At 49.9% G+C, this 69,774-nt stretch overlaps 4 protein-coding genes across 4 annotated transcripts; 1 reads left to right on the forward strand and 3 right to left on the reverse strand.

Moving 5' to 3' along the window:
* Positions 1-3,142: 3,142 nt before the first annotated feature.
* On the reverse strand, positions 3,143-21,990 carry SLC16A4 (solute carrier family 16 member 4). Its single transcript, XM_054290837.1, has 9 exons — positions 21,922-21,990; positions 21,272-21,438; positions 20,029-20,161; positions 18,620-18,763; positions 16,511-16,672; positions 14,659-15,189; positions 11,717-11,928; positions 9,336-9,429; positions 3,143-3,293 (listed from the first exon to the last, which is right to left on the reverse strand). The coding sequence occupies exons 1-9, from the start codon at positions 21,929-21,931 to the stop codon at positions 3,151-3,153; spliced, it is 1,596 nt and encodes a 531-aa protein (XP_054146812.1). The 5' UTR covers positions 21,932-21,990; the 3' UTR covers positions 3,143-3,150.
* A 3,443-nt stretch (positions 21,991-25,433) lies between these two features.
* On the reverse strand, positions 25,434-30,170 carry LAMTOR5 (late endosomal/lysosomal adaptor, MAPK and MTOR activator 5). Its single transcript, XM_054290847.1, has 4 exons — positions 30,077-30,170; positions 28,707-28,768; positions 27,217-27,334; positions 25,434-25,736 (listed from the first exon to the last, which is right to left on the reverse strand). Exons 1-4 carry the CDS (start codon positions 30,109-30,111, stop codon positions 25,676-25,678), a joined length of 276 nt encoding a protein of 91 aa, XP_054146822.1. The 5' UTR covers positions 30,112-30,170; the 3' UTR covers positions 25,434-25,675.
* A 4,676-nt stretch (positions 30,171-34,846) lies between these two features.
* On the forward strand, positions 34,847-41,933 carry LOC128946852 (embryonic pepsinogen-like). Its single transcript, XM_054290846.1, has 9 exons — positions 34,847-34,902; positions 35,229-35,391; positions 36,029-36,146; positions 36,507-36,625; positions 38,186-38,385; positions 39,812-39,925; positions 40,732-40,876; positions 41,449-41,547; positions 41,796-41,933. Exons 1-9 carry the CDS (start codon positions 34,847-34,849, stop codon positions 41,931-41,933), a joined length of 1,152 nt encoding a protein of 383 aa, XP_054146821.1.
* A 4,899-nt stretch (positions 41,934-46,832) lies between these two features.
* On the reverse strand, positions 46,833-48,383 carry KCNA10 (potassium voltage-gated channel subfamily A member 10). The gene has a single exon (XM_054290838.1). It carries the CDS (start codon positions 48,381-48,383, stop codon positions 46,833-46,835), a length of 1,551 nt encoding a protein of 516 aa, XP_054146813.1.
* Positions 48,384-69,774: the final 21,391 nt, after the last annotated feature.

Raw genomic sequence — 69,774 nt, forward strand, 5'->3', positions numbered from 1 at the left:
AATCCATGTTCTAGCAGCTGTATCCTGCCTTTCAGTGAGGCAGAATACAGAACAAGGAAGGGAAACCTGCAGCTGGTAGCCGGGACACGCAGGGGTGTACAATTTATAAATTATAAATAAAAAAATATAAATGATATATTTGTTAATTATAAATATATCTATAAATATAGAAATATATTTATAAATAATAGAAAATATGAATATGTATAAATAAATAACTATATATAAAATGTATAAAATCTATAAAGTGATATAAAATATAAGTAATATGTATAAATAAATAATTCTATATTAATATATAAACGTTTATATGGAATAAAAATAAATAATTCTATATTAATATATAAACGTTTATATGGAATAATATGAAATAGAAATAATATGTGTAGATAAAATATTTCTATAAAAATATTTAAAGGTATATTAAATAATATACAATTTAAATAATATATATAAATGAATTAAAATAATGTATAAATAATATAAAATAATTCCAGTGGGTATGGATGGGGTGGGAGGTGTGGACACCACATCCTGCTGAGTTGTTTCTTGGTGGTAAAAGAGGTGAAAATACCACAGGGCTTGTGTTGAAAGGAGGAAGGTGTTGAGCAGAGGCTTCATTTACAGGAGAGAGCAGAGCATAAAAGTGTTGGAATTGTGTAGAGAGGGAGCAGCTGGGGTGGCTTTTTCCATTCCCACAGAGCTTTGGTCCCACTCTGTAAAAAGCCAGAAAAAAACCCTAAAATCCTAAAATGCCTTCCAGAAAGAAATGCTAAAATCCTAAAGCTTTAGGATTGGAAAACCTCCCACATGGTTCCTGTTAGAGCAGCAAACCAAAGCTGCTGGTATTTTTGAGTTGGTGAGAGTAAGGAACTTTATTGTTTCATGAGGTAAAAACTCAAAATTTTTTAAATGCAAGTTTAATCCCTGCTGTAGAAGGGTTTGGCTGAGGCCTCAGTGCAGGATTGGCTGAGTTTGGTTCATCCCACTGCAACTCCCAGTGCCTTAAACACCTCAGAAATAATAATTTTATCCAGAAATCCTGGTGCCTTGGAAAATGCCCCACTGGGGATCCTGTCCTGGATCAGATATTCTCTGCTTCATCCCAGCCCCAGAGTGGTGGGTGCTGAGGTTTCAGGTGTAAAGGGATGATGGTTTCAGGTGTAAATTGATGATGGTTTCAGGTATAAATTGATGATGGTTCCAGTGAAAAGGACAATTCCCAAAGCATTTTGTGCCTGCAGATTTCTAGGAAAAGCTGTCAAACAGCATATGAAAAATGATCTGGTTTGTAGCACTGATTCCCCATTCCATGAAATTTTTCCCTGTTTTAAGCACATTTTCCTTGGCACTGTGTAATTGTGTAATTGCTGGATTTGGTCCATCATCTGTAGAGGAATTTTCTTACCTATGACAGTGTTGGAGCTCCTTGAAACTGTTGAAGTATTCTGTAGCTTTTTATTAAATATAAACCATCTCATTTTGGGCTTGAAATAACCTGTTTCACAGTTTAAGGGAGTGTTTCTATAGGGGAAACAAGTCTCTTGCTGCCTTCATATTAAAAAAAAAAGGATGAGGAATAAAAGGGGTAAGAAAAAAAATAGGATAATTAAATCTCCTTAATAATTAAAAGGAGAATATAATATAATATAATATAATATAATATAATATAATATAATATTTATCATTTGTTAATAAAGAAAAGGTAATAATAAAATATTATTAATATTTATTATTAATAATAAATAATATTATTTATTATTAATAATAAAAAAGGAAAGGTAAAAAGAAGGATAATGCCATTGGCTGGAATGAATATCCCAGGTTGACATAATAATTTCAAATACCAAACTCTTTACCATAATAATTTCAGATACCAATTTTTTACCCCCATGATTTCGAATACCAAATTTTTACCATCATAATTTCAAGTACCAAACTTTTTACCATCATAATTTCAGATACCAATTTTTTACCATCCTTATTTCAAATACCAAATTTTTTACAATAATAATTTTAAATACCAGATTTAAAAAAAATGGGACTTTCACTACTGGAAAGAAATTCCAGGCTGCTATGTTGTGTCTTATCCATCCAAATTAAATCTGTGGGATGCTGGATGGATCCAGGCTCAGCACTGGAGCTGCCTCTGGAATGGAATCCCTGGGAGTGTTCACAGGATCCCAGGACAAGGGAAGAGATGAGAATCTTGACTCCGTGTTTCAGAAGGCTGATTTATTATTTTATTATATATATTATATTAAAAGAAAATGATCTACTAAAACTATACTAAAGTATAGAAGAAAGGATTTCATCAGAAGGCTTGAAAGGAATAGAAAGGAATGAAATTATAATAAAATCTTGTGACTGACCAGAGTCTGAGACAGCTGGACTATGATTGGCCATTAATTAAAAACAGCCACATGAGACCAATCACAGATGCACCTGTTGCATTCCACAGCCGCAGATAATTATTGTTTTTCTTTTCCTCTGAGGCTTCTCAGGAGAAAAGATCCTAATGAAAGGATTTTTCATAAAATATGTCCATGACAGGAGTCTCTGGAGGGTGGGGAAGCTGGGGAGGGTGGGTTTGGTCTCTGACTTTGCTGTGTTGTGGTTTATATTATATTATTATATTATTTATATTATCTGGCTTTAATTAAACTGGTTTTGCCTCCAGGTCGTGTGTGCTGTGGCAATGACTGTGCTGGGATGTGGAGTGGCCCCACTGCAGCATCCTTGCCCCAGAGAGAGGAGCTCCTGCAGGACCCTCATGGAAGGAAGGATCTCCCTGCCCTCATCCCTCCCCAGGGCCAGTGAGCAGAATGAGCTGGAATCTCTGGCAGCTGCTCATGCCACCAGGTGAGTGAGTCAGGACAGAGCTGAGGATTCAATCTGAGAGGCACAAAAACCCAGCTCAGGAGCTGAGGCACCGCCATGGGCTGCATTTCCCCCACACACTTCACACTGTGCATTTCTCAGCTGGCTTTAATCACCACAAATATCCAGCAATCCAAACTGAATCTGACATCCAAAAATTCCAATTCTTTTGGAATATTCTGGTATTTTCAGTGTTGCTGCTGTTGATCCTTCCCAGTTCAGGCAATTGCTTTCCCACGTAGATATGATCAAAGCCCAGCCTTTAAAACTTCACGTTTTGTTCAAATTGGCTTTTTTTAGCTTCCATTTTTGGGCTGCAGGCTCGAAGAAGAAGGAAAGGGGTGAGATGAGAGCACAGGCTCCAGCAAAGAGGAAGGAGCAGGCGTAGGTCTGGGTGTAGTCATAGAGCCACCCTGCAGGAGAGAAGGTTGTTATTAAAGCTGGAGGATTTTTCTCAGTGAAAAAAATAATTCAGGGAGGTGGGTGGGAGGCAAAGGATGTGTGTTCTCATCTAAGAATTGCTCAGATATTTCCCTTATTTCCCTTAAATTATTTTAACTCTTCCTGGGCAGCATTTCCTGTAAGGAAATGACATGCAGGTCATTTTTCCCAGAGCCAACTTTGATCCTTGTAGTGGACATGGTGTCTAATTTAATGTGAATTTAATCCCTGATTTTTATTTTTTTTTTTCCTGTTTAAGTAAGTGGGCCAAAAGTGGCTGATGGAAGATTCTCTTGGATTGAAGGGATGACTTGCACATGTTGGTATTTGCAACATCTGGGCTGCAAACCAGATGTTCTCCAGCCTTGTTTTCTGTGAGCAGACCCAGTTTCATGTCCTTTTTCTAACAGGAGACACCCCAGGCCAGGAGCTGGAAGTGAACTTGATAAAAGTAGCTCTGGGAGGACTTAAAAGGAAAAGCTGAATTCCACTGAGCCTCAGGAATGTCTGGAGGGTTCAGGTCACCTTTTAAAGTGACCTCCAAGTGTTGGGTTTGGTCCTGGCAAATCATCTGGGCTCTGGGCAGGACTTTGAAAGGTGGAGAGTTCCACTCTTTGAATCTAAAATCTGCAGTTTTAGATTCTGCTAAATTAGATTCTTCTGGGAGATGCTGCTGCTGCACATAAAACCCCTAATCCAGTCCCAAATGTGGGGTGGGGTGGGTGGGTGTGGGGCAGCAGCTGAGCCAGATCTGCTGCTGGTGTGAAATGCAATTCCTCTGGAGACATCCATGGAATCCAGACATCCATGGAATCCACACATCCATGGGCTTCCCTGAGTCACACAAACAGCAGATCTGACTCAAACCTGGCTTCTCAAACCCAGGACGGGACAGGATACAGTCTTGAGTTCCACAGATGGCTGATCTGCCCCAAACCTGGGCTTGTTAACCCCAGGAAGGGACAGGATACAGTTCCTGAGTCATACAAGCAGCAGATCTGACCCAGAATTTGGCTTCTCAAACCCAGGAAAGGACAGGATACAGTCCCTGAGGTCCAGAAACAGCAGATCTGACCCAGAATTTGGCTTCTCAAACCCAGGAAGGGACAGGATGCAGTCCCTGAGGTCCTGGGCTCAGGGAAAGTGCCAGTAAGGTTTGGGATCTGTGCTGGGGCAGAGGCACTGACATTCCCTGCTGTAGATTTCCACAGAAGGGTTTATAAAGCACAGCACAGCTGCTTTTGCCCAGTTTCAGTTTGTCCTGGCTCACTGCTGTCTCAGGGGGAGTCCCTGTGTGTGTTTGCTCCTCAGGGATGGCCTGGGAGCCACGTGCTGGAGGAGCTGCAGCTGGAGAGGAGGATCCATGCCATGGTGGGATCCATCTCCTGTTGGGATGGGATCCGTCCCTTGGTGGGATCAATCCCGTGGTGGGATCCATCCCATAATGGGACCCATCCCATAATGGGATCCATCCCATGTTGGGATCCATGCCCTGGTGGGATCTCCCATAGTGGGATCTATCCCCTGGTGAGCTCCATCCCCTCACGAGATCCATCCCCTCATAGGATCCATCCCCATGGTGGGATCCATCCCCTGCTGGGATCTTTCCCATGGTGGGATCAATCTCCTGGTAGGATCCATCCCCTGCTGGGACCCCTCCCACAGTGGGATCCATCCCACATGTTGGAATCCATCCCCTGGTGGGATCCATCCCCTGCTGGGAGCCCTCCCATAGTGGGATCTATGCCATGTTGGAATCCATCCCCTCCTTGGATCCATCCCATGGTGGGATCCATCCTGTAGTGAGATCCATCTCATGTTGGGATCTCTCCCATCCATCCCTGCCCTTTGGCAGTGGTGAAATCCATTCCCTGCTGGGATCCATCCTGTGGTGGGATCCATCCCCTGGTAGGATCTATCCCATGGTGGGTTCCATCTCCTGCTGGGATCCACCTCATGGTGGGATCCATCCCTGCTGGGATCAATCCTGTGGTGGGATCCATCTCCTGGTAGGATCCATCCCCTCCTTGGATCCATCCCTTGATGGGATCCATCCCTTGGTGGGATCCATCCCATGTTGGAATACATCCCCTCTTTGGATCCATCCCTTGGTGGGATCCATCCCCTGTGGGATCCATCCTGTGGTGGGATCTATGCCCAGATGGGATCCATACCCTCTGGGATCCATCCCCTCATGGGACCCATCCCCTGCTGGGATCCACCCCTTGGTGGGACCCATCCCATGGTGGGATCCATCCCATGATGGGATCCACCTCTTGGTGGGATCCATTCCCTCCTGGGTTCCAGGCCCTGCTGGGACCCATTCCCTGTGGGATCCATGCCCTGCTGCTGCACTGGGGGCCTCTCCCATGACCCTGGGGTTCCTTCCCAGGGGTTTCTGTTCCTGCTGCCTGGAAGTCTCTGGGATTTGGAAAGAAATGCTGACGTAGTTATTTGTGAGAGGAACAGAGTGCTCCAGCAGAGCTCTGATTCATTGCAATTCTTAAAATATCCTTCAGGATATTTCTTAATTTTCTTTTTTTTCCTGGGTTTTTTTGGTGCTGGATGGGATTTAGGTGCAGTGGGATTTACCAGCATTGCCTCACTGGCAGCACAACCACAACTTCATCACAGCCCAACCTTCTGAAGCAACTCCAGTCTCTGTGCCCCAAATTCATTTCCAAAACAAAACAATAATCACTCCTGCTGCAGAAAGCTGAACTGGGAGCTTGTGGTGTTCAAACCCCAGCAAAGCAGCAGTTTTGTGAGGAATGCTGGTAAATCCCAGCAATGAAATCCAAACCAAACATTCCCAGCACTGCTGCTGCTACCAGCTGGCTCAGGCTGTTTAAATGGCACTGCTGATCTTTAATCAGAATTTTTATTTATTCTTGATGCCCCGAGGAGTAAAATTCAGTGGAAGGAGAAGGTAAAATTTAGCAAACATCTAAATACGTGTGGCAGCAGAGCTTTTGATGACTCCATCCTCTCCCTTTTCGCCACCCAAATTTCTTGGGACTGCAGTTTGTCCTCTGGGGGCTGGAATCTTTTCTAGAATTTGCATTACATGCTTGGGTTCAGCTCTTTTGCATTTTGAGTCAGTGATTTGTACTGCTTGTGGAAACAAACTGTGCCCTTCTCTCCTCAGCTTGCTCCAGGCTGCCAAAATAATGTTTATTCTGCTTTGGGCTGGGTTATTTCAGCATCCAGAGGTGCCTGTGGATGGGGAGCTCTGAAGGAGACTCCAAACATTCCCTTTGGGTCCTGCCCTGGATTTCAGGGCTTTCAGCTGAACAGATTTGCAGGTAAGTCATCTTTTCCTTGCATTGGCTTTGGTCTAATATTTAAATTAGGCAATTTTAACCTTTGCAGTTCTCATTATCCATCATCATTATTTCCACTGTGTAAGAACACTTGAGTTTGATGAAATTGTAATTTTAAACTCAAATTTTTTGGGAGGTAAGAGCACCAAATCCCAGGGTCTCACAGAGTATTTAAATCCTGCATTCTGCAAGGAGCAGATGGTTTTGGACATTTCATCAGGAGTTTTTGATCTCACTCAGTTTTCGCACTTAAAACTGCATCGCAAGAGAAAATTGCAGAATTTATCTTGGATCCTTGAGCTCTGGATTGTTTCCATCTTGCTCTGCCTGTAATGAGATGGATCAGGAATTGTTTTGCTCCTTGGCTTTATTTGGCCTTTATTTATCCCACCTGCCTTAAGCCCGATTTCTGTGGAAAGCTTTTTGCAGGAAACCTGCTTTACAAATCCACTGCAGAGAGCAAAAAGCTTCTCATTAGTGCAGAAATATTGCAGCTGGATGGAAATTTAACTTTTTTAACTGCAGTGTGAGTGTGGATAAGTGACAGCCAGGGTGTTTAGCCCCTGCTGTGTTGCTGTGCCAGGGGATTTAGGGGAACTGAGGGATTGTTTTGTGCTCAGTGCACACCTTGTACAGCAGCAGGGATCTGCAATCCAGGCTGTGCATCACCCTGGCAATGAAATGTTTTGGCTCCTTGAAATTGCATCCAGAGGCAGAGCAGAACCAGCCCAGGGATATTGATTGGGAATATTCATTTTTTTCCTGTGCTTGGAGCTGGAATTTACAGAACCCTTGGCAGCTTTGAGCTGGGTGCCTCTGCAGGCTGGGGGCAGCTGGTTTGGAGGGCAAGGAATGAAAAATGATGGTTTGGGTTGGAAAGAACCCTAAAGTTCTTCTCATTCCACCCCCTGCCATGGCAGGGACACCTTCCACTGTCCCAGGTTGCTCCAAACCCATCCAACCTGGCTTTGGACACTTCAGGGATCCAGGGGCACCCACAGGGAACTGAGGGATTGTTTTGTGCTCAGTGCACACCTTGTGCAGCAGCAGGGATCTGCAATCCAGGCTGTGCATCACCCTGGCACTGGGAAGCTCCTGGTCAATGAAATGTTTTGGCTCTTTGAAATTGCATCTACAGACACAGCAGAACCAGCCCAAGGATATTGATTGGGAATATTAATTTTTATAGAAAGAATAGAATTTTTATAGAAAGAAAGTTGCTGAAACTTTGCATGGAGCTGGAATTTACAGAACCCTTGGCAGCTTCCAGCCAGGCACCTCTGTGGGCTGGGGGCATCTGATTTGGAGGGGAGGGAACAAAAAATTATGGTTTGGGTTGGAAAGAACCCTAAAGTTCTTCTCATTCCACCCCTGCCATGGCAGGGACAACTTCCACTGTCCCAGGGTGCTCCAAGCCCCATCCAGCCTGGCCTTGGGCACTGCCAGGGATCCAGGGGCAGCCACAGCTGCTCTGGGTACCCTGTGCCAGAGCCTGCCCACCCTCACAGGGAACAATTCCTTCCCAATATCCCATCCATCCCTGCCCTCTGGCAGTGGAAGCCATTCCCTCTGTCCTGTCCTGTCACTGTCATATTTTATGAAAAATCCTTTTGCCAGGATATTTAATAAAATATGACAGTGACACTGTCCCTCCCTCCCTTGTCCCCAGTCCCTCTCCAGCTCTCCTGGATCCTCTTTAGGCTCTGAGCTCTCCCTGGAGCCTTCTCCTCTCCAGGTGAGCACTCCAGCTCTCCCAGCCTGGCTCCAACCCTTGGAGATCTCCATGGGCTCCTCTGGTTTATCTCCAGCAGCTCCAAGTTCTCCTGATGTTCCCCAGGGTTGGAGCAGCTCTGAGTGGGGCAGAGGGGCAGAATCCCCCCTCAAATGCTGCCCAGGGCTGCAGGGAAGGGAAAGCTTTGTCCTGGCCAAGCTGTTTGGATGAGAACAATTCCCCTGTTCCTTAGAGATGCTGGACACTCCTTTCTAAGCACTTGAAATCTCCCAAATCCTCCCAGCTGCCTTGGTTTCCTGGCAGAGGGAGAAGAGCAAAGGCTTTTCATGCTCCTTATCTCAGGGCCCAGAGCTGTGGTGGCTGAGCTGTGTAATCTCTGTCAAAACAAGAGATTACTGAGGCTTCTCCTGGTGTGTCAGTGCCTCTGCCTGGTGGGAACCTTGCTCAGTCTGTCCTTGCTTCCCCTCCAGTCCCTCCAGTCCAAGTTCAGTGTTAAAATAACACCACTGGGAGTAAAATCCATGGAAATGTGCTTGTTACCCTGCTGTGCTCAGGGCTGAGCTCTGCACATGGGGCTTCACTGCATTTTCCAGATATTCCAGGCAGCATTTTGTAAATATTCCAGGCAGCATTTTCCAAGCTGCTGGTTGGATTTTGCAAATTCCCAACCAAAATGTTGCCTGCCTATAAAAATACATTTTTGAAATAGGATTTTTGTTGTTTTTTCTCTCTCTGTTCCAGGCAGCATTTTCCAAGCTGCTGGTTGGATTTTGTAAATTCCCAAGGAAAATGTTGCCTGCCTATAAAAATACATTTCTGAAATAGGATTTTTGGTTTTTTCTCTCTCTGTTTGAACAGAAAACCCACCCTGGGATGGATCCCTGTGGGAGAGTGAAGCAGCAGCATGGTTTATCCCTGGATTTCTGGGGTGGGTGAGGGTTTTATAAATCATCACTCACCTGCTAGAGGGGGTCCTCCCATGGCTGCTATCCCTGCAAAGAAAGCAGCAAAGCCCAGGTTGCTGTGGAGCTTCTCCACACCCACCAGATCCACCTGTTTGGAAACCAAAATGGATAATTGGTGATTGGCTTCATAGGAATGCATTGCACAAGAGATTAATTGATTTTTTTTTTTTTTTAAAGCACAAGAGATTATTTAATTCTTTTTTCCTGTGGAATTTCCTCTCCAGCTGCAGCTTTGGAAGGACTTTGCCCCTGTAGGGCTGATCCAGCCTGGAAACAGTTTGCCTCCCTAAGGCAGCTGTGGGAATGGCTGGGATGGGAGAGGCTTCTCTGCCTTCAGAGGAGTTTGAAACTCTGAATGCCTTGCAGAGAGAAATTCCAAATTATAATGGGGCCTCCCTGCCTGGATCAGGGAATTCTGGGTATCCAGAGATATCCTGGGAGAATGGTTTGGGTTGGAAGGGACCTCAAAGCCCATCCATTCCACCCCTGCCATGGACACCTTCCAATGTCCCAGGCTGGTCCAAGCCCCATCCAGCCTGGCCTTGGGCACTGCCAGGGACCCAGGGGCAGCCACAGCTGCTCTGGGCACCTGTGCCAGGGCCCCAGCACCCTCACAGGGCAGGATTTTTTCCTAAAATCTAATCTAACCCCACTACATTTCATTATTTGAAAGAGGTATTTAATATCTCTTTTATAATTTGGTGTTTCAGAGGATTTTCTTTGGCTGGGCCCACACAGGAGGGAGCAGCAGCAGTGGCCAGGCCCCAAATTCTGCTCCCCTCACTCAGGTGTGAATCCTTCAGCTGCCCCTTCAGTGTGAGGGTGCTCAGGGCTGGTGCTGAGCCCTGGGACACTCGGGGAGCCCAGAGGCAGCCCTGGGCTCAGGGGACACCACAGCCCTGGGCACAGCAGTTCCCCTGCCAGGGGAGCCAGGAGCAGCCCTGGCCTGATGGGCTGAGCTGGGCCCAGCCAGCTCTGAGATATTGCAGATATTTGCATTTATTACAGAATGGTTTGGCTTGGAAGGGACCTTCAAGCCCTTCTCATTCCACCCCACCATGGGGGACACCTTCCACTGTCCCAGGTTGGTCCCAGCCCTGTCCAGCCTGGCCTTGGGCACCTCCAGGGATCCAGGAGCAGCCACAGCTGCTCTGGGCACCTGTGCCAGGGCCTGCCCAACCTCCCAGGGAACAATTCCTAATTCCCAATATCCCATCCATCCCTGCCCTCTGACAGTGGTAGCCATTCCCTGTGTCCTGTCCCTCCATCGTTTGTCCCCAGTCCCTCTCCAGCTCTCCTGGAGCCCCTTTAGCTCTGGAAGGGGTTCCAATGGGATCTGGATCCCATTTAGGCTCTGGAACGGGCTCTTAGGGAATCTCCTGGATCCCTTCTGGGCATTGGAAGGGGCTCCAAGGGGATCTCCTGAAACCCCTTTAGCTCTGGAAGTGCTCTGAGCTCTCCCTGGGGCCCCTTTTAGCTCTGGAAGGGGCTCTAAGGAATCTCCTGGATCATCTTTAGGCTCTGCAAGGGGCTTTGAACTCTTCCTGGATCCACTTTAGGCACTGAAAGGGGCTCTTAGGGAATCTCCTGGATCCCTTTTGGGCACTGGAAGGGGCTCCAAGGGGATCTGGATCCCTTTAGGTCCTGGCAGGGTCTCTGAGCTCTCCCTGGAGCCTTCTCCTCTCCAGGCTGAGCACTCCCAGCTCTCCAGGCTGGCTCCAGCCCTGGGAGCATCCCTGGGGTGTCCAGGGGAACCCTGCTGCAGGTCTGGGTGTCCCGGGTGATTCTGGGATGGTTCTGGGTGTCCCAAGTAATTTTGGGATGGTTCTGGGTGTCCCAGGTGATTCTGGGATGGTTATGGGTGTCCCAGGATGATTTTGGGATGGTTCTGGTTCTGCGTGTCCCTCCCACGTGATTGTGGGATGGTTCTGGTTTTGGTTCTGGGTGTCCCAGGATGGTTTTGGGATGGTTCTGGGTGTTCTAGGTGATTCTGGGATGGTTCTGGAAGGGTTCTAGGTGATTCTGGAATGGTTCTGGTTCTGGAATGGTTTTGGGTGTCCCTCCCAGGTGATTCTGGGATGGTTCTGGTTCTGGTGTCCCAGGTGATTCTGGGATGGTTCTGTTTTTGTTTCTGGGTGTCTCAGGTGATTTGGGGTGGTTCTGGTGTCCCAGGATGGTTTTGGGATGGTTCTGGTTCTGGGTGTCCCTCTCAGGTGATTCTGGGATGATTTTGATTCTGGTTGTCCCAGGATGGTTTTGGGATGGTTCTGGTTGTCCCAGGATGGTTCTGGTGTCCCAGGATGGTTTTGGGATGGTTCTGGGTGGTTCTGGGACAGGATCACCCCCCCAGCCCCGTTGGGCCCATCAGCACTCACCAGCACGGGCAGCACCAGGGCCATGAAGCCCCCACAGAAGGTGGCCAGGGCCACGGTGTAGGCCAGCAGCAGGTGGAAGGAGGTGGCCAGCGGCCCCAGCAGGTTGGTGGCCCCGCTCAGGAGCAGGTAGGTGACATGGAAATGGTACTTCTTGGTCCAGTTGTGGTCGGCCACCCAGCCCGAGAGCAGCTGGCTCAGCATCTCCGTGATGCCTGAGGGAACAGGAGCGCTCAGAGACTTTGTGTCATCTTTAAATTCTATTATTTCTAGGTATTTTTATAAATTATTTATAAATTACATAAATTATTATTTTTAGATATTTCTATAAATTATATTTCTTTTTATAAATTATTATTTTATAAATTATTTTTCTAAATTCTTAGTCAAAATTTAAATTATTTATAAAATTATTATTTTATAAATTATTTATAAATTATTATTATAAATTATTTCATACATTATTAGATATTTTTTATAAATTATTTTATTGATTATTAGATATTTTTATAAATTATTTTTATAAACTATTATTTTTACAAATACTATAAACTTCATATACAATTATTAGATATCATAAATTTAGTTGGATTTTATAGTATTTTATATTATTATTTTTTATTATTTGTAGTATATGTAATATATTAAGATTTGATTTTGTGTAATATTGAATTTCTGTTATTTCTAGATATTCCTATATATTATTACTTCATATACATTTATTAGATATTACACATTTAGCTATGTTTTATAGTATTTTATATTATCATTTTTATTATTTATAGTATATGCATTAAATTGATACTTCGTGTAGTATTAAAATTCTGGTTTTTCTAGGCATTTTTATATATATTACTTAATATAAATTTATTAGATATATAGATTTAGCTGGATTTTGCAGTGTTTTATATGATTATATTTATTATTTGTAGTATATGTAATATATTAAGATTTGACTTTGTGCAATATTGAAATTCTCTTATTTTTAGGTATTTTTATATGTTATTGCTTCATATAAATTCATTAGATATTAAAAATCTAGTTGTATTTTATAGTATTTTATATAATTATTTTAATTATTTATAGTATATGTAATATATTGGAGACTTGACTTTGCGTAATATAGAAATTCTATTATTTCTAGATTTTTAATAAATTATTACTTCATATACATTTATTAGATATTATAATTTTAGCTCTATTTTATAGTATTTTATAGTATTTTATTTATTATTTGTAGTATATGTAATATATTGATACTTGACTTTGTGTAATATAGAAATTCTATTTATAGATATTTTATATAATATTATTTCATATACATTTATTAGGTATAAATTTAGCTATATTTTATAGTATTTTATTTATTATTTTTAGTATATGTAATATATTGACTTTGTGTAATGTTGAAATAGTGTCATTTCGAGATATTTTTAGATATTATTGCTTCATATAAATTTATTAGATATTATAAATTTATCTATTTTATATTTTATATTCATAATGTTCTGTATTATTCCAATTATAGTTTATTATCAGTAATATAATTAATATAATATACATGTATAATATAATATTATATTATATTTTTTCTATTTATTACTATATTAACTTCTATAAGTGTATTTCATATAGGTAAATTATACTTTCACATTACTGTATTTATTATTTAGTATTTGCATATTTTTTATATTTTTCTATTTTTACTATACATTATAATACAATATTACATATATTTTCTAATATAGTTCTATTTTACAGTATTTTATAATATATTATTTATATTATTTTTATACATTATTTGTGTTACACTTGAATATTTATACTAACCCTAATTTTTTTTTTATTTATTTTATAATCATTTAAATTCTAAAATTTAATTTTTCTAAAACCCCAGGCGTTTTATAGACATTTTAGACCCAGATATTTTAGAGGCTCAGCAGCCTTTTAGTTGTTGGGGTTTTTAGAGTTTAGGTTTTGAGAGTTTAGGTTTTGAGAGCTTTTTTTTTAGATTTCTTGGTACATTTTTATGAAGCAAAGATCAAGAGCTCTTGAATGAGCTCATGTCCCACTGAGCCCTGTGTCCCTCCCACTCCTAATCCCAAATATCCCATTAATTCTTGGGGAATCCTAACACCTCCACAACCCCACACTGCTGAATATTCCCCAGCACTGCAGAAATAAAAGTTTTGTATTTTTGTACAATAAAATATTTGCTGCTGACTCAGGCTGGAGCCACTTTCTTACCCCAGCATGGCTTTAGTGTTAATCCTGGCTTAAAACCAGGCAGGGGTTTGGGTTTTGGGGAGTGTGCCTTAAAACCAGGCATGGGTTTGGGGTTTGAGTTTTGGGGAGTGTGTCTTAAAATCATGCATGGGTTTGGGTTTTAGGGTTTGGGTTTTGGGGAGTGTGCCTTAAAGCCAGGCAGGGGTTTGGGTTTTGGGGAATGTGCCTTAAAACCAGGCATGGGTTTGGTTTTGGGGTTTGGTTTTTGGGGAGTGTGCCTTAAACCCAAGCATGAATTTAATTTTTGGGTTTGGGTTTTGGGGGATGTGCCTCAAAGCCAGGCATGGGTTTGGGTTTTGGAGATTGTGCCTTGCATTTTCCCCACTTGGAGTTTGGGACGTGCCAATCCAAATGCCTGGATCCTCATTAATGTGGGAGGTTTTTCCCCCACTATTGAATTTCTCCCTTTTGGGTCAAGCTGGAGGGCTTTGGATGCCCCTCTGGCCTGTGGGTTTAAGCCCAGCAGGGATTGTGGTGGGCACAGAGCACCTTTTAAGGGAAGATTTGGGGTTTTTGGGAGCAGGGAGGATGTGGGATCATCCAGCTGGCCCTGGGAGAAGCACCCAGGAGGATCCATCCCAGGACACATCTGGGCCCATTTCTGGGCAGAATTGGGGTGTTTTCCTGTGGGCTGGGGGTGTGAAGGTCCCTGTGCCTACCAGCCACGGCGATGAGGTAGGAGCCATCCCTGCTGCTCAAGCCCAAGGTCCTGGCTCTGGCCACCAGGTGGAAGAAGGGCACGAAATAGGCCAGGTGGCTGAAGAGGAAGGACCAGGTGAAGATGTAGAAAACGGGATCCTTCAGCGGGGAGAAGTCCAGCAGAGGCTGAGGAGGTTCCTTTGCGGTGGCTGCAGGGGTTTGGTGGCCTCTCCTGGCCTTGGTGGGGGTTTCTGAGCAGGAGCTCTCCAGGCTGGCTTTCTGCAGCTCTCCCAAGGCAGATGGATCTGCTGGCTCTGAGACATCTCTGCCATGGGGCACCACCAGTCTCTCCTGTGCATGGAGAAGCTGAAATTCCCTCCGGGTGCTTCCATCTGAACACCCACCAGGAGTTTCTGGATCCTTCTCTGCCCCTGGAGACCCCTGGTGTTGGTTTTTGGCAGATTTCTGAGGCAGCTGGGGGCTGGCAGGCCACAGCAGCATGCTGGAGGGCACCAGGTTCAGCATGATGCCTCCAAAAATCAGCAGAGTGCCTGAAGGGAGGAAAAAGGGGGTTTGTTCTTGGGTTGGAAAGGGGGGGAGCAGCAGGAAATGGCATTTTAGAACAGAGTGTGATTTTCACTGACCATGGAGGAAGCTCTGTTTGCCTTCTCCTTCTGGAGGAGTTAACAAAACAGGGATTTTATTCCTGCTTTTCTAGCTGGAAGTTCATTTTGCTGTGATGCACAGAACAAATCCACAGCGACCTCTGGGATGTTTTGCTTTTTCTCATTCCTCATGATGGACCTTCAAGATGGTCTTGAAACACTACAGTAAAATTAGGGATTTCTGGTTTTGATTTCTGGGATCTGTGCTTTGACTCTGATTTTAATGAAGGATTTCTGGGTTTGATTTCTGAGATCTGTGTTTTGATTTTAATGACTGATAAAGTGTTTAATTATTACCAAGATGTCCCCAGACTATCCTAGAAGAGGAAGAATCATTCCTTGGTGTGCTGAACTTTTAGGAAGAGCCTCTTAGAGCCTCCAGATCTCTCCAAATTCCCTCTCAGAGCTGATGAATTGGAAGGAACAGGATCCAGCTGCAGCTTTGGAAGGACTTTGCCCGTGTAGGGCTGATCCAGACTGGAATCTGTTTGTGTTCTTAAGGCAGCTGTGGGAATGACTGGGATGGGAGAGGCTTCTCTGCCTTCAGAGGAAGGAGTTTGAAACTCTGAATGCCTTCCAGAGAGAAATTCCAAATTATAATGGTGCCAAATTATAATCAGAGAATCCTGAGTATTCAGAGATATCCTGGAGAATGGTTTGGGTTGGGAGGGACCTCAAAGCCTATCCATTCCACCCTTGCCATGTGCAGGGACACCTTCCACTGTCCCAGATTGCTCCAGCCTGGCTTTGGACACTTCCAGGGATCCCGGGGCAGCCACAGGGGATTGAGGGATTGTTTTATGCTCAGTGAGAAGCAAGGTTCTGTACAGCAGCAGGGATCTGCAATCCAGGCTGTGCATCACCCTGGCACTGGCAAGCTCCTTGTCAATGAAATGTTTTGGCTCCTTGAAATTAATTTATATATTATATATTAATTTTTTCCTGTGCACGGAGCTGGAATTTACAGAACCCTTGGCAGCTTTGAGCTGGGTGCCTCTGCAGGCTGGGGGCGGCTGATTTGGAGGGCAGGGAACAAAAACATTATGGTTTGGGTTGGAAAGGGCCCTAAAGCTGCTCCCATCCCACCCCTGCCATGGGATGGTTCTGGTTCTCCTCCCACCATCCCAGGCTGCTCCAAACCCATCCAGCCTGGCTTTGCGCACTGCCAGGGACCCACAGCTGCTGTGGGCACCCTGTGCCTTCTCACCTTGCCATCCATAGGCCTCGATGAGCAGCTGGGTGAAGGGGGCCATGAGGAAGGTCAGCCCCATGCCCGAGCGGGCCAGGGCGTTGCTGAGCCCCAGGCGAGCCCGGCAGCGCTTGGCTGTGACCACTGCAGCTGCCTGGTACAGACAGGCAAAGCCCAGCCCTGGGAAAGGGGCAAAATGAGAATTAGGGGCTTCCACCGCACAGAAACTCCCACCAGGCAAAGCCCAGCCCTGGGGAAAAGGGGGAAATGAGAGTGAGAACTCCAGCAGGCAAAACCCATCCATGGGGAAAGGGGGAAAATAAGAGTGAGAGACTCCATCAGCAAAGCCCAGCCCCGGGGAAAGGGAAAATGAGACTTAGAGGCTCTCACAAGAGAGAGACTCCACCAGGCAAAGCCTATCCCTATGGGAAGGGGAAAAATGAGAATAAAGGTTCCCACCGCAGAGAAACCCCATCCCTGAGAGAAGGGGGGAGATGAGAGTGAGAGACTCCATCCCACCCCAGAGAAACTCCCATCAGGCAAAGCCCATCCTTAAGAAAGGGAAAATGAGAGTAAATGCTCCCACCTCAGAGAGACTATCCCTGTGGGAAGGGGGAAAACAATATGAGACTCCCACCACAGACTCCATCAGGCAAAGCCTATCTCTAAGGAAAATGAAAATAAAAGTTCCCACCACAGAGAAACTCCATCAGGCAAAACCCATCCCTGAGAGAAGGGGGAAAATGAGAGTAAGAAACTCCCACCCCAGAGAACTCCATCCCTGAGGGAAGGGGGAAAATGAGAATCAGGGGCTCCCACCACAGAGAAAATCCCATCAGGCAAAGCCCATCCCTGGGGAAGGGAAAATGAGAGTGAGAGGCTCCCACCACAGAAACTTTGGGAAGGGGGAAAATGGGAGTAAAGGTTCCCACCACAGACAGACTCCACCAGGCAAAGCCCATCCTTAGGGAAGGGGGAAAATGAGAATTAGGGCTCCCACCACAGAGAGACTCCATCCCTGAGGGAAGGGGGAAAATGAGGATAAAAGCTCCCACCACAGAGAGATTCCATCAGGCAAACCCTGTCCCTGGGGAAGGGGAAAATGAGAATTAGGGGGTCCCACAACAGAGAAACTCCATCCCTGTGGAAGGGGGAAAATGAGAATAAAGGTTCCCACCCCAGAGAGACTCGTGGTGCCCCATGGCAGAGATGTCTCTGACCCCTGGGGAGGCTGCAGAAACCCAGCCCAGAGAGCTCCTCCTCAGAAACCCCCACTGAGGCCAAGGGAAGGCACAAATCCCTTCCAGGCCCAAAAGGGGTTCCATGTGCTGCTGTCCCAGGCTGGCAGTCCCTGGCTGAAAGGAGAGGATTTCTGCTCTCACACTCAAGGGAGAGCGGGATTTGGTGGGTGGGTTTGGTGTCTGGGAGGCTCTGCCCTTTTACAAGGGATTTTAAAAGGCCAGGATCCGTGTAGGTCCAGGAAAATATCAAGGTTGGTTGGGACTGGGATGTTAGAACTGGTGTTTTATTCTGAGCATGAAGCTTTGGGAATTCACAGGGTGTGTCACAGAAAGGAGCTGAGGATGCTCTGAAAGATGCTGGGGAACCACAACTGAAGGTTCATGGAATTACAGAATATCCTGAGGTGGAAGGGACCCACAAAGATCACATCCAACCAGGATCACATCCAACCCTACCCTCAAATCCCACCCTGGGCATCCCTGGCAGTGCTGCCCAAACACTCCTGGAGCTCTGGCAGCCTCGGGGCTGTGCCCATTCCCTGGGGAGCCTGGGCAGTGCCAGCACCCTCTGGGGAAGAGCCTTTCCTGAGATCCAACCCAGCCCTCCCCTGGCACAGCTTTGTGCATGAGTGTCTGATCCTCACCAACCCAGGAGGGCCCTGGGCTGTGTTTGGGGGCACAGGGTGTCCCTGGCAGGGCAGGCACTGCCAGCATCCTCCGGGGAAGAACTTTTCCTGATATCCAACCCAAACCTCCCCTGGCACAGCTCCTGATCCTGCCCCTGATCACCTCAGCTCCTCCACCTGAACAAAACCTTGCAGAACAAACCCCCCTTTTCCCCAGGTTTAAGGCTGAAGGAGCTGATTTATAACAATGCCCATCTCACCCAGCAGGAAGCCCATGGAGAAGCAGAGGAAGGGCACACTGGTGGCCTGGGTGCTGAGCAGGCAGCCCCCAGCCACCAGCCCAGCACCGAGGATGGAGATCGGGCGCTCTCCCAGGCGGCAGCACAGCGCGGACACCAGCGGGGCTGCGAGGGAAACAGGGACACAGATCAGCCATGGGGACACAGATCAGCCATGGGGACACAGATCAGCACAAGGGACACGGATCAGCCGTGGGGACACAGCCCTGGGGGCACAGCAGTGGGACACCAGTGGGGCTGCGAGGGAAACACAGGGACACAGCTCAGCACAGGGACACAGCTCAGCCATGGGGACACAGATCAGCCATGGGGGCACAGATCAGCCATGGGGACACAGATCAGCCATGGGGACACAGCCCTGGGGACAGAGCTCAGCACAGGGGACACAGCCCTGGGGACACAGCATGGACACCAGCGGGGCTGCGAGGGAAACACAGGGACACAGATCATCACAGGGACACAGATCAACACAGGGACACAGCTCAGCCATGGGGACACAGCTATGGGGACACAGATCAGCCCTGGGGACACAGCACAGGGGAAAGAGATCAGTACAGGGGACACAGATCAGCTCTGGGGACACAGCTCAGCACAGGGGACACAGCCATGGGGACACAGTGTTTTGTGGAGATAATCAAAACTCCACAACTTTTGTGAAAGTTGTAAAGCCGGAATGTGTGACGGTGTTCACAGGGGTCCCAGGATGAGGGAAGAGATGAGGATCTGACTCCATGTTTAAGAAGGCTTGATTTATTATTTTATGATATATATTACATTAAAACTATACTAAAAGAATAGAAGAAAGGATTTCATCTCAGAAGGCTGGCTAAGCTAAGAATAGAATAGAATGTCAAAGAATCATAACAAGGGCAGCTGTCTTGTACTCTGTCCGAGCCAGCTGACTGTGATTGGCCATTAATTAGAAACAACCACATGAGCCCAATCACAGATCCACCTGTTGCATTCCACAGCAGCAGATAATCATTGTTTACATTTTGGTCCTGAGGCCTCTCAGCTTCTCAGGAGGAAAAATCATAAAGAAAGGATTTTCCAATATCAAACCCCAATTTCCCTTTTTCCAGTTGAACCCATTCCCCTTTGTCCTGTCAATCCAGTTCCTGATGAAGAATCCCTCCACATCCTAATATATAATCCTGTACAAGGGAAGGATTCCCTCACAGGAAAGGATTTCTTCCCAATTTTTCCCACTATCCCATCTGAACATCCCAGTGTTTAGAGCACATTCCTGCCCAGACCCGTGTGGGTGCCAGCCATGTCCAGCTGGGAGCAGTCTGGGGTGGGAATGGGATGGGAATGGGGTGGGAATGGGGTGCAGAGAGCCCCCTCAGGGCCCTGGGACAGGAGCTCACCTCCCAGGAAGCGCAGCGAGGACATGATGGAGCCGATCCAGCTGAGCTGCTCTGAGGATCCCCCCATCTCCTCTCGGAAAGCCACGAAGAAAATCCCAAAGGTCTTGAGCATCCCCATTACGAGCACATTGACCTGGGAGGAGAGGGGGTGCAGGGGAGGTGCCACAGGGCACCAGGAGGGAGGAAAAGCTTTTCCTTCTGTTCATTTTGTGGGGGTGTGGGAGAAACAAAGGGGGACACTTGAGCTGGTGCTGGGGAATGCCAGCAGGGTGGGCTGGGGGTGGCCATGCTGAGTTTGGCCTCAGCAGACCCTCAGAAAACTCTTTGAAAACTGATTTTCCAAAGGGAAGGAAAAAATTTCCCTCCCTTTCCCTTCCCTTCCCCTTCCCCTTTCCCTTTTCCCCTTTCCCCTTTCCCCTTTCCCCTTCCCCTTTCTTTCCCCTTTCCCTGTCCCTTTCCCTCCCATCCTAAAGCTCAGTTTTCATAGGATGCTTTTATCTTCGAAGTTATTTTTTAGTACTGCAGCAATGGTCAAATTTATCAGTGTGGAGCTCACTGGGAGGGGATGAGGGCAGCAGGGATGGACATTAACTGGGGCAGTTTCCCAGGATTTCTCTGCCACAGGGGCAAAGGACAGCCAGTTTGTGTCCTGGATTTTAACTCCAGTTGTCTCCCTGCTGGCAGGGGGTTAATGATTGCCAGTGAGTTACTCGGGGTGGATTTGAAGGGAGGAAAGCTCTCCTAGCTTGGGGCACGGTGCCTTTTCACAGTTGGACTCAGTGACCTTAAAGGGCTTCTCCAAGCTTCACAACTCCTTGGTTCATCACTGCTGGGAAGATAAAGCCTGGGGCACAGGGAATGAGTGGCTTTAAGGGGTGTTGAGATGCCAGGTCCTCCCAGAGAGCACCCAAGTGCAGCTCCCAGTCAGTCCCTCACTGCCTGAGGTGGGATCATGCTCTTGCTGAAGGGACAGGACATTCCTTTGGGGTTTGTCACTCTTTTGGGGTTTGACATTCCTTTGGGGTGATGTGTTTGACCAGGGAAAAGCCATCCTGGCAAGGGGACCCTCCTGTCCCTCACTGAGATGTTTGCAGGGGGCATTCCACAGGGAATGGCATGGCTGGGGTGTGCCCTGGGATGGCTGGGGTCAGTCTGTCCTGTGCTGGGGTCAGTCTGTCCTGGAGATCCCCCTGCCCCAGCCCCAGCCCCAGCCCTGGGAGGGTTTGGATCATTCCCCACTCACCAGGAAGAAGTGGAACACCACTCCCCACGCCCACCCTGCTCCTGCTGCTCCTGAGCCTCGGCTCTTCCTGGCTGACGGAGCCTCAGGAGCCTCCAGCTTCTCATCCTCCAGCTCCTCATCCTCCAGCTCTTCATCCTCCAGCTCCTCATCCTCCTTCCCCTCTCCTGCTGGGGAGAGCATCAGGACACGTGAACACCTTCCACTGCTTCTGTTCCCATTCCCAACCATTCCCAACCACTCCCAATCACGCTCAACCACTCCCAACCACTCCCAACCATTCCCAGCCATTCCCTGGAGGCCCAGGGCTGTGCTGGAGCAGTCACCACGCTCTGCACTCACTCAGGTGACGCTTCCACCAGACTCTCTGACAATTCCACATTATTCCTGTCTGGAAGCAGTTCAATTTTCTTTCTCATTCCCACCAAATCACTGCAACCACTTCAGCTTTACGTGCCTTAGAGCTGCTTTGGCAGTTTGGGCTGTGCCAGAAGCCCAGGGATCCCTCAGAGCTCTCTGCCAGCTCTCCCACTGCAGCGTTCTCAGCTCCCATCCTCTCACCCACCCTGTGCCCCTGGCAGGGGCAGGATCCTGCCCTAGGGAGCAGCTGGACCCTGGAGCGCCTGGGGCGATGAACTGGAACTTTTCCTTACCCCCTTGCATGCTGGAAAATCCTCCCCGGGACTGTCGACTGCAAAGAGGAATCTCTTCAGAGCTTTTTCAATATCTTCAGAGCCTCTTCAATACCTTCAGAGCTTCCTCAATATCTTTAGAGCTTCTTCAATGTTTTCAGAGCTTCTTCAGTCTCTTCAGACCTTCTTCAGTCTCTTCAGAGCTTCCTCAATATCTTCAGAACATCTTCAATATCTTCAGAGCTTCTTCAGTCTTTTCAGAGCCTCTTTGCCCCAAAGATTAAATTCCCCCTCCCTGACCTGGCAGCCCAGATTCTGCTCCTTCATTCCCGTGCGGTGAGGATGAGGATGGTGTCGGTGCTGAGCGGGACATGGAGCCGGGCAAGGGCTGGGGGGACGGACCCATCCTCCTCCTCCTCCTCTTCCTCCTCCTCCTCTCTGGAGGCAGAGCTCGGCTTGCGAGGCCCCAGGGCCGGCAGTCCCTCCCCTTGCCCAGCTGGGAACAGGAAACCCGGAGCGTTCGGAGCAGAAACCCTGCAGAGAAGGAAAAGGAGGGGGAGCCTGCAAAGTTCTGATCGCGGGGAGAGCTCCGGACCCGGCCGAGCCGAGCCGAGCCGAGCCGGGCTGGGGCAGAGCCCGGTCCCTGCGGGGGAACAGCATCACTGAGCGGGGACAGGATGGAAAACTGAGCGTGCTGCAGCCCCGAGGGTTGGCTCTGTGAAAAATACGTATTTTACGATTGGCTTTTTGCGAATATTTAAATGAATATTGTGAAATACAAAGCTGTGTTTGGTGTCAGGTACACACAGGCAACGTGTGTATTTGTGATTGTGAGATGTGTGGAGACCGACCATGGGACAGTTATAAAAACAAATTCTAACAATAACTGAGGAAAGTAAAGCATGGAAGAAGGCCTTTGAACCTATCTTTTGTTTGCAATTAACCTTGGTTGATTTAGGAACATTGGAATTAAAGCGTTAAGGATGTTGCTTTTTGCTTGTAGTTAATCCTTAAAGAGCTCTGCAATAATAACCTTTTGAAGTATAATTTTAAAATATTGCTTGCATCCTTGAAACTATAGCTTTGGAATATATATAAAGGAAACATGCTTATCTCACACCTTAACAAAGCAGAGAAAAACAGCTTGAGAAAGGAAGATGAACATCAGCTCAAGGATTTATGGTTTTGACCAAGGGAAGCTGGACATCACTGTTATGAGATTTATAGTCCTTGCAATTAAAAGGTGGACCCACATCGGGGGAGCTGGACCTCACCAGATGGGATTCTGCTTCCTTCTTTCAGAAACCAGACCAGCACCATCTGGGGATGCTCCTTTTGGGATACATCCTGAGAAAAACTAAATCACAATAGTGTATAGAATTGTGACGTAAAAATTGGGAATAGAAACTGCTGATGAGTAAAAATTGGAATAGAAACTGCTGAGAAAGCTGATGAGTACCCCTACAAATACCTGTAAGCCTCAACTATGGGTGTGCAGTTGGAGGGAAAACTTCCCCCACTGTACCCAGCGCTGTATTGCTCATACTTTACCATATTAAATAATAAATTGATTGCTGCTTGGATATTGGCCTAATCAAGCTTCTTATTTATAACAATATAATACATGTTGTGTTAGAAAGTGATGCTGTATTAATTCTCTTAAGTAGTCTGCTAAATATAGTTTTAGGTTGTAAGAAATGTTGAAATAGAAACTATGCTATGTAGGATACTTTTCTTTAAAGTATCTTGACACTTTTTATTTTTGTCAAATCGTTAAACCATATATCCCTACATTATCCAAATCATTTGTCATCAATACACTTTCAATTAACCTTCCTCTATATTTCCTAGCATCAAAAACAACCGTCATCATCACTCCACAACCACCCCTAAACAAACATAGAATTAACCCCAGAACTAACCCCCCCCAAAAACCAAACAAAAATACAAACCATGATCATAAATCATCAACCAATCACCCACCAAATTTTACATTCTTGTAGCTTATAAAAAGCATGAAGATGTCAAGGTAAAGGACTCGGTGCATCGATAAAGGATGTAAAGAAAGGACTCACACTGAGATAGCAGCCACAGGACACCTGAATTTTAGAGAGAAAAATAATTTATTGCCCTCTTATCAGAAGATACGAACTTCTTCCCGCCTCAAAGGTGCTGTTAGGATTCAGAGGAAGAAGCTGACACTGCCCAGACAGAATCCTGTGTTTGAATGGAATTTATGCATCATGTATGAGGTGTAGGAATATGCAACAGGCTGTTGCTTTTAAGGGTTAATCCTCTGTTAATGTGGGTCCTTTTTCAGGTTTATTTTGCCCAGAAAGAGGCACCCAGACTGTCTGTAACTCTTTGTTTCTATTGTCTCATATTGTCCTAATCCAAATTGTCCAAATTATTATTACTCTAATTGCATTATTAATTTTATAACAATTTTATTACTATCAAACTTTTTAAAATTTAAAAAACCCAAGTGATTAGCATTTTTCACAGCTCCCTGCCTCGCTGTGAATCTACCCGAGCTCCTGGGTGAGCACAGCCCTGCTGCTCCTGCTGAGCTGAGTGAATCCAGGAGGGATTCACTCCTGAGGTCACAGAAAACTGGCATCAGTGGGGACAGGGATGCTCTCTGCAGTGTAATTATGATTATATTGCTATATAACGTTTTCTATGCAATATTTATATTCCTTATGTTTCTACAGTTGTAAGTAAGGATATGCCTTAGGAAAGTGAGAAACTGTATGGGTAAGATAGTGAAAGGTTTAAAGTGTAGTAATAAAATAGTATGGAGTAGGTTGGGAGTTTAGAAGTTATAATAGAAATATTAAGTTAAAACTTGTGAGTTAAACACCCATTAGATAAAAGTATCTGCAGAAATAAGTAAAGGTGGTAGGTTGGAAAAACAAAATAAACCCTGTGGCCTTTTCTGTTGGTTTAGAAAGTTCTATATTGCCTTATAAGAAAAAATCTTGTGCTGCTCTTGAGCTATGGCTGACAGCTTCCTCCTCTAAAATCTCACAGCCTCTGAGACTGATGTTTATCTGAGCAATAAATCATTTTAGCTTGAAAATAATGCCATCTCTTCACTTCTAGCGGCGATAATCTCATGTTTTTCGCTCATGCTCTGCTGTGAAGCCTCCCTTCCCCTGCCTTGCTGCAGCCCAGCTCCTTTTCCCTCCCCAGCACACAGGAACCATTGGGGTGCAGCAGCTCCCCCACTTTTTGCAGGATTGTTTCCTGTAGCACTTCAAATCTGTGAGAGCAAGACGGGCCTGGGTTTGTGGGGACATTGCCAAGATCCCTTCACATCTCCCAGGGCCAGGTTTGAACTTCAACCCAAGGCACAGCGAGCAAGAGCTCCCACAGAATGTTTAACCTGGGGAGGTGAAATGTTTCCTGGGAGAAATTCCTCAGAAAGCTTTTCTGGTGAGGAGCCCCCGGAGTTCCAATGTTTCTCCAGAGAAATGCTAATGAAGGCAGTGGGAGAAGTTACCTTGCCAGCTAGAGCAAAGAGAAGGAAGGAAGGTTTTTACAGTTAATTTATTGATTTTTTTCAACAAATGAGCCCCCCCCCAAATAGAGCAGGGAGGATCTGCTTGTTACAGGGCCTGGGGGGTGCCCATGCTTCATCCTCAGCAGCACAGGGGCTGAAATGTGAGCTGGAGAGGCAGGCAGGGAGGAGGGAGAGCCTTCATCCCAGGTGAGGAGCTCCAGAGGGAGGGTGGCAGTGCAGGGAGGAGCTGGGGCAGAGCTGTGCCAGGGCTCAGGACAGCAGCTTGTGCACTGCCACAGTGATGCTGTCGTGCTTCTGGATCATGATGTTCCTGCAGCAAGGACAAGGGGCTGGGGGGGCAGCTGGGCCAGCAGTGGCTGCTGGGGGTGGGGAGGGGGCAGGGGGATCCCTGAGCAGCCCCCACTGAGGGCCCATCCCCACCCCAGAGCTTGGCTGCTCCATCCTCCTACTCTGGGAGCAGTGATGGAGACACCCCTGCTGCCCCAGGGACTGATGGGCTGTGCCACCCACAGGGACCCCAGGATTTGTCACCCACGGGATTTGTCACCCACAGGGACCCCAGGATTTGTCACCCACAGGGACCCCAGGATTTGTCACCCACAGGATTTGTCACCCACAGGGACCCCAGATTTGTCACCCACAGGCTATGCCACCCACAGGGATCCCAAGCTCTGTCACCAACAGGGACATCAGGCTGTGCCACCCACAGGGACCCAGGATTTGTCACCCACAGGGACCCCAGGATTTGTTATCACAGGGACTCCAGGCTGTGTCACCCACAGGGACCCCAGGATTTGTCATCCCCAGGGATCCCAAGCCTGGTTATGCACAGGAATCCCAGGATTTGTTACCTACAGGGACCTCAGGATATTTTACGCACAGGAATCCCAGGATTTGTCGTGCCCAGGTTGTGTCATCCACAGGGACCCAGGATTTGTCACCCACAGGGACCCCAGGCTCTGCTATCCACAGCAACCCCAGGCTGTGTCACCCACAGGGATCCCAGGATATTTTACCCACAGGTATCCCAGGATTTGTCATCCCCAGGGACCCCAAAATTTGTCACCCACAGGGATCCCAGGCTCTGCCACCCACAGGGACCTCAGGCTGTGTCATCCACAGGGACCCCAGGATTTGTCACACATAGGGACACCAGGATATTTTACCCACAGGGATCCCAGGCTCTGTCACCCACAGGGACCCCAGATTTGTCATCCACAGAGATCCCCAGGATTTGTCATTCAGAGGGACCCCAGGATTTGTCACCCACATGAATCCCAAGCCTTGTTATGCACAGGAATCCCAGAAATTGTCATCCACTGGGACCCCAGGCTCTGCCACCCACAGGGACCCCAGGATTTGTCACCTACAGGGATTTGTCATTCCCAGGGACCGCAGGATTTGTCACACATAGGGACACCAGGATATTTTACCCACAGGAATCTCAGGCTCTGTCACCCACAGGGACCCCAGATTTGTCACCCACAGGGACCCTAGGCTGTGTCACCCACAGGAATCTCAGGATTTGTCACCCACAGAGTTCCCAGGCTCTGTCACCCACTGGGACCCCAGGATTTGTCATCCCCAGGCTGTGTCACCCACAGGGACCCCAAGGGGGGAAGAGCTCCTGAGCTGCAGTAACCAGCAGCCCCTGGAAGGTTTCCCTTGTTTTCCACCCCCATTATCCCAGTCCCTGTGGCAGTGCCTCCCCCAAGGCTGCCCCAGGCTCTCCCTCAGGCACTCCCAGGGCTGGGGAGGGCCCAGGGGGGGCTCAGAGGGCCGGGGCTCACCCGCTGTCTGACTCCAGGCACACCACAGGAGTGTCCGTGGGGTCTGAGGTGAGCTTGGCCGCCTGCTGGGCCAGCACGGAGATGATGCCAGCGTGCTCATCTGACAGGGTGCCCCTGCCTGCAGGGGGGAGGCCATGGGTAACCCCTCCCTGTGCCAGGGCACTGCTCTGGGACAGCCCTCACTGCCCCCCAGGCCTACGGGGTGCTCCTGCCCCAGGCATTTCCCTCCCTGGTCCTATTTCCCTCCTGGTCCTGCCCAATTCTCTCCCTGGTCCTGCCCCAGCCTAATTCTCTCCCTGAGCCTGCCTAGGCCCATTTCCCTCCCTGGTCCTGCTCATTTCCCTCCCTGCCCCAGCCCATTTCCCTCCCTGGTCCTTCCTGGCCTCATTTCCCTCCCAGGTCTTGGCCCATTTCCCTCCTTGGTTCTGACCAATTCCTTCCCTGCTCCTGCCCTGGCCCATTTCCCTCCCTGGCCCTGTCTGGGCCTATTTCTCTCTCTGGTCCTGCCCCAGCCCAATTCCCTCCCTTGTCCGGCTCTCTCCTTCCCTGGTCCTCCCTGGGCACATTTCCCTCCCTGATCCTACCTGGGCCCACTTCCCTCCCTGGTCCTGCTCATTTCCCTCACTGGTTGTGCCCATTTCCCTCCCTGCTCCTGTTCTGGCCCATTTCCCTCCCTGGTTCTGCCCATTTCCCTCCCTGGTTCTGCCCATTTCCCTCCCTGGTTCTGCCCTGGCTCAATTCCCTCCCTGGTCCTTCCTGGCCTCATTTCCCTCCCTGGTTCTGCCCAAATCCTGCCCTGGCCCATTTCCCTCCCTGAGCCCATTTCCCTCTCTGGTTCTGCTCATTTCCCTCCCCAATCCTGCCCCAGCCCATTTCTCTCCCTGGTTCTGCCCTGGCCCCATTCCCCTCCCTGAGGGCTGACCCAGCACCTCCCCAAATGGTTCCTCTCCCTCCACCCAAATCCCAAATTAAGGTGACAGGAGGAGCTGACCCTGGTGGGCACAGGCAGGTGGTGACCCCTGGGGACACCCAAAGGAGGTGGCAGGGCAGAGGGGCAGGGCAGGTGTCCCCAGGGTGATGCAGGACAGGGAGGGTCGGAAGGGCTGGGCCTGGTGCCCCCATCCCCATCCTGGGGAGCCCCTCAGAAGGGATGGGCAGGACTGGGGCACCCCAATCCCTATGGGGCAGGACCTGGGACACCCCAAACCTCATGGGGCAGGACCTGGGACACCCCAATCTGTGGGGCAGGGCTGGGGCACCCCAACTCCTTATGGGGCAGGACCTGGGGTACCCCAACCCCGCATTGGGCAGGACCTGGTGCCCCCAACCCCATCCTGGGGAGCCCCTCAGAGGGGATGGGCAGGACCTGGGGCACCCCAATCCCCCTATGGGGCAGTGCCAGGTGCCCCCACCCCCAGGAGCCCTGGAAGGCCCCGGGCAGTGCCAGGAGCCCCCCCCGGTGCCCCCCATGCCCAGAGCTCCTCACTCACAGCCCAGGTTGAGCCCCTGTGAGTCGGTGCAGAGCACACCCACCACGGCCGGGCTCTTCATGCTGCAGGGGAGAGAGAGCAGAGATCAGAGCAGGGACAGAACGGGACAGCCCAGGACAGCCCGGCCACCTCAGCCCGGGACAGCCCCAGCTCCCCTCGGGGGCACAGCCCGGCCCCCATGTCCCCCCCATATCCCCCCGTGTGAGGGACACCCCCAGTGTTTCCCATGTCCCCCCATATCCCCCCATGCCCTGTGTCCCCCCAGGTCCCCCATATCTCCCGTGTCCCCTACATCCCCCGTGCCCACCATATCTCCCAGTGCCTCCATGTTCCCCCCGTCCTCCCGTGTCCCCATATCCCCCTTGTGTCCCCCCATGTCCCCCTATATCCTCTCCTTGTTCTCCCTGTCCCCACCATATCCCCCAATGTCCCCCCCATATCCCCCCGTCCCAGTGTACCCCGCATATTCCCCATATCCGTGTCCCCCCATATCCCCCTTTATTCCCCTGTGTCCCCCATATCCCCCAATGTCCTTGCGTCCTTTCCATATCCCCCCCTGTTTCCCCATGTCCCCCCATATCCCCCCTTGATCCTCCCGTCCCCCTGTGCCCCCCATATCCCCCCACATCCCTCCATGTCCCCCACATCTCCCCGTGCCTTCATGTTCCCCCGTTCCCTCATGTCCCCCCACATCCCCCGTGTCCCCCCATGTCCCCCCATCTCCATGTCCCCATACCCCTCCGTGTGGAGGACACTCCAGTGTTCCCCGTGCCCCCCCGTATCCCCCCACGCTCTGTGACCCCCCCGTGTCCCCATATCCCCCCGAGTCCCCCCCATATCCTCCCACATTCCCCCCTGTCCCCTCATGTCTCCGTGCCCCCCCATGTCCCCCACATCCCTCCGTCTCCCCCTTTATCCCCCCATATCCCCCAGTGCCCCCTCTGTGTCTCCCCCGTGTCCCCATATCCCTCCATGTCCCCCATATCTCCCTGTGCCTCCATGTTTCCCCCGTCCCCCCATATCCCCCCATCTCCGTGTCCCCCTTTATCCCCCCATATCCCCCCCGTTCCCTCATGTTCCCCGATCCCCCCGTCCCCGTCCCCCCCATATCCTCCCGTGTCCCCTCGTCCCCCCCGTCCCCTCACATCCCGCCAAATCCCTGTTTCCCCCGCGTCCCCCATATACCCCAATGTCCCCATGTTCCCCCAATATCACTCCGTGCCCCCTCATGTCCCCATATTCCCCTATACCTCCCCATGCCTTCATGCCCCCCCACATCCCCCCGTGCCCCCCACATCCCCGGTGTCCCCTCGTGTCCCCGTGTCCCCCACATCCCCCCGTGTCCCCCCCTGTCCCCGCTGTCCCCTCACGTCTCCTCCAGGTGCTGTTCCAGCGTTCCCTCCATCGCCGCTCGCCTCCACTTCCGCACCGCTCACGTGACCCCGCCACGGCGGCTCCGCAGGGCCAAAAGCGCTCGGGGCGCGCTCGGCTCCGCGGGGACGCCCCAAAATCCGCCGGCACCGAGATCCCCCGACCCCGCTGTGCCGCTGCCACTTCTCCCGGCACCGTGCCCGGTTCTGGGGGTTCGCAGCAAACCCGCCCCCCCAAAACAGCCCTCCCCGCTGGCTGTGTTAGCGTTCAAAAACACATAATCACGGAGCGATTATATGCGGTGCTTTTTATTAAGAGCTCTGGGAATCGGGGTATATTCAACCCAAATCTGACTCCGACCATACATCCGAAATGATCATGTTTTATACTCTATCGTTACACAGCTTTCATGTTAATTATTAAACTTATATTGTTCTATTGTATACATAAATTTAGCCCCTCTCTGAATTTCCAGCATAGTTTCTCACTATTCTTCTTATGGTTATATAATAATTACATTTAATTACTAAACAATCATCACATCTAACAATTATATAATTTATCATACTGCTTACGCAGGTGCAGTTGATCTGGGAAAGCACAAAGCCTAACATTTTAGATTCTATCTTTAACTTTTTCCAGGGTTCCACTATCAGCTGTTTTCCCCCAGAGCACGCGGCACAGTTGCGATATTTTGGGTTTTTTCCTTCTTTTTCTCGACTTCCTCCTCTAGTTGCGTCCCTCCTTCCCCGCAGCGCCGCCCGGGGTTTGCAGAGCCGAAGGAAATTCACGTGGGGTTTTAAGGATCCTCCTGGATTCTCCGTGGTATCACAAATCCCTTCCCCAGGTGTTGGCTCCTGGATGCTGCCCATCAGTTTCCACATCCCCTCTTTATTTTCTCCAAATTATTTTCTCCCAGCAGACCCCACCACACCAAAAAGCAACAAAACAACTTAGCAAGAAACTTCTAGGAAATATCCTTGGGAATATCCTTTTGACTTATAGGAAATATCCTTTTAATTTCTAAGAAATAGGAAATATCCTAGGGAATATCCTTTTACTCCTAAGAAATAGGAAACGCGCTTTTTTGCCTTGGACATCTCAGCATGCGAGTGTCGTTCAGAAATTGTGACAAAACCGGTGGCTTTGGAACAAAAGCCAGGGTGTGGCACTGAAAGCCCTTCAATAAATATCCTTTCATTGCCCTTCACTCTGTCCGGCCCCTGCTGCAGCCGTTCCAGGCACCGCGGGGATGGGGCGGGGATCCCGGAGCTCGGAGGGGCTGGGACACCATGGGGGCTGCGGGGTTGGGAGGGTTGTAGGACGAGGTGAGAGATGAGAATTCGACTGCATGTTCTTAGAAGGCTGATTATAATATAATATAATATAATATAATATAATATAATATAATATAATATAATATAATATAATATAATATAAATTGCCATTATATGAATTATAATTATATAGATATTGTTATATATTATATTAATATAGTGATTACAACACTCAAATAATAATTATAGTAATAATTATAATCGATTAATTATAGTAATATATTATTATATATTATATTATTATAATACAACATAGTATTATTATCATATCATATCATATCATATTATAAATTATTAAATTAATTATATTAATTATATTATATTATGACATTATATGACATCGTATGACATTATATGACGTTATGCTACATTTTAATATGGTAGATATTATAATATATTATAGTAATTATATTATTATTATTACATAATAATTATAATAGTTATCATCATACATTACTTATAATTATATATCATTATATATTAATATAGTTTAATATAATATAATATAATGTAATATAAATATATTGTAATATAAGTATACAAAATTTATATTCTATTCTATTCTATTCCTATACTAAAGAAAGAGAAAGGAGACATCCAAAGGCCAAACAAAAATGAATAATAAAAACCTGTGACTGACCAGAGTCCTGACACAGCTGGACTGAGATTGTTCATTAAATTAAAACAATTCAGATGCCGAATAAACAATTCTCCAAATCACATTCCAAAGCAGCAAAACAAGAAGAAGCTGAAGCTTCCCAAGAGAAGAAATCCTAGCAAAGGGATTTTTCATAAAATATCCCAGTGGCACAGGGCTCCCTGTCCTGGGCGCAGCCTGGCACAGCCCAGCACCCACGGGGTCACCTTGTCCTGTTTGCATCCCGGGGTCAGAGATAACGGGGGGGTCACCCACGTCAGCAGCCACAGGGGCCCCCTCGTGCCAGCCTGGGGGCCTCCTGCACACAGGAGAGTCCTGCAAACAGAAGAGTCCTGCACACAGGGGTGTCCTACAAACAGGATTGTCCTGCACACAGGGGTGTCCTGAAAACAGGGGTGTCCTGCACACAGGGGTGTCCTGCAAACAGAAGAGTCCTGCACACAGGGGTGTCCTGCACACAGGGGTGTCCTACAAACAGGATTGTCCTGCACACAGGATTGTCCTGCACACAGGGGTGTCCTGCACACAGGGGTGTCCTGCAAACAGGGGTGTCCTGAAAACAGGGGTGTCCTGCACACAGGGGTGTCCTACAAACAGGGGTGTCCTACAAACAGGGGTGTCCTGCAAACAGGGGTGTCCTGCACACAGGAGAGTCCTGCACACAGGGGTGTCCTGCAAACAGGGGTGTCCTGAAAACAGGAGAGTCCTGCACACAGGGGTGTCCTGCAAACAGGGATGTCCTGCAAACAGGGGTGTCCTACAAACAGGGGTGTCCTGCACACAGGGGTGTCCTGCAAACAGGGGTGTCCTACAAACAGGGGTGTCCTGCACACAGGGGTGTCCTGCACACAGGAGAGTCCTGCAAACACGGGATGTCCTGCACACAGGGGTGTCCTACAAACAAGAGAGTCCTGCACACCGGAGTTTGAATAAAGCATGGCCACTCCACTGAAATCTGATCGGACCAACAACAGACCCCCACTATTCACCGTCCCCTTGTCCCCCAGTAACCCCAACACACACCCTACAGCAAGCCCCACCACCACAACCAACCCCATCCCAAGGCCATAACCAACAACACCCCAGCTGGCCCAGGTTCTGGGTAAGGATCCGCCACCAATGACACCGAGTAAACAAACAGTACCAACATCCCCCCTAAATAAACCATAACAAGCACCAAAGACACAAAGGAAACCCCCAAACTTACCAGCCAACTGCACCCTGCAACTGCTGCTACAACGAGCCCCAGCACCCCGTAATAAGGGCAGGGGTTAGATGAACTGCCAACCCCCCTAAAACAAAGCACAACCCTAAAAATAAAACAAATTCTATCATAAATTCTTACTCGGCCTCTCTCTGAGATCTATGGCCTACAAACAAGAGTGTCCTGCTCACAGAGTCCCTCTGCTCTTTGCAATGACCAAAGGTGCCATTGAAAAGCCCAAATGGTGCCTCCAGCTCTGGGGTTTGCAGCATCATGGCATGGAGATGCTGGAGCAATTCCAGAAGAGGCCACAGGGATGATCCCCAGGTTGGAGCTCTCTGCTCTGCAGCCAGGCTGGGAGAGCTGGGGGTGCTCACCTGGGGAGGAGAACTCACAGAACTCACAGAATGACCAGGTTGGAAGAGACCTTAAAGATCATCTAATCCAACCCATGCCCCAGTGTGGTGGTGTTCAGTGGGGTCCCAGGATGAGGGAAGAGATGAGGATCTGACTCCATGTTTCAGAAGGCTTGATTTATTATTTTATGACATATATTATATTAAAACTATACTAAAAGAATGGAAGAAAGGATTTCATCAGAAGGCTTGCAAGCAAGAAGAAGAATGATAACAAAAGCTTGTGTCTGACGAAGTGTCTGAGACAGCTGGGCTGTGATTGGCCATTAATTAGAAACAACCACATGAGACCAATCACAGATGCACCTGTTGCATTCCACAGCAGCAGATAACCATTGCTTACATTTTGTTCCTGAGGCCTCTCAGCTCCTCAGGAGAAAAAACCCTAAAGAAAGGATTTTTCATAAAACATGTCTGTGACACTCCAACACCTCAACTAAACCCTGGCACACAGTGCCACATCCAGAGAAGGCTCCAGGGAGAGCTCAGAGCCCCTTCCAGAGCTAAAGGGGATCCAGGAGAGCTGGAGAGGGACTGGGGACAAGGGATAGAGGGAAAGGACAGAGGGAATGGCCGCCCACTGCCAGAGGGCAGGGTTGGATGGGATATTTGGAAGGAATTGTTGCCTGTGAGGGTGGGCAGGCCCTGGCACAGGGTGCCCAGAGCAGCTGTGGCTGCCCCTGGATCCCTGGCAGTGCCCAAGGCCAGGCTGGATGGGGCTTGGAGCACCTGGGACAGTGAAGGTGTGCCTGCCATGGCAGGGTTTGGGACTGGATGAGCTTTAAAGTCCCTTCCAACAGGCATTGTCCTGGAATTCTGGATCCATGCCCACAGCCAGGCAGTGCCTGGTTGGGATGAAGGATTTGGGGCCTCAAGGATGGAGAGTTTGGATTTGGGATCTAGAAGGGAGCATGGGGTCCCAGGAGAGGACCATGGGTGGCATTAGGGGACAGTTCCCCCCTGCCAGGTGACGTGTGGCTCGTGTGTGCTGTGTCCTTCAGGCCCTGGCTGTCACCTGCCTTGGCTGGGTGCCCAAAGGAGGGGAGGGGGCAGCTCCTGCTGGTCCTGGCTGCTCTTGGCACGGCACGGGGGGTGGGCAGGGGCTTTATGGGCTTTATAAACCAGAGGGAACTGGCCCTGGCTGTCCTGGCAGGATGTGGTTCCTCGTGCTCCTCTGTGCTGCCTCTGCCCTGTGCCAGGGAGTCACCAGGTGAGCCACAGCAGCATCACTGCCAGGGCCACTGGGAAAAGGGAGGGGGAAATGGGAATTTGGAGGCTTTTCATGGCTCTGGGGAGCAGAGGTGAGGTCTGAGGCTGCAGAAAGCTGCTCCTGGGGTGCAGAGAATGAGGGCGTGCCTGGGGAGGGGCTGGTTTCTAGGGTTGTTTTGGGATTTTAGAGGAAATCCCAGATTCAGAGTTTTGGGGGAGTTTCATGTGCTCCTGCTGTTGGATCAGGGCATTGGATGTGTCAAACACTGGAGCTGCAGGCAGCAAAATCCCATCTCCCTCTTCTATTTCCCTTGTTGCTTGTGCCAGGCTGCCCTTGGAGAGGGGGAAGAAGCTGAGAGATGTCCTCAGGGAGAAGGATTTGCTGCACCAGTTCTTCCAGCATCACCACTACGACATCGGCACCAAATTCCCGCACGCTTTTCCCAACGGAACCGGGGTGGCCACTGAGCCCCTGCTCAACACCCTGGACGTGAGTATGGGCTCCAATCCCCTGGAACACAGCCCTGGCAGGGCCTGTGGGATATCCATCCCTCTGTCCAACCCCAAATCCTTCAGGTCACATCCTTCACCCCTCCTTGCCCATGCTGGTGGCTCTGAATGGAGGAATATTCCCCAGGAGCTCTGCTGGAAGCAGGGGTGTCGCAGACATCTTTTATGGAAAATCCTTTCCTTAGGATTTTTCCTCCTGAGAAGCTGGGAGGCCTCAGGAACAAAATGTAAACAATGGTTATCTGCTGCTGTGGGATGCAACAGGTGCATCTGTGATTGGTCTCATGTGGTTGTTTCTAATTAATGGCCAATCACAGTCAGCTGGCTAGGACTCTCTGTCCGAGCCAAAACCTTTGCTGTCATTCCTTCTTATTCTATTCTTAGCTAGCCTGGTGATGAAATCCTTTCTTCTATTCTTTTAGAATAGTTTTAGTGTTATATATATCATAAAATAATAAATCAAGCCTGCTGAAACATGGAGTCAGATCCTCATCTCTTCCCTCATCCTCGGACCCCTGTGAATGCCGTCACACAGGGGGTCTCCATGAAGCAGGGGACGAAGCCTGGGGAAGGTCCAGGTTTGGTTTCATGCCTCCAAATCCATCTCTGGCCTGCAGGTGGAATATTACGGGACCATCTCCATTGGCACCCCCCCGCAGGACTTCAGTGTGGTCTTCGACACCGGCTCCTCCGACCTCTGGGTGCCCTCTATGTCCTGCCCCAGCCTGGCCTGCCGTGAGTAGGGCCCATCTGCATGCTCTGGGTTTGGAATGGCTCCACCAAGCCCAAAAATTGGGGTGACATTGCCAGGGGAGGGAGATTCACCCAGCTGGGCCGTGGCAGCTGTGAGTGATGGATGTTTGGGGTGTAGGGGCTGCTCAGGGCTCCTCAGGTGATGTGATTTCTTGGTGCCTCAGTTTCCCCATCTGCCCAAGGTGGGTGGGAATGCCTGTGGTTGCTGGAGGAGGGGCAATGCTCACAGCTGAATTATTCCTGAAGGCAAGATAATGTACAGCAATTCAGGGCTCCTCCTCCAACTCCTCCCTTCGGCTTGGCCTTGCTTGAAGGCTTAATTCTGTGTTTTTCCACTTATAGAAACCCACCGGATGTTTGACCCCTCTCAATCCTCCACCTACAAGAGCACAGGGCTGAGTCTGTCCATCCACTACGGCACAGGAGAGATGGAGGGGACCGTGGGCTCAGACACTGTCACTGTGAGTGTCCCCATGGCACAGCTGGGGAACATCTGTGGGGAACATCCATGGGGAACATCCCACATCCCACCTGTAGGAGCAACAGGGGCCAGGACAGTCTGTTGGGGAAGATGAAACAGGAAAGCCTTATCAATATGACTGCATGGCAAAAGATTTTGAGAATATGGAAACTATAATTGAGATTGAAATGAAAGGCAGCTTTGAGATACCTCAGTTACTGAACAACTGGAAAACAATGGCATGGCCAGCTGAAGGTGATCCCCTTCTGATGGAACAACACCCTCTGCTTGCAGACAGGCCCAAGGGTCAGAGCAGACCCTACAGCTTGGCAGAAGGGGCTCAAAGAGGAGTTTTTAGGATTTAAAATGTAGCACAGCATGGTAATGTAATGATTCTTATAGGCTGTATGTAAATGCTATAGGATTTGTATCTTGGACTAGATTGGTTAGTGAGAATTAGAATATTCAACACAGAAGAAGATTCATGGTAAGGGGAACTTCACTCTTTTTACTCTTCCTTGTTCTCTCTCATCCTCTTTACCACACTCTTGCCTTCTCTCTCTTTACCTCTCTCTCCCTCTTTGGTGCGGCTCTGAGCTGTGGCTGGCAGCTCCCAGCAGGGCCCTGCACCCAGGCCCTTTGCAATGAACCAAAAGTTCCATGACCTGGCTGCAGAGATCTCTGGTCTCCATCCATCCCCACTGTTGTAGGAGTGTCAGGGGTAGCACGGTTGGGACGGATGGAGAGGGGAGATCTCTGCAGCCAGGTCATGGAACTTTTGGTTCATTGCAAAGGGCCTGGGTGCAGGGCCCTGCTGGGAGCTGGCAGCCACTGCTGGAGCAGGCCCCAAAGAGAAGAGAGGGGAGAGAGGATGAGGGGGTAGGAGAGCAAAGTTCCCATTACAATACAATAAATCTCCTATGCTGAATATTTTGATTCTCACTAACCAATCTAGTACAAGATACAAATCCTATAGCATTTACATACAGCCTATAAGAATAATTACATTACCATACTGTGTCAAAATCAAATCCCCAGGTGCTCTGGGCTGTGTGCCAGGGTCTCTGAGCCCCCCAGCGGGGTCCTGGCAGCTCTGGACACCCGGAGGGATGCACTGAGCTCCGACTGCTGAAGAGACCCAGAGTCTGTGTGTTACTCACTCACCTGCAGTGGTGTCTGCAGGAGCCTTTTCAGATGCAGAAGGTGCTGGGGCTGCTCCTGCTGGGGCTGGGGGTGCTGCGAGGGAGGGAGGCTGAGACAGGAATCCCTGAGCTGCCTCCTCGCTGTCATCCCTGTGACAAGGAGAGAATTCCCAGCTAGGTACCTCGTACATCTCTCCTCTGTCAAACCTCAGTGAGAATTTCAGCCTTAGAAGGGTTTTTTTTTTGTATATTTAACAAAAGAGGTTATTTCTGTTCCACTGGAGTGACTGGGGCTGGTGCTTGGCGATTCTGGACACCCGGAGGGATTCACTGAGTACCGACAGCAGGGGATCCTGTGATTAACCAGATTAACTCCAGAATCCCAGTGCCTGCTCCAGGCCTCACCTCCCTGTCCCCAGGTGGCCTCTCTGGTGGACACCAACCAGCTCTTTGGCTTGAGCACCGCTGAGCCTGGCCAGTTCTTTGTCCACGTCCAATTTGATGGGATTCTGGGCTTGGGATACCCAAACCTGGCTGCTGATGGCATCACCCCTGTCTTTGATAACCTGGTGAACCAGAGTTTGCTGCAGGAGAACCTCTTCTCTGTCTACCTGTCCCGGTGAGCCATGTGGGCTTGGGGGGCTGAGGAAGAGGGGATTGTCTTGGTTTGGAAAGACAGGAGTCTGCTAAGGAAGGCAGGAGCCTCCCCTGAAATGGAGAACGTAAACCCTCCTCACCCCTCTGAATTGCTATAAATTTTATAGAAATTTTAAATTAGGGAGCTCTCAGGTAAAAAATATGGGAGCAGGAAATAACAGTTCTTTAATAGGGAAAGGAAAAAAAAGGATAAAATAAACAATGCAGTACACTAGAACAACACTGACAGAGTCAGAACCCAACCTGACAGCCTGTGAGTCAGGCTGTTGGCAGCAGTCCCATTGGAATTGTGGCTCAGCCCTCCTGCAGTGTCAGGGCTGGTTCTGCTGGAGCAGGGATCCTGTAGAAAGGTGCAGTCTCTGCCTCTGAAGATGCAGTGGAAGAAGAGGCAGCTGCTGTTCCTCTGGGCAATCCAGTGGAGAAGCCGTGCTGGTGTTCCAGAATCTCCAGATTATATCCGGGTAGGAATGCTTGACTCCTCCCTCTGGGCTCCCATCTCCCAATGGGATGGTGTAGTTCTTATCAGCCATGCAGTGACATTCAATAGCTGTTATCAGCAGATGTCTTTTCCCGAGGGAGGTGTGAATGTGGTCACTCAAAGAGAGAGATAAGGCAAACTGCCCACTTGACAAAAGACGGTAATTGAAAACACCTTGCATTGCAATCTTCAACAGGGATGCACCTCATGCACGTGTGCTGGTGGCTCTGTCTCCTCCCTTGTCACTGCTGCCATCAGATGTTGTGTCTGTGTCACCATCTGTAAGTGCTGGGGGCTGTAGGAATGTGCTTCCTGTTGATGGAGTGACAAAACTATTTTTTGTCTCTTTAAAAAGGAAATAAGCTCAGAAGTTTCTCTTTTCCATTTGGTGGAAAAGGCATCTCATAGTTTTGGGAGACTTCACTTCAAACTTAAGGATGGTTAATTGGACAGGAGCCAAATTGCTTAGGCAATTTACTAGAAAAAGAAGAGAACAAAGAAACTAATTGCTGTTGTGAGGTGTTTTACCAGGGGCAGGAGGGCCTCTTGCACTTGGATCAGTTTTTCTCTTTAAAAAGTTTGTTATTTTGCCTTTTATTAAAACCTTTTTGTTTCCAACACTGCAACAGAAGCCATGCTGCTGATTTTATGCCTTCTAAAGTAGCTGAGCTATCTTGAGTGTGAAATAACGTCCAAGAGCTCAAGAGACCTGGCTGGAGGAGGCGCCTGTTTCCGGCCTCCCCAGAGGGCTCATGGCTCACTGGGAAGCAATTCCCAGCACATGGCTCCTGGTACCAAAGGCCCTGGCCCTGCTGCTGTGCTGTGTGAGGAGGTGGGGACAGTGGGACACATGGCCCTGCACTGAACCACAAGGAAAATCTCCCTTGTTTTTTTATCCTGCGCCATCCAGGGAGGCAGCAGGGAGCGTGGTCATCTTCGGGGGCATCGATGAGTCCTATTTCACTGGCCCCATCCACTGGATCCCTGTCTCTTACCAGGGCTACTGGCAGATCTCCATGGACAGGTGACAAACCAGCTCTGTTGCTCTCTGGTCACCTCAAAGCATTGCTTCTAAAGAGACATTGGGCCCATCAGCACCAGAGGCTTCCACTGACATCCCCACCCCAGGGCTGAGGGGTGCAGGGGGATAAGGGGACAAATTCCACAGTACTTTGGTAATTGACGCCCAAAATGAGGATGCTTTGTGCCTGGGGCACAGCCTAGTTCCTGTCTTGTGTTTTAGGGAATGCCTGGTGATGAGGAGAGCAAAATAATGGGTGAGAACCCTCTTTTGTTGGGCTGGAGTGGGTCCCAGCTGCTGGGATGTGTTCAGTGCCCACATCTGCAATGGTGGCTTTGCAACTCCACACAGGAACAGGCTCACAGGCAGCACTTGGGGTTACCCAGCTTTAACTCTTATAAAAGAAGTTAGAAACCATCCCTGAGGCCCATTGGTTATTTCACAGCCCTGTTGGTTATTTCACAGCTCCATTGATTATTTCACAGACCCTTTGGTTATTTCACAGCCCTGTTGGTTATTTCACAGCCCCATTGGTTATTTCACAGCCCCATTGGTTATCTCACAGCCCTGTTGGTTATCTCACAGCCCCATTGGTTATTTCACAGCCCCGTTGGTTATTTCACAGCCCTGTTGGTTATCTCACAGCCCCGTTGGTTATTTCACCGCCCTGCTGGTTATTTCACAGCCCCGTTGGTTATTTCACAGCCCCGTTGGTTATTTCACGGCCCTGTTGGTTATTTCACGGCCCCGTTGGTTATTTCACAACCCTGTTGGTTATCTCAGAGCCCCTGCTTGGTCTCTCCCCACAGCATCATTGTGGGCAGCCAGGAGGTCGCATGTGCCGGTGGCTGCCAGGCCATCATCGACACGGGCACTTCCCTTGTGGCTGGGCCCCCCTCGGGCATCAGGAGCATCCAGAGCGCAGCTGGGGCCAAGCTGGGCGAGTATGGAGAGGTGAGAGATCACCCTGCTGGACCTGGAGGCAGCTGGCACAGCAGAGCCCAGCCAAGGGCTGGGGAAACCGTGTGGGGAAATTGCCCTGTGCTCATGGCAACCCTGGCAGGGACACCCTGGGGCTCTCTGGTTTTTGTCAGTGGGACAGAGAATCACAGGATGTCCTGGGCTGGGGCAGAGAATCACAGGATGACCTGGGCTGAAGGGACCCACCAGGACCATCCAGTCCAACCCCTGCCCTGCACAGACACCCCAAAATCCCACCCTGGGCATCCCTGGCAGTGCTGCCCAAACACTCCTGGAGCTCTGGCAGCCTCAGGGCTGTGCCCATTCCCTGGGAAGCCTGGGCAGTGCCAGCATCCTCTGAGGGAAGAACCTTCTCCTGATCTCCAGCCTGACCCTGCCCTGGCCCAGCCCCAGCCCTTCCTTGAGTCCTGTCCCTGTCACAGACGTTGGATCTGTCCCTCTGCTGCCCCTCAGGAGGAGGTTGGAGGCCCCAGTGAGGTCTCCCCTCACTCCTCACCCTCTGAACATGTTTCCCTGCTGAGAGCCCTTCCCTCTGCTCCCTGCAGCACAGTGTGAACTGCAGCTCCATCCCTGCCATGCCCGATGTCATCTTTGTCATCGATGGGGTCCAGTACCCTGTGTCAGCCCTGGCCTACACCGAGCAGGTAAGTGGGGAGCAGCAGCTCCTGGCTGCAGGAGCCCCTCTCAAGGTCCTTCTGTTCTCTCCAGTGAGAGATCAGAAGGACCTTGGTCTGGTCCTTCTGATTTCTTACTGGATAGATCACCTTGGCTTCTGGTCTGGTCACCTTGGCTTCTCTCATTCCCCTGGGAGATGAATGGCCAAGGGCCTCCAGAGCAATGCAGGAAGAGATTTCCCACATTTCCCCAATTTCCTTCTCGTGCTCAAACGCAGCACAGTGAAGAATCTTGCATGAGCAGCTTCCAGGACACTTCTGGGGACCTCTGGATCTTGGGAGATGTCTTCATCAGGGTGTACTACAGCATCTTTGACCGGGCCAACAACCGCGTTGGGCTGGCCAAGGCTGTTTAGATCCACCACGATGGGAGAGCTGCTGGGGTTTGTGCACACCCAGCCCCAACCAAGGCTTTTGGCACAAATAAAGAGCTGGTGGTTCTGAGGTGGTGGCTGTGTGTGTATTTCTGATGGAATGGCAGGAGGCAGGAGGAGCTGCTTTGTGGTGGCCAAGGATGGTTTGTCCATCACAGCTCTGCTGAGGGCCCCTGGGAGCTGTGATTGCTGCTGGGCTGAGGGGTGGAAGCCAAGGTTGGCTCTTTTAGTGGGGCTACAACAAGTAGGGGATTCTGGAATGCTGAGGAAGATGAAACAGGAAAACCTTATAAATATGATTGTCTGGCAAAAGAGTTTGAGAATATGGAAACTATAAGTGAGATTGAAATGAAAGCAAGCTTTGAGATACCTCAGTTACTGAACAGCTGGAAAACAATGGTGTGGCCAGATAAAAGTAATCCCCCTTTGATGGAACAACACCCTCTACTTGCAGACAGACCCAAGTGGAATTGCTCATCAAGAAGCCAGGAGAGAGATCCAGGTCCCTGCTGTGTCTTCATTTCTGCAGCACTGAGGGACAAGGGGCTGCTGGCTTTATTTGTTGGTAAATTAAGGCTCCACCACTGGTGGGGCCTAGAGATTCCATCCCCAGCAGGAGCAGGGATGTGGAGGGGGAGATCCAGGTGATTTGGGTCAGAAATTAATTGTCTTCTTGCACTGTGTAAGAACTGAGCTGGCTGTAGAGGAGGATGTGATGTAGGATGGTGGGAGTGGGATTTACCCCCCACATCCCTGGAATCCCAAATCCCTGGGATTTTCAGCCCAGCTGGTGGAAATTCTTTGTGCCCAAGCACAAGAGTGATCCAGCCCCGGATTTTGGGCATGTGAGACTTGCCCTCAGCTCTGTCACAGGAATTTTCTCATTACTATTGATGCCTCAGGTTTGGCTTTTATATTTTTCAGGTTCTGTGCTGCTTTAGTGTGTGGGTCTGGGTTCACATTAGGGGATGGAGAGCTCTGTGCACAGAACAGGGAGACAAAACAATTCCTGCTCCAGCTGGGGACCAAGGACAAATGATCCAAATCTCAGCCCAAGAGCACAAACAACGTGGGCTAAAGAGAGAAAAACAAGAAGGATGGGACTGCATGGGGTAAAGCTGGAATTGGACAATGAACTGCAAGATGCAAATTGAGCAGAATTAATAAAAGTGACAGACCCTGTGACCATTTGTGCATTTTGTGACCATTTTCGGTTCACCTGGGGTGTAGCCCTGGCTGGGCTTTTGTGCTGCCCAAGGTGGATCCACCGAGGCCTCCAAATTTATTCCCTTTTTAAATCCCTATTTTATCCCCCTTATTTTTTATCTCTATTTTTATATTATTTATTTACTCCCTGCTTTATTCTTTAGCTCTGTCTGGTCTCTATTCCAGCTCAGCCTCCTCAAGGCATTGCTATGACCAAGAATAAATGAGGCAGGTGTAGGGGGAACTGTGACTCCGAGGATCAGCCCTGCAGGGACAGACAAGACCTGGAGGAGCAGCCAGGGTTGGATCTGCCCTTTCAGAGTGGTGGGAGTGGCATGTTGGTCCTAATTCCAGGCGGGACCAACCTGGCCTCAATGCCATCTCTAAATCCAACAGTTCCTAAATCCTCCTCCTGCTGAGAATTCCCCATAAAGGGATTCCCCCACGGGAGCATCCCCCTGGCCGGGACAGCCCTTCCTGCAGCTTGCATGCCAATAAAGGGATAAACCAAGGAAAAGCTTCCAAGTGCTGATTGGAGAGCGGAGAGCCAGCTGGGACTGCCAATCCTGGAGTGCCATCTCGTGGCTCCTGTGCCAACCCTGAAATCCTGGATGCTCCATCCCTGGCAGTGCCCAAGGCCAGGTTGGACAGGGCTTGGAGAAACCTGGGATAGGGGAAGGTGTCCCTGCCAATGGCAGGGTGAGCTTTGAGGTCCCTTCCAACCCAAACCATTCTGGGATTCTCGGGAATTTCAGCTCAAAGGAGGGAGTCACTCCTACCTGCAAATATTTCACATCTGGCCACAGGTTTTGTATTGCTTAAAGGATAAAACATGGCCAGGACACTTTCTGATAGAGCAAAGGGGGTTCTTGTCTACTTTTAGCTTTTCCTGAGGCAGTAAAAACCTTGAAAAGGGAATTCAACCTCTGTGCAGAAGGACATGCCAGATTGGCTCATTAGGGCTTGGCTCTGGAACAGGACAGGTACTGAAGGCTTTGTAGGGATTTTGTTGGGCTTTAAGCTTTGGGGCTGTGTTTGGGAAGGGACAAAGCTGCAGATTGTGCAGGAAAATGGGGTTTCTTGCAGGTTTTCATCAGTGTTGGCACTGGGAGTTCATAGCCTGTTTTTCCTCCTCTTTGGGGCAAACTGGAAATAGGTTGGTGTGTCTGGGGAGGTTTAATGCCTCTGATCCCCTTTTCATGGCATCAGTCAGGGATCCTCCATGGACCTGATCTCCCACAATGGATGGTGTGACCCAATCTGCAGAGTTTGTCCTCATCTCACAGAGCTGGAAATCTGCAATTTTCTGTTTTCCAGAGCAGCTGTGGCTGCCCATTCCCTGGATTGCCCAAGGCCAGGCTGGACAGGGCTCAGAGCAACCCAGGACAGTGGAAGGTGTCCCTGCCTTGTGGAATGAGGTGAGCTCCAAAATCCCTTCCAGCACAAACCATTCTGGGATTTGATATTGCCCCATGTCCCGACCCTCCCACACACAATTCCCAGCTGGAATTGCGTTGCCATGGAGCAGCACAAAGCCAGGAACAAAAAAAAGTTGAGTCCAAACAAAACAATATTTTCTGCATATCAGATTTTGAAGCATTTATTCTTTTATTTGAGGATAGTTTACAAGTTTATAAGAATCAGGTTGTCCGTCCATCCATCCATCCATCCATCCATCCATCCATCCATCCATCCATCCCAGCACCATTACAGTCCATGTTTGCAGGAGGAATGGAAATGTGCTCGTGGCTGATCAGGCTGAATATTTCCCAGCCCAAACCTTCTCATCAGAGTTTTTTCATGGTGATTTCCCAGGGAAAAACCACCAAAAGTGCTTCAGATCAGAGAGGCTGGGAGAGAATTCGGGGAGGGGAGCAATAAAAATACAAAAGAATGGAAAAAAAAAGTTTATAGAAGGAAAGGAGAATGAACCTGTTATGAAATAAAAGTAGTGATGTGAAAGAGCTGCTGGAGAGAATTGAGGGGTGAAAAGAGAGGAGCTGGGAATGTTTGAGTGCTGTTCCCAGCTGTTCCCAGCTGTGGCTCCTCCAGCTGTGCCCAGCTGTGTGTTCTCCAAGCATCCCCACAGAACTTGGACACAGTGGGAAGGAGATTAAATAGCTCTGACAGCTCCTCCTGTCTGAAATGGTGGTGTGAGGGCTGCAAGGGAGGGGAAAGGGATGGTGGAGGGATGGGCATAAAAAACAACAGGGAGAGCAGGTGGTAAGTGGGATTTGTCCCAGAGGGAAAAGGGATTGTACTGGTCATGTCTCAGATCCATCTCCTGGGGTGAAAAACACCTCATTGCAGAAAGACAGGGCACAGAATCCCCTAAAACCAAAATAACAACCCCCTCCTATCAGGGCTGTGGGATTTCTGCTGCAGGGAAAATCCCAGTGAGCCCAAAGTGACATTTTCCAACAGAGCAGGAGCAATAAATCCAACCCCTGTTCCACCGCTGCTTTCTGAATGAAATTGCAAACCAGAAATGCTGGCAGGCTGTGTGATGATCAGGGGGATCTGCCAGGAGATGAGACATCTGTGCAGCAGGTGTGGGACATCAGAGTGGATGAGACACTGCACGAGAAGCTGGGATTTCAATGGAGGCAGAAACATTTAAAAAAAAAGAAAATTGAGTGAAACAGTGAAGTGGGAACAAAATGTTTTTGTCAGAAAAACTGCTGGCATTGGAGACAATGGCAAAATGAGCTGCTGCTGGCTGCTCCCATCCAAAGTGCCACTGGAAATTTGCATTTTTGGGAAAGCAGAAGTGCCTTGTTACAACAGGGAGTGGAGCTGTCAGGAAATGTTGGTTCTCGTTGCTCTCTGCCCCCTTTGCAGCACCAGTAGTGACAATAAAAGCTACAAGGTCACAGTGGCTCATCCCCAGGGCTGTTTGTAAACCAGATAATGAGCATTTATTGCAGGAGAAATCCCATTCCCTCTCTCAGAGCTCAGTTTTCCAGCAGAAACCCCGGTGGGCTTTGAGCTGCAGTGCCCTGGACCTTTGGGGTGGCTGTGCCCCCGTGTCTGGTCAGCAACCCCAAATTCCCCCCTGCTGCCTTGGGTCCATCCGTGACTGCCCACCCTGCTGTGCCATCAGAATTAATGAGTCAGGCAGACAGGGAACTCATCCAGCTAAAAATATCCCTTCTCATTTCTTTTTGCCAGCTTATTTTTGCCGTTGCAGGCCTGGGAATTTGTCTGACCCCCAGATGTGAAGTGGTGGGCAGGGAGGAACTATTTAAAATATTTAAAATTATTTTTATAAGCAAAGCAGGGAACTGGACCCACCTTCATCCCTGGGCAGCTGGGTGTTACCAAGCCAAGCATTTCATGTCATTTTGCCCTTTTTTCCTCTCCAGTAAATGGGGAAATCTCTGTATATGTGGGAATTCCACTCTGACACCAGGAGTGTGGAAGGAGAGAAGACAAATGTCAAGCAGATGAGCATCAAATAAAAAACACCAGACCGATGGGCAGGGCAGAGAGATAAGAAAGATGGTATTTATTTGAACAGCCACAGGAAATCAGAGATTGAAAAATGTCTAAAAAAAAAAAAAAAAAGCAGCAGCACATAATTTTAAAAAAAAAATAAATCAGAGCATGCAGATGTTGGATGCATTTTCCAGCCAATCCCATCTGACCGTGCCCAGTCCCTCAGGGCCTCAAGCATCATTTTTTGGCCTTGTCTCGAGGGTAACCCCCATTGGTCTTATTGAGTGACTCCATGCTGCCGTTGCCTGTGGCCACGCTGGCCAGCAGCCGCTCCACCTCCCCGGGCAGCATCTGCTTCTCCTCGTTCTCCGTCTCCCGGTGGTAGAAGTAATTGAAGTTGGAGACGATGACGGGCACGGGCAGGGCGATGGTCAGCACGCCCGCGATGGCGCACAGCGTCCCCACGATCTTGCCGCCCAGCGTGGTGGGACACATGTCCCCGTAGCCCACGGTGGTCATGGTGACCACGGCCCACCAGAAGCCGTCGGGGATGCTGGAGAAGTGGGACTGCGGCTCGTCGACTTCCGCGAAGTAAACGGCGCTGGAGAAGAGGATGACGCCGATGAAGAGGAAGAAGATGAGCAAGCCCAGCTCCCTCATGCTGGCCTTGAGGGTCTGGCCCAGGATCTGCAGCCCCTTGGAGTGCCGGGAGAGCTTGAAGATGCGGAAGACCCTGACGAGGCGGATGATGCGCAGGATGGCCAGGGACATGTTCTGCTGCCCGTTGAGTTCGCTCTGCTGGATCAGCTCGGTGGTGAGCGTCACGAAGTAGGGGATGATGGACACGATGTCGATGATGTTCATGATGTTCCTGAAGAACTCGGTCTTGCTGGGGCACACGATGAACCGGACAAAGAGCTCAAAGGAGAACCAGACGATGCAGGCAGTCTCTATGACGAAGAAAGGGTCTGTGAAGGTGCTGTGGGACACTAAGGTGTCTGTCACATTCCTAGAAAGCTCCTGGGTGGACCTGAACTCCCTCTCCTCCCGGAACTCCGGCAGGGTCTCCATGCAGAAGATGATGATGGAGATGACAATGACCAGGACGGAGACCAAAGCTACGCCTCTGGCTGCACTGGAGCTCTCAGGGTACTCAAAGAGCAGCCAGAACTGCCTGTGAAAGTCATTGGTTGGTAAGAGGGTCTCAGGATCCTTGATGAACCCTTCATCCTCCCGGAACTGGTCCATGGCTTCATCACCCAGCTCATAGAAGGTGATTTCATCAGCAAAGACGTCGATGGGGACGTTGGCCGGGCGCCGTATTTTCCCCCCAGACTGGTAATAGTACAGGATCCCATCAAAACTGGGCCTGTTCCTGTCAAAGAAATATTCATTCCTCATGGAGTCGAAGTAACGCATCCTCTTTTCCGGGTCCCCGAGCAAGGTCTCGGGGAACTGGTCCAGGGTCTTGAGCCGCGTCTCAAACCTCAGCCCAGCGATGTTGATGATGACTCGTTGGTCGCCCTCATCCATGCCCACCCTCTCCCCCACCAGGTGGTCGCTGAACTCGGCGGAGAACCTGGAGAAGATGGTCTCATTGTTGGCGTTCTCGCTGTTGATGAGGATGCGCAGGTTGGACAGCAGGTTGGCGCAGCTGGGGTGGCCCTTGCGCGACTGCCCGGCGGGGCTGAGGTCGTTGGAGTAGCAGGGGTCCTCCACGATCTGATCAGCGTTGTCAAAACTGACTAGTGCCACCTCCATCTCCTTCCAACTGGCCACGTCCATCATACGCTAGTCAGCTCAGCAGCAGAAACCCCCGCGGCTGACGCCGGCTGCCTGCGCCTGTCCCACGCTAGGAGGATCTGCAAGGGACAGGACACAGAGCTGAACTGTGCACGAGCAGGGTGAAACAAACCCTGAGAGGCCACACCACCCTGTTCTGGCTTTAATGGAAGCATTATTGCCGTTGAGTAGCATGACTTCCAGCAAGCCGCTCATTTTTGGATCCTGCACGCCCTTTTGGCACGGCTTTGCCGTTGTTAAACCTCCCAAAACCACCTACAGAACCCGAGGATGGAAGGTCAGACAGCAGCAGAGGATGGGGGTGAATCCAGGTGTCCCACCCTACCTCTCCCCAGTGATCCCACAGCAAGGGGTCCTTTCATCCATTTCCAGGTGTGGATCCAAAGCTCAGAGCAGGATTTGGAGGTTTTAAACACAGCTGTCCCAAGTTAAGGGCAGCCCTTGTTCCAGGTGGGAGAAGCATTGGGTCAAATCCCAGGATGTCCTAGGCACTATGCAGGTGAGTCAAGCATTATTGGGAAACAATTCCCAAAGCAGGAACACACTGGAGTTTGGGGAATGCAGCCCAGGGGGAAGCAGGTCAGGAGGAGAAATGTCCACCAGCCTTGGAGAACCCCTTTGGTCTGGGAAGAGGGGTGGAAACATGATCCCTGGCCTTGGGGCAGGCACAGGATGGGGTGACATCCCCCAGAGCTCTCCTAGCCCTCCTCCACAACAGACCTGATATTCCCAGCCCCAGGAAGAAGCTCAGGACTAAGCTCAGGACTAAGCCTTTGGATCCCTTGGAGAGCACCTTTCAGGCCATGGGGTGGATTATTTCCCAGCCCAGCTCTGAGAGGCACTCAGAGACAGTCCCCACATCCCCAAATATTCCTGGGCACACATCTCCCCACACACCAACATCATTCAGAGCTCAGCAAAGTCAAAGAGGAGCCCAGGGACCAGGCCAAGTTATGGAGCTGGGAAATTACCTGTCCTGCCTCAGGGAGAAGCACAGAGAGAAATTAGGTGTTAACAGGGAGCAGTTCTGTGGAGATTTTCCCCAGAATGAACTTTCTAAGTAAATTCAGTGCCCTGATTTATTTCCCCTCCAAATGTATTTCCCAGACATGAGGCACTACAGGAGGACACGTGGGGCTGCTCTGCGTGACCGCTGCTCACCAAGGGCACTCTGGCTTTCTTACCCAGCCAGTCAGAGGGACACAAAAAACCCAAATGCCCTCAACTGCCAGGAATAGCAACACAATTTAGGCCACGGAGCAGCAGCAGTGGTGCCAGGGCTGGTCCTGTGATGAGGATGGTCCCCAGTGCTGGGTTTGCTTCCAGGGCTGGGCAGGATCTCATCCCCCTATGGAGCCTGAGCTGCTCCCTGTGCCTCGAGCTCCCTGTTTCACTGATTTGGGGTGCTTGAGGTTTTGCCTGCCCAGAAGCTGAGAATCCATCCTTGCTGATACACAGCTGGGGTGGGGTTTGCTTCCCAGAGCTGGGCAGGAACTCATTCCCCCATGGGACCTTAGCTGCTCCCCAAGCTGCTCCCCAAGCTGATTTGGGGTGCTGAAGGTTTTTCCTCCCCAGAAAATGAGGGTCCATCCTTGCTGACACACAGCTGGGGTAGGACAGGCCCCCCCAATCTGTTGCAGAAATGGGCATGAAGAGCCTGATTTGCCCAAATCCTCCCTCTCCTCCTCTCAGCTCTACAGCTCCGGCAGCAGAAGCTCATACAGGACCCAGCATCCATGGGTCAACCTCCCTCTCTCCTCAGTAGGAGATTCTGGATTTGGGGCAAATCCTACAATTTGTCATAAGCTGACACACAACTGGGGTAGGACAAGCCAAAATCCCCCCCAATCTATTGCAGAAATGGGCATGAAGAGCCTGATTTGCCCAAATCCTCCCTCTCCTCCTCTCATCTTAACAGCCCCAACAGCAGAAGCTCATGCAGGACCCAGCAACCATGGGTCAACCTCATTCTCTACTCAGTAGAAGAGATTCTGGATTTGGGGACAAATCCTACAATTTATCATAAGCTATTTACAGGTCTCTTTGCTTGAGCTAAACCCACAAAGCTTGGCTGTTCTTAGAAATCCAGCCCTGAGGAGCTGCTGCAGGCTGGCTCTGTGCCCAATTTCCCTCTTGGGGATGTGTAGGGAGGAGTGGCAGGGGCAAGGGACAGAACTGATGTCTGGAGCAGCAGCAGCAGCGTGGTTGTGTCCTCAAAGTAACCCCAGGCAAAGCTGGGGAGCCTCAAGGACTCCAAACCTGAGTCCTCCTCCAGCCCCAGCTGGACATTCCCAAGGTGCAGCTGCTCTCCATGGGGCTGGATTCATCCCAGGCTGGAATATCTGGTGGCTTTGTGGGAAGCTGGTGCTGGCAGGATGATTTGTGGCATCAGAGCTGAGGATAACCCTGGTTTCAGGAGCATCAGGAGGCCTACAAAGGGATACTGCAAATCTGGCCCAGATAAAGCACTTTCAAGGGAAAAATAACTGTTAAAGGAAAGAAGAAAAGCGGCACACATCGTTCCCTTCTTGCCTACTTGTTTTTTCTTAATTTAAATCCCAAGCTGATTTTTAAATGAAGTTTGAATCAGAGTTCAGTGTTCAGTGGCAGGGTGAGCTGACCTGACCCACCACACCTCCAGCCAGGGGGAAGACCCAGAGGGGACCACAGGGACAGGGACTTCTCTTGGCAGTGGAACAAAGCTGAGCAGCTAAAGCTGACCATGAAATTCCCAGAGTGCTTTAGCTTCATTTCAAGTCCTTGGAACAGTTTCCCATGGGATGCAGGGCTCTGAGGTTCCTTTCCTTACCTTAAATCCCCAGGGCATGCTGGTGTCTGGAGGGAGGTACCCCACCTGACCCCAAACCACCTTATCTGTCTGGTTTTTAATTAAGACCAAAATTAACAGTGCATCCCAAAGCCACAAAACATCCCCCCTGAGCTTTGCACCGGGCTCCAGCCGAGGCTTGAACTAGAAAGTTGCCTCGTTTTTCCCTCCTAAATCACCCAACATCTGCTTCTCAGAATCTGATTAACTAATATCCTTCAGCGGAAATCCCTGCCCGTGGAAAATCATAATAATAACAAAAAAACCACGCGAGGCAGAGCGACGGTGAAAGAGAAAGGTCATTTGGAGGGAGGGTTGGTGTTTTACCCATCACATCCCAGCCAGTCGGGGCTGTGGCTTCCACCAGGCTCTCTGCACCCAGTCAAACCTTCCTCCCTGCAGTCCTCCTCCTCCTCCTCCTGTGACCACCCTGTGTGAACAACATCCATCCCTGTGATGTTGTTCACAGAGGGTCTGAGGAGGAGGGAAGAGATGAGGATCTGACTCCGTGTTTCAGAAGGTTTGATTTATTATGTTATGATATATATATTACATTAAAACTATACTAAAAGAATAGAAGAAAGGATTTCATCAGAAGGCTAGGTAAGAATAGAAAAAGAAGGAATGAACAACAAGGACAGAGAGTCTGAGCCAGCTGACTGTGATTGGCCATTAATTAGAAACAACCAACAGGACCCCCATCCCAGATGCACCTGTTGCATTCCACAGCAGCAGATAACCATTGTTTACATTTTGTTCCTGAGGCCTCCTAGCTTCTCAGGAGGAAAAATCCTCATAAAAGATGTCTGTGACACATCCCCAAGGTTTTTCCAGATTATTGGAGGTGTTGAGCCTCTTCTCACCCCTCTCCTGTCCCCTTCCCTCCCCATCATCATCCCTGGGTGGGATGAGAAAGGAGATTGTCTCCTCTGCCCACCCTCACCAGCACCTGCAAGGACTTACCTGGCCAGGGCATGGAAGCACCAAAGCATTCAGCATCTGGGGAGAGAGTGATCAAACACACACAGGGATGTGCAGGGTGAGGAGAAAGCCCAGCCATACCCTCGCACGGCGCCTTTGGCCGGACAATGTCATTGGAAAGGCTCCTGTGTCCCTTTGCTCCAGCGGGGAATTGGCAGCCCCGCGCCTAAGCCGGGCTTTGGCAGGGGGACCTCGGCCCCCAAATCCCCCCGGGAGCCCTGGAACCAGCCGGGGCTCCATGGAAAGGCGCTGGGCACACCCTGTCCCCACTCCCCATCACCCGGGGAGGGGGATCGGGCTCCCACCTCCTGTGCCCACCCGCCGGGCGGCGAGACGGGAGCAGAGGACGTGCCCTTCTGGCGGATGGATGCCACCTTTAATCCCCAATAATGCTGCGGATGCTCCAAGTCTTGTCCGTGACGTGGCGAGGTCTGAGCTGGTCCCCGCGAGAGGGGGGACAGGGACCCGCACACCGGCAGAGGGATTTACAGCTCCTTTTCAGGTATTATTATAAAATATTAAAAAGAGGAGAAGGGGAGGGGAAAGCCCAAGGGTTGGAGCATCCCCCGCTGCCCACCTACCTCTCGCCCGCGGTCGTGGGGACAGGAGGGGACAGTGCCACCACCGCCACGTGGGACGTGTCCGTCCCCGCCCCGGGGGGACTGGGACCAGATGCGGTACAGCTGGCACAGCCAGGAAAGGGCATCGGTGCCAGGGAGAGGGAGAGGAGGGACCTGGCCCTTCCTCACGCCAGGGTGCAGCTGGGTGCTGGCTCCGGGCTTGTCACCTCCAGGAATTAATCAATTAATAAATAAATCTTTATTTATTAATGGGCAGGACCGGGCAGGTTGTTGGCAGGAGTCGTTAAAATAACCGGGATTTTTGTTTTCTTTCCCTATTTTGATTTTCTTTCCATTCCGGAGCCTGCTGCTGCTCACGGCCATCTCGCCTTGGGTGCTCCAGAGTGATTTCATCCCCGTTGGCCTCACCCAGGGCTGGATTCCGCTTCCACCTTCACCCAGGTTATCTCCCCACCCTCCTCTTCCTCCTCCTCGCCCTCCAGGCAGGGGAGGAAGGCAGAGGAGGGGGTGGCACATTTCCACCCGCAGGCTTCAGCCTGAATTCCTCAATTCCTCCTCGGTGACGTTCCTTTGCTCTTCAGGGACCCGCTCACCTCGATTTCCCCCCCTCCAGCATCCTTTTCTGTCCTCTGAGCTATTTCTCCTCTCGTGACGTTAATGAGCACATTAAACCTTGCTGTCCCCGAGGAGAGCCCGGCTTGGAGCATCCTGCAGACATCTCCAGCCTCCTCTGATGGAAAGGGGACAGGAGATTATCCAGACCTTTGATCAGCTCCTTCAGGGAGGCTTTATCATTTTATACACCTTTTCTCTAGCCCTTAAATTTACCCTCATCCCGGCGAGGGCATCTATTAACAAAAAACAATTCAATTTATATTCCTGGCACCTTGTGTCCATCTCACCTCCAAACCCAGCTTTGGAAGGGCTTTCACCACAGGGTGATGAGGGCTGTAGGCAAAATCTGACCTTTTTGGTGTTTTGTTTTGGTTTTTTTTGTTTGTTTTGGTTTTTTTTTTGTTTTGGTTTGGGTTTTTTGGTTTTTATTTTGGTTTTGGTTTCTTTGTGGTTTTTTTTGTTTTGTTTTGGTTTTGTTTTTGGGGGGGGTTGTTTTGTTTTTTTGGGGGGGTTGTTTTGTTTTTTTGGAGTTTTTTGGGAGCTTTTTTGAAAATTTTTTGTTGGGTTTTTTGGGGGGGGTTTTGCGGTTTTTTTGGTTTGTTTTTTTTTTGTTTTTTGTTTTTTTTGTGTGTGTGTGTTTTTTTTTGTCTTTTGTTTGGTTTTTTTTTTCCCAAAATCTACTTGGAACTAGCCAGGATCACTTCCTGCACCGGGGCAAAGAGCAGCTGTGGCGGAGGGAAATGCAGAGCATTAAAAGCACCCAGAAGAGCAGCAGATCCGGGTTGTGCTGGGGCTGAGGATTTTTAGCAAGCTCTCTCTGATATCGGGGATATCCCTGGAGTGAAATTAGTGCTGTGGTCCAGGGGAGACGGGCACAGGGGGAGATGCCTGGAATAACATCCCTGCCCGCCAGAAACGGGGCAGTTACACAACTCCCTCCTCTCCGGGGAGCTCGGCTGCACCCCGGACACCCCCGGGACAGCTCTGCCTTTGTGTCCCACCAAGGTGACTCCAAATACCCCCTTGGCTCCAAGGATTTCAATCCTCCTCCAGCCAGGCTGCCCCAGGCACTTCTCTCCCTCTAATCCCCTGCTCCTGGAATCACCAGCTCTGCTGGGATTGATCCCACAGACAAATTTGGCCCCTGAAGGTGTCCAGCACCCAGGATGGAGCAGAATCTATCCTGGATGCTGGACACCATCCAGGTGTGCATCCATCGCAAGTCCTGGGTGGGATCACTCTGGCACCAGAGGGGAGAAAAAACACCCCCGAGCCTGTCCAAAAACCAGAGAGGGATTAACTGGCAGAGGAGGAATTTTTGGCAGCAGACCCCTGGATTATTGTTTGGACAGGGAGCTTAACTTTCCCTGTGGGAAATAGCGCAGGATGAGCAGCACATCCCTCCCCTTCCCTTTGATGTGACATGGGATGGGCAGGAGGAGGCTGCAGGGGTCCTGCAGGTCCTGTCCTGCGGAGGAACCAGGCAGTTGAGGCAGAGTGGACATTTTCCAGGGCAGAAATCCATTTTGATTTAGGTGAAATGTACAATTTTGAGTTGAGTCTGTGGTTAGAAAACATAGCTATGTAGCCTGACTGCAAAACCTAGGCTCACAGAAACTGCTTCAGTGAAAGACAGAGATAAAAGAGAGAAAGAGAGTGATAGAGAGAGACAGAGAGACTGCCAACCTGACCTAGGAATTCTTTCTGATAAAGAGGAACTAGGCAAATGTCATGCAAAATTCGTAAAAATGAATATGTATGAACCTATTGTGAAATTGTATGCATATGTATTTGAGAGAGGGGTAAGAAGGGACCTGAAGTTCCCAGAAGTACACATGTCATTTTGAGGGGAACGATTCCTGTAATAATAAACATCCCGGCTTTACAACTCTCACAAAAGTTGTGGAGTTTTGATTATCTCTGCAAAACACAGGGACACTTTCTTTGCTTTTCCTGAATTCCCGAGCGGAACTGTGAAATCCATGTGAGCCTGCACCGGCTCCGGGCCACAGAGCAGCTCAGGGCACTAATGAGCCTCCGCTAATTGTCCTCTCTTTGCAGCACTAATTACCTGGGGTTCGCTAATTCCAGCCCTGCGGCTCCGGGATGGAGCTCAGGTGGCTCCGCAGCCTCTCCACCAAGGGAATTTTTCTTATTTCTCATTCCAGCTAATTGAAGGGCCCCTCAATTAGCAACAGTCCCCCAGCATCAGGAGGGCTGGATTTTTCAGGGGGGTTGGATTTTGGGGGGTCAGGGTATTAAACCACACCCCAGACCCTTGAATGCCCTTGATTAAGGCTGGGGTAATTAATATTGGAGCTCTAATTGCAGCAGGGAGTGTCCTTGGGGGCTCAGGGAGGTGCCCTGGGCATCTGGCACTGATGGAGCAGGGCAGGAATCATCTCTGGAAGGGAAACAAGGAGCTGCTGGGCTTGCTGTGAAAACTTGTGGCTCATCCTCTTCCTCAGGAGAGGAGTTTGCAAATGGAACTCTCTAAATTCCAAGCAAATGTGTGCAGCTGTGAGGGAATAAGCCGGGGAAGAGATGGTGGTAGTTTATGAATGATGAAAATACAGGAAAGAGTAATTCAGATCTTCCAGAGGATGATGGGGTCTGGCAAAAGCTGCATCTGCTTTTGAGTCCTGACTGTGGGAACAGTGGAGAAATGGAAAAGGGGCCAAAATCCACTGCAATAATGGTGTGGCTCAGAGCAATCCCAGAATTTCTGCAGCCCCAGGGCTTAGGAGCAGCCAGACCTGAAAGTTCTTTGCTTCTAAAAGCAGAGGTTAAAATTTGTCTGTGGCAAGGGTAGGGCAGGATGAACCTCAACATTTAAACATACAAATTGTCTTTAAACTGAAAGACAGTGGGTTCAGATGAGGTATTTGGGACAAATTCTTCCCTGGGAGGGTGGGGAGGCCCTGGCACAGAGCGCCCAGAGCAGCTTTGGCTGATCCCTGGGTCCCTGGAAGTGTCCAATGCCAGTCTGGGAGCAATTTGGGACAGTGAAGGTGTCCCTGCCATGGCAGGGGTGGGACTGGATGGGCTTTGAGGTCCTTTCCAACCCAAACCATCGTGGAATTCCATGAAATTGCACCAGAAAACAAATTATGAGCCTGAGCAAACAGCCACCAACTCCTGAGGGCTGCTTCCATCTCCGTGCCTCAGTTTCCCCATAAAGCCAGGCAGGAGCTCCCCAGGACAAGATGCACATAAGAGGAGCCCCAGCAGGATTCCCAGGGCTGGGATGGAGTGTTCATCACTGCTGTGTCCATCCAGACCCCTGCAGCCCTCCCCACTTTTCATACCTCCTTCTGATTTCTCCACCTGTATTTTATTTACACACACATATATATATATATATAATATAGATATAATATAGTATATATATAAATCTATCTATTATATAGATATTTATATATTTGTATAGATATTAAATAAATATATATATTTTTAAAAATCTGATTATCAGAGAGCTCAGTACACACAGTACACACCAGGAGACAGATGAACCCTTTCTTATACCCAGCCATGGAGTCCAAAATTAATCAGCTATGGATTAACCGGGTCAGGATGTAATTTAATAAGCAGCGAGGGGGAGTTCCTGCTCGGAGGGAGCCAGCGGGGTCCCGCTCGCTCGAGCTGTGCCCTGAGAGCCGCCCCAGCCCAGTGCAGGTAGCAGGAAAAGCCAGATGGGATCAAATCAGCCCTGCGGCGGTGCCGGCTGCTCCGAGGGACAGGACTGGGACAGGCTGGGACCCGGCCAGGCTTGGCTGCTGCTGAGCCCTGCTCATCTTCCCTGCACTCCGAGCCGGGGTTTAGCCTGATTCAGGGAAAGGTTGAAATGGATTTTGGGCTGTGAGGTGCTGTGGTGGCTCTTTGGGGATGCTGAGTGGGCTCTTTGGGGCTGGGGTACCGCTCCCCTGGGACAGGATGCTGAATGGGCTCTTTGGGGCTGGAGTTTTGTCCCCCTGGGATGGGATGCTGAATGGGCTCTTTGGGGGCTGGGGTTCTGCCCCACTGGTATTTACGGAGCAGTTGCTGCTGCCAAGTGTCGGACACACTCCGGGAGCGGCTGATGGATGGACACACGGACACAAAGCACTTTGGTCAGCCCGAACCAGCAGAGATGTGGAGAAGGAGGTGCATGGAGTGACCTTTTCCCCCTGGAGCATCCCGGCTCCACCCGGCCGGGGCAGGCCCCCCTCCTGCTTACTGCCCTGTAACACGAGAAACAACCCGAGCCCAAATCGATGGAAACTTTCCCAGCGTGTCCCAAAGCTCTGGGACAGAGGCAGAGCCTCCACCTGCTCCCCCACCCCAAGGCTCGGTGCTGTCACCTCGCTCTGTCCCCCCCTCGAAATCTGCACCGGCAGCAAACTCTGGAGGAGGTGGGCGGCCGGAGCCAAAAATGGAGAGAAGGTATAAATGGAAAGCAATAGGAAGCCGCTAATGGGGTCAGACAGATCCTGCATTGATCCCTGTTTCTGCAAGAGCAGCACTGAGAGCAGCCTGAGAGGTGACAGGCTTGGGGTCCCGCTGTCACTCCAGGCTGGTGGCTTCATGTGCAGAGGGCAGGGCAGCCCCCAGCCCAGCCCAGCAGCCCCCACAGTGCACCCAGGAGAGGACACGGGAATTCGGGCCCACTATAAGTAATTAGGACTTAAAGTGATTGAGATGATGACACTGAGAGTAAATCCAGGGTTCCTCGCAGCGCTCACCCCGTGCCCAGGAACACTTCGCCCTCCCTGCTCCTCCAAGGACAAACTAAACTTTCCCCGGTCACCACCATCCAAAAAATACCCACCAAAAAATAAACCAAAAAAACCCCACCATCTGACTGCCCCAAACCCACCCACCAAACTCTCCTCTACCCCAAACTTCCCCCACAGCCACAACAGCAGCTGAGCCCAAGAGGGGAGCAACAAACCCGGTTTTAGCATCATCCTCATCCCCAAAGACAAACTAAACTTCCCCCCTGTCACCACCATCCAAAAAATACCCACCAAAAAAGAGAAAAACACCATCTGACTGTCCCAAACCCACCCACCAAACTCTCCTTCTAAACTTCCCCCGGCCACGATGGGAGCTGAGCCCAAAAGGGGAGCAACAAAACCGATTTTAGCATCGTCCTCATCTCCAAGGACTAACAAAACTTCCCCCCCCGGTCACCACCATTCAAAAAATAAAAAAAAAAATTAAAAAAAAACCAAAAAAAACAAAAAAACCCCCACCATCTGACTGCCCCAAACCCACCCACCAAACTCTGCTCTCCTCTACCCCCAAACTACCCGACGGCAGCTGAGCCCAAGAGGGAAGCAACAAACCCGGTTTTGGCATCGTCCTCATCCTCCTCGGGCGTGCGGGGTGCCCGTGCTCCCATGGCCGCCTCCCCCCGGCCGGGGCTGCCCCTCCGCCCGTGCCGGAGCTCGGGGATGCTCCAGCCTCGCCTCTCCTGCGGGGCAGCGCGGGGATGCTCCAGCCTCTCCTGCGGAAAGGCGATGCCGGTGCCCACGTGAGCCCGGTGGGACTCCTTGCCCTCGTTCTCCTTGTGCCTGAAATGGGTTTTTGTGCTCCCTCGCTGGTCCTGCCCGGCAGCAGCAGCGGCAGCCGGGGCTCCAGTGTGTCTCTTTCATCTCTACAAAGGGGTTTGAGGCCTCTGCTTTCCCTGTGAGGAGCAGGGTGGAGCAGAGGAAGAGGAGGTGATGCCCAGATGTGACCCTGTCTGTGCCCTCTGAGCAGGGATGCTCTGCACAGGCAGCAGGACAGGGCTCACAGGGACCTGGTTTTTGCATGCACAGAGAGGAAATCTAGAAAAGCAGGAGCCTGCAGTGCTCCACGGAGAGAAAATCTAGAAAAGCAGGAGCCTGCAGGTCTCCACGGAGAGAAAATCTGGAAAAGCAGGCGCCTGCAGTGCTCCCAGTGCCAGCACAGACTCACACCGAGCACCAGGCAGGTGGAGGCACCCCCAGAGACCCTCCAGGCTTTTGTCCAGGCACTTCTAAACCCGGGCCTGGCTTTTCTCTGGGACACAGGAAAATCCTCTGTTTCCAGAGCTGTGGTTGCCAGCACTGAGCTCCCAAACTGCTGAAGCTCCAGGAGCTGGAGCTGCCTCCCCAGGGCTTTCCCCATCCTGTTTTTCTGTGGCCAGCGGGAGTTGTTCACCTATGAGACCCTCTGGGGGTGTTATATCCCCATGGACAGCTCCAGGTCCTGGCTGTGCCTTGCTCTGAGCCCAGAGCAGCTCTCAGCAGGTGCTGGGCAGAGCTCTGAATGTGGCCACAACCCCTCTGTTATTCCAATGATCCATTGGGACTGTGAGCATCATCCCCCACCCCATGTGAGGCAGCCCAGCTGCTGTTCCAAACCCCTGCCTGTTTTCCAGCAGGATTTAATGAAACCACAACAATTTCCCTTTCCATGTGTTCCCCCAGCTCTGCCTTCCTTCCCTGCCCCAAAACTCCCCAAGCAAAGCAAAAACATCACCCTGGAAAGGGATTGGACACACAGGGATGGGGGAGCACAGCCAGGGCATTTCCTGACTGACCTCCAAAAGTCATCTGCATCCTGAATCCTCCTGCCAGCATCTTGGGATGCAGAGATTTCCCTCAAGCTTTATTCCAGCCTCTGTAATTGGGGCAGGTTCCCATGCTGTGCTGCTGAACTGGGATAGGAAAATATTGAGATCAGCCTGCACTGAGCCCTTGCAGAGGCACTGGGGTGTGCAAAGTTGGGGTCCCGAGGAAATAAACCCAAGGAATAAAAGGAATCCTGCAAAAACAGGTTTGGAAAATGCCCCCAAATGTGGGAAAATGATCTCAAAAAAAAAAAAGAAAAAAAAAAGCAAAAATCCTCCCCATGGGTTGCTCTTCCCCAGGCTCCTTTCAGGAGGATGGAGCTGATTTTGCCTCAGAGCAGTTTCCCAATCTCCTTCCCGTGACCTTCACAAACAGAGGCACTGGGATGGGCTGGGCTGGCCCCCACTGCTCAGCCAGGCCAAAGGCACAGCTGCATCCCAGGAGCTGAATCCCACCTCGGGATGCAATGAGAGAGCAGTCACAGGGCACAGACACAGAGCCTGGCCTATCAAAGCTGCAGTTTTAACCCATTTTGGGGTTGGAGCAGCTCAGCCCAGGAACCCCATCCTATCTCTCTGAGAATCAGCAAGATAATAATTTTTTCCCCTATTAAAAATGTGGCTTTATTTAGTAGAGGCTTTGTTTGGCTTGAATTTCTGCAGCCTCTAGAGCCTGTGAAACTCATCACACGTGGGACGCAAATCAGTTCTTACTGAGTAATCCCAGAGTGGTGCTCAGCTGGACCTGGACCCAGCACCACCCAAGCAAAGCCTCTGATCCCTCTGAGCTCTGCCACCCATCCCTGACCCCAGGGACAGATTTTCCACGGACTTTTGCAGTTATTTGGAGGATGGAAATGTTGGTAGAGCAAGCAGTGAGCACTGAGCCAGCACCAGGACTGGCTCCTGCACTGACCCACAGCACTAGGGAGGATGTCCTAAACCAGACCCTCAGAAAATCAGGTTATTCCTCACCACTAAGTACCAACTGTACCAAATCCATGGAGCCAGCAGCAGTTTTGAGCCAATATTCCCTCCCTACACCCAGCTCTATGTCACTGGGGATTCCCACATTCCCTCACCTAAAACGTCCCTCTTATTCCCAAGCCAACCTAAAAAGAGACATCCCATTAACTATTATTATTACTATTATAACGATTACTATTACTATTATTATTACTATCATTATTACTATTATTATTGCAGCCTGAACCTGACATTATCTTTCCTGCACCTCATCCCCTCCCAGTTTAATTCATCCACACGCAATGGATGCTCCCAACACTGTTTTGGGATTTAAGCGACTCCCTGGCAGCCATGGATTTCAGCCTGTCAGAAATCCTGGTGAATTATTTCACTCCAAGTCCTCACAGTTTAATTGGAGCAGGCTGAAGGCAACCAATATTTCCTCTGAATGTTCGATGCCCTCGCTGTTCTTGCACACATTCCCATAAAGCAGATTGCAGCAGCTGAGGATTTTCTAATGGAAGCCTTGCAAAACATTCAAAGCCATTAAAAAAGATCACAGCCAAAGGTAACCACTTTATTTAAGTCCTGGAAGAGAAAGAGAGGCTGTAAATGCTCAAAGCACAGAGTGTCTCTGTCTGGGGTCGGGCACAGACCCAAGAGCAGCCAATATTCCTGTATCAGCACAAGTTGGTCTAAAACCACGAACCCAGCACCAATTTAGCTGGAGATAAAATGGAAACCTTTTCAACCAGGTGATTCTTCCACATCCTACTGTCAATAAGCTAAAATAAATGGCTTAATATAGGTGGGAGCTTTCCCAGCTGGGTGTTGGGCTCAGGTTCATTTCCATGATATCATCAGTGGTGTCTACAAGCTCAGAAAACACAATAAAAACCATCACTCACCTGCAGCCCAGCTTACAGCCCTTCCTCGGGGAAGAGGAGGATCCCAGGGGTTCTGGACATGGCAGGTCCCTGCACGTCTCTGTCACACAGGTAAGGATTAGGGTTTGTCTCAGGAAAGACTCAGATTCGGAAATCCTACACCCCAGTGAAACCCTACCTTGCCTCGCTGCCCTTGGATTTAAAGGAAACACAGGGAGAAATGTGGAGCTGCAAACAGGGCTGGGGAGCAGCTTCACACAGGGGGAACTCAGCCCCCAAAATGCCCCAAAACACCCCAAACCTCCAGCTGCCACCCCAAAGGGAGGACTTTGACCGTGGAGGAACTAATGAGCTAAAAATGGGAATGAAAAACTTTTACATTAAATACATTACCTTGAGGAATGCAGATTACTGTGGAAGACAGTCCAAGTCTGAGTAACCAGACTGGTGTTTAACGTGTTTAACATGTTAAAAGTTAAGAATAACCAGACTGGTGTTTAACATGTTTACAACACTTTCTTACCACTTTGGGTTCCACAGAGATGCAGCCATCCAAGGTCCAGTTTCAGAAGAATCACATGCTGGATTGCGGCCTCAGGGTCTGACTTTCCTCATTTATGTTGCAAGCTGGAGATAGAACTGATAGGGACTGTAATTCTTACTGATTAATCAACATAATTAATAAACCAGTTTAATTAACAAATAATATTAATTTGTTAATTAATAAAGTTAATTATATAATATATATTAATAATATACATTTATATTATATATAAATAGAATATATATTATAGCATATATTAAATTTATATTATATTATGTTATATTATATTATATTATATTATATTATATTAATAATTAACTAATAATAACTAATAATTAATCAACATAATTAATAAACCAGCTTAATTAACTAATAGACAGTTGTGTTCAATTTACATCATTTCACTTGCAATTACACACAGCTACAAAGCTACCATTTACCAATGCTAAATCCTATTAATTACACATAACCACTACTGAAATCTTATTAATTACGCATAACTACTACTGAAATCCTAATAATTACACATAACTACTACCGAAATCCTATTAATTACACATAACTACTACTGAAATCACCTTTCCTCCCCACAGCATTGAACATTAAGGTGCAAGTTTATCCCTCTTGGCTCTGCCCCCTCTACACCAATCCTTTCCACAGTAGGCCTGGCTGGCAGGTCAGGGAGTTGTCCCAAGGGTTCCTTTTGGCACCCTGGACCATCCATTGACCTCCCAGAGCCCAACTCCTGGGCTGAGTTCCCCCAGGGATCCGTTCAGAACCTGGGGACAGATTTATCCCATGGCTGCTCCATGGACAGGACTCCCATGGAGGGAGGGAGTCCCCTGGCATCGAGGGATTTCCCCCTTGTCTGTTTTAAGATCAACATTTACATTTTAAGACCAACATTTACATTTTAAGACCGAATGCCACCCAAGTGTCCAGGAGCTCTTCCCCGCCCAGGTGCGGGCTGTAGTCCAGGCCCTGGGTCCCACCAGGGCATGCCAAGGCCTCAGTGGGGGCTGCATGGCTTTGGGATCTGGCCTTGACCTTTTCCCTGTGCAAAGCTTTAGGGCCATGAGGCCAAAACTTTGGGGACTGGTTGACTTGAGACCTGTCTGTGTCTCAAAGAGGCTCTGGGAGATTTTCAGGGGATTTCCAAGAGCCCCCCACACCGTGGGGAACAGAAAAAGGGATCCTGAATGGAGCTCTGAGCACCTCACACTGAAGGGAACAGGAAAAGGGGCCCCACATCAGCTCTGAGCACCCCAATCTATTTGGAACAGGAAAATGGGCCCTGCATTGAGCTCTGAGCCCCCACCACTGTGTGGAACAGGAAAAGGGGCCTTGCATTGAGTTCTGAGCACCCCACACTGCAGGGAACAGGAAAAGGGGCCCCACACCAGCTCTGAGCCCCATGCAGAGCTGGGGAAAAGGTGACAAAAATCCCAAGGGTGCAGAAGGGTTTTCCCTTTAGCCAAGACCCACCTCATTCCCTGAGCACTTCTTGGTGCTGTAGGAGATTTTGGCTGCTCTGGTGGCTCCTTCCAAGCCTGTGGTGTGGTGTCCTGGTCAGCTTTATCCCAGGGATATGTGGGATGTGTTAAAGCCATCTTTTCCTGGGTAAGAGGATGTGTTAAACCCCCTTCCTTGAGGGAAGAAGGTACAGGCTGATGTCACAGACATCTTTTATGGAAAATCCTTTCTTGGGATTTTTCCTCCTGAGAAGCTGGGAGGTCTCAGGAACAAAATATAAACAATTATTATCTGCTGCTGTGGAATGCAACAGGTGGATCTTTAATTGGTCCATGTTTGTTGTTTCTAATTAATGGCCAATCACAGTGAGCTGGCTTGGACTCTGTCCGAGCCACAAGCCTTTGTCATCATTCTTTCTTTTTCTATTCTTAGCCAGCCTTCTGATGAAATGCTTTCTTCTATTCTTTTAGTATAGTTTTAATATAATATATATCATAAAATAATAAATCAGCCTTGTGAGACATGGAGTCAGATCCTCGTCTCTTCCCTCATCCTTGGACCCCTGTGAACACGGTCACAGGCCGAGGCTGCAGCGTGGCCAGGAGCTTGCAGAGCAGCATGGATGGGCCTGTCCCACCTCTCCTTGCCCCACTGAGCTGACCCACACCTTGGTGCTCAGTCTCACATCCAACCCCACAGAAATCAGGGCCAGGAAAGCTCCATGCCTTGGCCACTGGGCTTTAACCCAGCTCAGGAGGAATCCCCAAAATCCAAGTTCATCCTTCAAGCCCCAGGCCGGGCTGAGCAGGCCCAGCACCCTCGGAGGTGGCACTGCCCTGGGTATTTCCCAGAGGTTCCTGTTACACTGCAGCCATGGGAATCTCATTAATTACTGGTTCTGCTGAATGGTGGTAACGAAGGCCCAGGACACATCAAGAATCATGTTCGCATGGCAAAGTGGCACAGGAGCACCCCCGGAGGGTGATGCTCCACAGAAAGGCCTGAAGTTGTTACAAGGACGTCAGGAGACTTGATACAAAGGGCTGCCTTATGAATAGCTAATGGGGGAATAAATTATGCACCCACTCGGCTGGATTGGGTTTCTCCCTCCTCACTGCACCCTGACACCCCCATCAGCCCCCTGCTCTCTGCTTTCTGTCCCACCTGTTTCTTTCTTCCCCTTATTTTTGCACTTGGCAGGATTTTTAATGTGTTAACCCATCACCAAAAGCTTCAAAGCCGAGTCCAGCCTGTCCCAGGGTGATGCCAGAGCAGGACCAGGCACCACGCTGATCCCTCTCTGGGGAAGGTTGGATGCTTCTCCTATCCCAGCTGGGCTTCTCCTGCTCCCAGAGACCCCTTGATGCCCTGGAAACCTGAAAGAGAAGCTCCAAACAGCAAAACAAAAGCTTCCCAGGGTGGCTTTCTGCAGGATGTGCTGTGCCCTGCCTGCCATCTGCCCAAGCTGCCCGTGGCAAGGGCGGCCAGGCAGCAGCAGCTCCGCACTGGCCAAGCTCCAGCAGCTCCTGGGCAGGAGAGGGACGAGTGTATGAGCATGAATGAGAGATACAGGACTCCAGGCAGCTCTTCAAAATGCAGTTTATTACATCTAAGACGTTACAGCAGTCCAGGGTTGTGGGCGACAGAGCCTGTGCCTACAGCTGTCAGCTCCAGCTGCAGGCAGGCCTGGAATCCTGCATCCCTAACTCAGGTTCTTACTAATGGTGCTCCACATTGGGCACCACTGTAAGAGCCTGAATGAGAGATGTGGGATTCCAGGGGCTCTCTAAAATGCAGTTTATTCCATCCAAGAGGTTACAGCAGTCCAGGGTCACGGGTGACAGAGCTGTGCTACAGCTGTCAGCTCCAGCTGCAGACAGGCCTGGAGACCCTTTGGTTTTGGTTACAATGCATTCTATACTTTTCTTTTGGTTACAATGCATTATATGCTTTTCTTTGCTGAGCATCTTAACACAGCAGAACCAATCTATACCTTAACTATTATCTATAGCCTATCATAACTACTGTAATTACCGTATTCATGTTACTGTTCTCCAATCACTAAAAGTTAGCACATTACAGTTTAAGCTAGAAGTTGTTTTTCAGTTTTCTTGCAGTGGAAAGTTCTGAGACCTTTCTTCTACTTGCAGCATTTGCTGACTTGTTTGCCTGTGCTATCTTTCTGCTTAGTAAAAACATCTTGTTTAAAGTAAGTTTATCCTTTCCTCTAAATCACAAAAACCCCTTCTACACTAACACACCATTTGCCTCTTCAGTTATCCAGTGAGACTGGCTCAGCAATTCTTTTCTTCTATATCAAAACTTGCTTCCATCTCTATTCCTTCATCAGACTCTACATTCACAAATCTTTCTGCTAAGCATCTGTGAGACTTTCTTGTCAAACTTTCATCCTTCCCAACAGATGGGAAAGCTGGGAGAGGCCATGGAGAGGGAGAAAAACGGGGTATTGGGGGACATCGGGTTCCCAACAGCCCCAAAGCCCAGACTAGGAGAAGGAAAAGCTGAGATTAACTCCTAAAAGGAGGTTTGGAATTGTCCCTGTCCCCTGCGTGACTCCGCTGCCGCCGCAGCGCTGTGCTCGGGGCAGGCACGGATGTATCCTGTCAGTGCATTTCCATCCAGATAACACAGCAGCTGCTGGGGCTGCTGCCGGGCAGGGAGTGCCACCCGCTCCTATTTCAGCTGGGACAGCAATTCCCCTCTCCCTTCCCGAGCTTTGTTTCCCTCTGGGCTCCGGGATGCACCTGACGCTGCGCTCCTTCCCGGTGGATGCTCCAAACCCGGCGGGGAGCGCACTGCAGCGTGCCAGAGGGAGCCAAGGGCTGTGCGAGCGTGTGTTTAGTCAAATGAGAGTGTGTTTGGTTAAATGAGAGTGTGTTTGGTTAAATTTCTCTGATCTCACCTTCCCTGAGCCCCCAGGCTGGCTCCCGGCAGCCAGGAGCACCAAAAGTGCGGAATGCTCGCACGGGGAACCCGCGCTCCTGCTTGGGGATTTTGGGCAGGTCCGGGCACAGCCACCTCCCCAAAGCACTGAGGAGGTGAAGAGCATCACCAGGAGCAGCATCCCAGTCCCTGGCCCAACTTTTTAAGCGGAGGACAATCGTCCTTTTCCCCAGCACTCCCCTGTAGGAGCGTCGGGGGGCAGGAATCGGGACGGATGGAGATGAAAGATCTCTGCAGCCAGGGCTGGGAACCTGTGGGTTATTGCAAAGGGCCTGGGTGCAGGGCCCTGCTGGGAGCTGCCAGCCACAGCTGGAGCAGGCCTGAGAGAAGAGAGGAGCAGAGAGGATGAGAGGGTGAGAGCATAGAAGGGTAAGAGAGTAAAAGGGTAAGAGAGCGCAAAGTTCCCGTTACAACACAATAAATCATCTTCTATGCTGAATATTCTAATTCTCACCAGCCAATCTTGTACAAGGTACAAATCCTATAGCATTTCCATACAGCCTATAGGAATCATTACATTACCATACTCTGTTACATTTTAAACCCTAAAAACTCCTCTTTGGGCCCTTCTGCCAAGCTGTAGGGTCTGCTCTGACCCTTGGGCCTGTCTGCAAGCAGAGGGTGTTGTTCCATCCAAAGGGGATCACCTTCAGCTGGCCACACCATTGTTTTCCAGTTGTTCAGTAACTGAGGGATCTCAAAGCTTGCTTTCATTTCAATCTCGCTTATAGTTTCCATATTCTCAAAATCCTTTGCCAGACAATCATGTTTACAAGGCTTTCCCGTCTCATCTTCCCCAATATTCCCTCCTTCTCTAATCTCCATCATCACTTTCTCTGCCCGCTCTGATTTCACGGGCCGGGCTATGCAATCCCTCGTGCCTGGGTGGGCCTGGCAATCTGATCGCCACCCCCCCCATCAGAGTGTCTGCAAACAGCGTCACCGATCTCCGGACCCCGCTCCGACCCCGCTCAGCCCCAGCTCCCGGCGCTCAGTGTCCGCCTCGCTGCGGCTCCAGCTCCGGGCTGGCTCCTGTTCCATCCCTGTCACCTTCCGGGCGGGTTTGGATAACCCCAGCCCGCGTCACAGCAGCTCCTGGTCACCAAAATCGGGCTATTCTGTATCGGTAATAGGAAACTCCCAGCGTTTCTCGTGTCTGCTCCTTCCCTGGGGACAGCAGCCTCTCACCCCAGGATGGGGATGACACCACAGCTCCAGCCCTCATTTAATCCCCACAACATTCTCCTCCTTGGGGAGGAAGGGGAGGTGCTGTTTGTCCAGCCAAATGATGTGGTGTTGGGAAAGATGAGACAGGAAAGTCTTATAAATATGATTGCCTGGCAAAAGATTTTGAGAATACGGAAACTATAAGTGAGATTGAAATGAAAGCAAGCTTTGAGATACCTCAGTTACTGAACAACAGGAAAATAATGGTGTGGCCAGCTGAAGGTGATCCCCTTTTGATGGAACAACACCCTCTGCTTGCAGACAGGCCCAAGGGTCAGAGTAGACCCTACAGCTTGGCAGAAGGGGCCCAAAGAGGAGTTTTTAGGGTTCAAAATGTAACACAGTGTGGTAATGTAATGATTCTTATATGCTGTATAGAAATGCTGTAAGATTTGTATCTTGTACTGGATTGGATAGTGAGAATCAGAATATTCAGCACAGAAGATGATTTATTGTGTTGTAATGGGAACCTTGCTCTCTTAGCTCTTGGCTCTTACCTTTTACTCTCTCACCCTCCCATCCTCTCTCCCCCTCTCTTCTCTCAGTCCTGCTCCAGCTGTGGCTGGCAGCTCCCAGCAGGGCCCTGCACCCAGGCCCTTTGCAATAACCCACAGGTTCCCAGCCCTGGCTGCAGAGATCTCCCATCTCCATCCATCCCCACCATCCTACCCCTAACGCTCCTACAATGTGGAATCACAGAATAATTTGGGTTGGGAGGAACCTTAAAGTGCATCTCCAGTCCGCTGCCATGTGCAGGGACACGTCCCACTGTCCCAGCTGCTCCAAGCCCTGTCCAGCCTGGCTTGGACACTTCCAGGGATGGGGCAACCACAGCTGCTCTGGGCTGGAGCAAAGGAGAGGGAAATGGTTTCTTTTCAGATAATCAGCAAAAAGTCACAGATGGAAAATAAAATGCTGGAGCAAGTTGGTGATTAAATGTTTTCTCTTTGGTGCCCCTGAAAGTCAAGATGGAGGAACAATGAGGAAAATGGGAAATGGGGATTTGTGCTGCATCCTTTCCTCTCCCTGCACGTGCTGGGGTCAGGCAGGAGGAAGGTGAGGAGGAGGAGGAGGTTCTGGGGCCCTCACTGGAATCAGCATCACGAGAGGGGAAAATTCCCTGAGCCAACATCCATCAGGAATATCCTGAGTGGATATTCCTGCTCTGTGGAGTCACAAGGCCAAGCATGGCATCACCTCATCATCCCAAAACCCTGTCCAAAGTGGGGTTACAGGTGGGGAAACTGAGGCACAAGAAGGCTGAGCTGCCAAACACCCCCTCCCATGGGGCAGCTCTGCTCCCTTTGCTCCTCTTCCCATGCACAGCCTGAGGGAGCAGTTCTGCCTGTCCAGGGTTTTCCAGCTGAGTCTCCAGATCAGGTCCCTGCAGCAGCTGCAGCCTGGTAACATCCCTGAGTGTTTGCTGGTGCCTCCAAAGCAGCAGCTTCTGTCTGCTCTGTGCTTACTGGGTCTTGTTGGCCACGGGTGACTCTGAAAAAATGACCAAGGAAATTAAAGTCACTGTCAGTAATCTTAAATTCACCTTGCAGGGGAATTTGTGCCCCTCCTGGAGAAGATTTAGTGGACCGTAAACTGAAAAAAAAAAATCACAAAATTGTCAGTACAGGGAATGAAATCCAACAGTGCCGCTGTCTGGGGGAGGGAAGCACAGCAGCTTCATCCAGGAGGGTTTGCACAGCTCTCAACTGTTGTAGTTGAGATGGAGATAATACA

Source organism: Melozone crissalis, unplaced genomic scaffold (assembly GCF_028551555.1).
Source record: "Melozone crissalis strain CALT ecotype California unplaced genomic scaffold, PUWL_Pcris_2 ptg000086l_1, whole genome shotgun sequence".
NCBI classification, from domain to species: Eukaryota; Metazoa; Chordata; class Aves; order Passeriformes; family Passerellidae; genus Melozone; species Melozone crissalis.

Excerpts from the sequence above, each read along its gene's own strand:
- SLC16A4 (XM_054290837.1), bottom strand. Across the intron at positions 18,764-20,028 it reads CTCGCTGCGCTTCCTGGGAG|CCCCGCTGGTGTCCGCGCTG; the intron begins GTGAGCTCCTGT and ends TTTCCCTCGCAG. Across the intron at positions 3,294-9,335 it reads GGGAGGACCCCCTCTAGCAG|GGTGGCTCTATGACTACACC; the intron begins GTGAGTGATGAT and ends TCTCTCCTGCAG.
- LAMTOR5 (XM_054290847.1), bottom strand. The coding sequence starts at position 30,111 with ATGGAGGGAACGCTGGAACAGCACCTGGAGGAGAC. Across the intron at positions 28,769-30,076 it reads GAACAGCACCTGGAGGAGAC|CATGAAGAGCCCGGCCGTGG; the intron begins GTGAGGGGACAG and ends TCTCCCCTGCAG. Across the intron at positions 25,737-27,216 it reads TGCCTGGAGTCAGACAGCGG|GAACATCATGATCCAGAAGC; the intron begins GTGAGCCCCGGC and ends TCCTTGCTGCAG.
- LOC128946852 (XM_054290846.1), top strand. The coding sequence starts at position 34,847 with ATGTGGTTCCTCGTGCTCCTCTGTGCTGCCTCTGCCCTGTGCCAGGGA. Across the intron at positions 35,392-36,028 it reads CCCTGCTCAACACCCTGGAC|GTGGAATATTACGGGACCAT; the intron begins GTGAGTATGGGC and ends TCTGGCCTGCAG. Across the intron at positions 36,147-36,506 it reads CTGCCCCAGCCTGGCCTGCC|AAACCCACCGGATGTTTGAC; the intron begins GTGAGTAGGGCC and ends TTCCACTTATAG.
- KCNA10 (XM_054290838.1), bottom strand. The coding sequence starts at position 48,383 with ATGATGGACGTGGCCAGTTGGAAGGAGATGGAGGTGGCACTAGTCAGT.